The sequence below is a fragment of the Prosopis cineraria genome, unplaced genomic scaffold, assembly GCF_029017545.1.
Source record: "Prosopis cineraria cultivar Desert tree isolate PC_DT_omini unplaced genomic scaffold, ASM2901754v1 PC10, whole genome shotgun sequence".
In the NCBI taxonomy this organism is placed as follows: Eukaryota; Viridiplantae; Streptophyta; class Magnoliopsida; order Fabales; family Fabaceae; genus Prosopis; species Prosopis cineraria.
Window position 1 is genome coordinate 31,436,719 of NW_026555341.1, and position 72,089 is coordinate 31,508,807.

Consider the following 72,089-nt stretch of genomic DNA (forward strand, 5'->3'; position numbering starts at 1 on the left):
TCATTTAAATTCCTAGTATATTTACCACTAGCATTTAATAATTTCCTATTTAATATAATATAAATTGAGAATATAATTTATTTTAGGACTGTCTTATGGTTTGAAATATATTTGGGATAAGGATTTTAAGAAAGTTTGTCTTTTCATTGACTCAATAAATGTGATTAGTTTAATTCATGAAGAATCTATTGAACTCCATGAGCAGTATCATTTTGAAGTTACGTGAAGTTTTGGAATGTGATTTACAGGTGATCATGCATAAGATCCCTCATAACTTGAATGATGATGTGGATTGGCCGGCAAAATGAGCATTGACCCTTTCACCTAGCTTCTATCCTCTTTCTACAGAGGACCATGGTTGGAGAATTAGTTTGAGACCTCCTTAGATTTAATGGCTTTTGTTGTTTGTTTTATTGTCTTAGCTTTTCCTTTTTATCAAAATAAAAAAAAAAGAATATGATTTATTTTATGGAGCCAAAAGGTTGTAATTTGAATGTATAATTGAGGGAGATAAATTTTCGAACCCAAGATTCACAACAGCCATACTCTGGATATTGGTATTCCAAATAATCAATTAACAAAATTTTGTTTGCTTTTATAAAATACAAGAAGTCAAGAAGGAAGCGATTGATTGTCTTAATAAGTGTGGTACTGTCACCTACAGTGAAGCAAAGTGAAAAAGGAGAGAAGATGCAACGCAAGAAGGTTAAGGATACGAACACTCACGGCAAAATATGGGATGACATCTTGAATAACCATGAAGAAATAAAAGTCAACTTTATTGACTCCGAGGATGAATTCCCAATGTTTAAAGAGATAAATTTATAAGTTTATTCTTCGACACATTAATCAATTTTATAAGTTAGAATAAATGATATCTAATTCGAATTTTTAATTAAGCTGGCATGAATTCGTAAGTTAGAAGCATACACATAATATTCAGGTTAAAAAAAAAAAGGCATACAAATAATAAATTCGCAGTCATTCAAATAAGTTTGACAGCAATGGAACTGATGTCAGAAGTGGGATTAAACAAAGCACATCTCACTTTCAAAGAGAGCTAGGATATTAGCGACTTCACAACATTTTAACGTAGTTTTCGTGCCATCGGCGGTCAAAATTGCCGCGAAAACCAACGGTTCAGAAATCCTTCATCTTCTTCATTCAATTCGACCATTTCAGCCACCATTAAACCTTGCTTGGGCAGAGAAAAGGAAAGAACTTTTGCTCCAAAACCTCACACCTAACGATCCATTTGTTCTTTTTCTCTTCATTTTCTGGACAAATAGGAGTGCCCCACCCTTGAACCCTAGCTTCTTTTCCATGCTCAGGTGCATTCACAAATGGAAGCCTCGCCATTTTCCTCGAAAATCAGCAAGCTTTTCGCCCTTGACAATCTTCATTTTCACTAAATCATCAGTCTCTGCTGCGAAGGTTGAGAATGAGCCTGTCGCTGCCTCCTCCATTGATCCTAGAGCGGTTGACCCAGTTCGTGAAGTTCTCGCGGGTTTGAGGAACTTCGGCTTGGGAATTTTCCTTGTCGGCGAATATTTCCGTTCCGTAATTTCGAAGTTGAACCAGTTCCAGGTGGATCGAATTATCGATATTCTGAGGGGAGAAAATTCAGACGCTGCGTTATTCTTCTTTTATGCGTTGAAGAATGACTACGGTTTTCGTCTCTCCAGGGATTCCCAATTTGTTGTTGCACATGTTTTGGCAAGCAAAAGGAGGTTTAGGGATCTGCACTTGGTCATAGAGGAAATGCTTGAACAGGAAGGTACGACTTTCATGGTTTACTTTGAAAATCATAAATTTGTGTTTCAGGTAAGATAAACTTAGAAGCAGGTCGAGACTTGAGATGAGAATTTAGTGTGGAAAACTTGATCACCATTGTCATTTAATAGTTAGAATCTTTGTTGTAGGATTTAGATGGGAAAAGAAAGAGAGAACAATCAAAATGAAATTTAATTCTTATTCCATACAATCCATACACACACCAATTACAATGGCCTTTTTATTTTCTTTTATAGACACTAATAAACTAATTATCCTAACTACCCAGCTAGCCTCCTGTTATTTTTACAATTATATATTAAGCGTACTTGGCTATGCAAGAGCTATACGAGAAGAAAGGAGAGTGGAGAGTAGAGGGAGAGAGCTAGGGAGAGTAAGAGAAGGCAAAACCGGTTCCAAATTAAATTACTAGCCCAATGGTTGCAGTTTAATGGTATTTATCCAATTGCTAATAGGTAACTGGAAACTAGTAGTTCACAAGAGCTAACTAACTTTCTAACAATGGTATTCATCTACAAACGTCTATCCTCAAGCGTGGGCTATTTTGCACCTTGATTCAGTGGAACGTGGTTTACTCCTCCTTGATCAAATGAAAATTGACCCACAGAAACAGTTCCCAAATTTCACCCTAAGTACTTTGGTGCTTTACGGTCATGCAGATTGGCATGAAATAGTTAAAGTAGGTTGTAAATTTAACTCATGCAATACAATGTAGTTGATCTTTTTGCTTACATTTATGATCAAAGACAACAGACAATTTGCAATCGAATTTCTTGAAAGTTGAAAGTATAAGTGATTTAACGTTGCACTTAAGTCACACTACTCAAGTACATCTGAAACTCTTGACAATATTTTATCACAGACTCATACATCACTCTACGAGAAACTACCCACTGCACGGGCATTCCCTCCTCACTCTGCTCTACACTCTCTTATTGTCATTCAACAAGTTGATGCAACAGATCTGACAAATCATCATTGTTTGTAAACTTGGACCGAACCAGTCAGTTTGACCCGTGAATCAGCCAGTCTGATTGTCTGAGCAGACTGGTCACTTTGTGATCAAGTTTCAACCTAGGAAGACCCATCAGGTTGAATGGGTTGACCGGATTAGACTTTATTCATTTTTCCTTTTCTTTTTCCTTTCTCCTTTTGAATTGTGAATCGTAAATCAAATCTAAATCCCTTAATTAATATTTTTAATGTTGTTATACTTTATTATTGTCTAAAACTTATAATTAATATTTGTATAAAACATGTATAAGGTTCTATGGATGAATGTTCCATTCACTTGAGAATTAATGGCCTTTTAATATAAATATTACTATCTCCCACAGTCAAATATGAATATTTCTTGTATCTTTTAATTAAATTATATTACTTTAATCATGATGGGTTTGACCATTAACCTTTGAATTATTGCCCTGATTGGTCCAATGACCAGTTCAGTTTTTAGTACTTTGAAAATCACGGTGCAGTAACAGATTCAACTCAAAAGGGGAGGTGATATAGATAACAAAAGAACCCTACTTTGAGACTGAAGCAAGCCAATCATCCAGCAACATTAGTGGGAGAGGTTGTTAAATGATAGACAGAAACTGATTCAAAACTTTATTACTTGAGAGAATTGTTTATTGTTGAAATCTTCAAAATAGTCTTTTCTTATGCTCTCCATAAATCATTTTTTAAACTTAAACCCATATCAGCTATATAAATTTGATAACTTAAGTTTTAAGATCAATGTAAAATATTGTCTTCTTTAAAAATGTTATATTTTCTTCTTTCCATATTGTTATGCATATTTCATTTAATTTTGGTTCAGGGGTTCTTAAAAAAATTTATATGATTTCTGATAGGTTCTGGTCATGCTTCCTTACTTTGTGAGCTGCTCATGAACAATTTCAGGGGCTGGGACTCAAATAGTGTGGTATGGGATGCATTGGCTTTTGCTTATTCAAGATTTGAGATGGTTAATGATGCCTTGCTTGTTCTGGCATATATGAAAGACTTAAATTTACCAGCTTCAACATTAACCTGTAATAGCTTATTGCATAATTTGAGGCATGTGGACATATTTTGGGATATCTACGGTAAAATGAGGGACAATGGGACATCTGAAAATGAGTATACTAACTCTATACTCATAGATGGCCTATGTGAGCAAGATATGCTACAAGAAGCCATTCTAGTTTTGAGGAATTCTAAGGCAAATGGACTTGGCCCTTCTGTTGTTTCCTTCAATACAATCATGTCAAGATTTTGTAAATCGGGTTTTGTAGACATAGCAAAATCTTTGTTCTGTCTGATGCTTAAGCAAGGTCTGTCTCCTGATGCATATAGTTGCAATATTCTAATTCATGGTTTGTGTCTAGCTGGTTCCATAGAGGAAGCTCTAAATTTTACAGACCACATGAGAAACCAGGGGTTAAAGCCTGATATAGTAACCTACAACATTCTTGTCAAAGGGTTTCTTCTACTTGGCTTAATGGATGGGGTTTGGCAGCTAATTCAGGAAATGTTGTTGGCTGGGTTAAATCCTAACGTTGTTACATATACAATACTAATTTGTGGGCATTGTCAGATGGGCAATGTTAATGAGGGTTTGAAGTTGCTAGAGGAGATGGTTTCTCTCGGATTTCAGTTGAGTCTCATTCCATACAGTGTATTGCTTAGTAGTTTGTGCAAATATGGACGTTTTGAGGAAGCACTGAGATTGTTCTATGACTTGGAAACTTCAGGCCTGAAACCAGATCTCATAATATATTCTATCCTGATTCATGGGCTTTGCAAGCTAGGAGAAGCCCAAAGTGCTTTAAAGTTTTATAGGGAGATCTGTTCAAACAATTTCTTCCCAAATTCCTTCATTCACAGTTCTTTTCTGTTAGCTATGTGTAAAGATGGAATTACAACAGAGGCGAGAAAATATTTTGAAGACCTAACAATCATTGAACCACAAAATATAGTTTTTTATAATATTATGATTGACAGATATGTAAAGATTGGCAATATTGAGGAAGCTTCACAGTTGTACAAAAGAGCTATTGAGAAAGGAATTGCTCCTACTATTGTTACTTTCAACTCTCTAATTTATGGATTCTGCAAGAAAAAAAACCTGGGAGAGGCTAGAAAATTGTTTCAATGCATTGAACAATATGGCCTGTTACCAAATGCTGTAACTTATACCATTCTTATGAATGCATTGTGTGAAGATGGATATATGCAAGGCATGATTGAATTATTTCATAAGATGGAAGCAAGTAATTTAGCTCCGACTCACATTACTTATACTGTAATTATCAAATGTCTTTGCAAACATTGGAGGCTGAATGATTCCCTCAAAGTGCTTAATGATATGCACTCTAAGGGTTTACGTCCAGATCAAATTACATATAATACCATCATCCAGTATTTTTGCAAGGCTCACAACATGGATAAAGCCTTCCAATTGTTCAATGAGATGTTAAGACTGAAACTGGAGCCTACTGCTGTAACATATAATGTCTTGATCAATGGCCTTTGCATTAATGGTGGCCTAGAATATGCTGATAGACTGCTAATTGCTCTTGAAGAACAGAAAGTCTGCTTGTCCAAAGTTGCTTACACTGTAATAATAAAAGCGCATTGTGCAAAAGGTGATGTCCACAGGGCAGTGCTATTCTTCCATAAAATGATTGAAAAGCGATTTCAAATTTCAATCAGTGATTATAGTGCAGTAATCAATAGATTGTGTAAAAGACGTATTATTGCTGAAGCAAAGTATTTCTTTTCTATGATGGTAGCTAATGGTATTTCTCCTGATGAAGAACTTTGCAAAACGATGCTAAATGCATTTTCTGAAAGTGGTGATTGCAGTTCAGCTTCAGAACTACTTGCTGAAATGATTAAAGCTGGTTTACTTTCTGAATAGTCAATGAAATGGCTAATTGCATTCTTTCTATCTTTCTGATGGATCTACTTTCAAGAAATAGTATGAAGCCCATCTCTACCTGTAGCCCTCGCTGGCATGGCAAACTTGTTGAAGTTTAATCAGATTGTCTACTGGTGAGGGAACTTTTACTTCCAACATGATTATTTTTTAAAACTAATATACTTGTAAATACCACAAAGAGAGATTGGATTATGAATCTCCTTGTCTAAAATTTAAGTGGCGCTGAAGGACAAGAATCATCTTGTTCAAACTTGGAAACTAGCTCAATGAATTATTGGCGATTTGCTTGCCTTTATATAGTTTCCCATTATAATTTTTACTATTTTGTTTTCCAGGACATTTCTGTTTCAATTCTCTCACAGAAGGTTGATATTATGATCTCTATTTGGTATTTTATTTCGAGGACAATTGTGTAATTGAGGATTTGATCGACATCTGTTATAAATTTGTCTTCATTTTGGGAGAAATTGGTACATTTCAAATATAGGTTAAGTATTTTCATCCTCATTCCTCCATATTCTTTATTACAAACAAGGTAATGTGACTTTTTTTTTAATGATTTCCCAATCTATACTAATTTCTTTAAAATCATTTATTTTCATCTAGAATCTCCTTTTTCAAATACACATACATGCATAATATATATATATATATATGCTGTTCGTTGTGTTACACAATAAGTTTTTGTAGAAATATATAATATTTAATGTAAATACTTGGTCATTATTCCCGTAGGTACTATACGATCAAATAGGATCGGGTTGATTAAGAAGATTTGATTTTATTCTGTATCATTGTAAATCCCTTCTTTCTCAGCCCATATCATGGCTTCCCTACTTTATATATTTTGTTGACACCAACTGGATAGAATTAGTTCAGTTTTTCTCATTTATCTTCATGGTATCAGAGCACGAGGAAGAAAGAGTGACTGAATCATCGGAGATGGCAATGGACTCAAACTCTCAGCCTAAAACTCACCAAGGAAAAGAGTCAATTGGCTTGGAGGGTTCGTCTAGTGTGAGCTTGCATCAGTTCGCATCCTTTATGATTGGCCAAGAGAGCTCACCCATCTCCCTCATCTCAGATAAGCTCATTGGTGTCAACTATCGAGAGTGGGCTCAGTCCGTTCGACTCGCAATAGAGGGTTGTGGTAAATGGGGGTACATTTCTGGCGAATCCCACTGTCTAGCAGCGACAAATGTCAAGGCTTTCAACGTTCGGAAGACCGATAATTGAATGGTGTGTTCATGGCTGGTAAATTCAATGATGCCAGCTGTGAAGAAAAGTTTCTTATTTCTCCCAACAGCTTGAGAGATATGTAACGCTGTGAAGGAGGCATACTCTGATGGTGAAAATGCTTCTCAAGTGTTTGAGATAAAATTGAAGCTGTGGCTTGTGAAGCAAGATAATCGTGATCCAAGTGAATATTTCCTTAAAAAAATTCTCTGTGGCAAGAACTTGATTAGATTACTGCTGAGAAATGGACAAGTTTAGAGGACGCTGCTCAGTTTCGGAAGCGGCTTGAGAAAGAACGTCTTTATGAGTTATTAGTGGGACTTAATTCAGATCTCGATGATGTTTGTGGGCTGTGGTAGAATTCTGAGTCTAGAACCTTTGCCGTCTGTCCGTGAGGCCTTTGCAATGATTCGAAGGGAATACTCACGAAGAAAGGTAATGTTGAAGGATGAACCTGTCCCTCGAACTAATACTCTTAAATCTGCATTTGCTCTTGCTGCCAAGTCCAATGATCCTAGAAACAATCAAGGACGTCTCACATGTGAACACTATAAGGATGTTGGCCACACAAAGGAGAAATGCTGGGATCTTTATGGTAAACCCCCTGATTGGAAGCTAAGGAAAGGAAGAAGTTGTGGATATGTTGCTGAAAGCTCTATGGAAGATGACAATTTACAGCCCTCAAATGATCAACTAAGTAAGATTCTTGAGATGCTTTCAGCTCTAAAAACTAATAGTAAGCAACCTGTTGCCATTGTGGTACAAAGAGGTAATTTATCTAGAGCCTTAGCTACTATTAAACAAGTATGCACTAGAGACTATTGGATACTAGACTTAGTGATGAAATATAGGAATTAATATATTTTGAAGGAACCTCATATAGGAAGAAACTTAGGCTAGTAGCTTATTATCATTGTATGTTGCTTGTAAGAAACTTATCTAGGAAGAAATAAGTTACTTTTGTATTATTCTAATACTTCTGTAAAGAGGGACATCTGAACATTGGCTTTATCTTGCCAAGTTATTAAGGTTTCTTTAATAGGTAGGAAAATTTAGTTTAAATAGATTAGGCTTTGCTCTTGTAAGGACACTCTTGATGAATGAATTATTGTGATTGAGTTTCATAAGCTCTCCCCTTCTCTCTACGTCTCTCCCCCTCCTTTGCTTCCCCACTATTCTGTTCTTCATTTTCTTCCTTTTTCCCTCCTTATTTTTGATTTCTCTTTATTCTTTCCCTTTGTCTAGCACCGTGCAAGTGTGTGTGTGTGCTACATCAGTTTGGTATCAAACCTAGTGTTTCTTCCTTCCTTGGTCATTTCTGTCGCCTGAAAATTGTAGAAAACTTGCCTGAAAACCTTAAAGACCCTTTGTTTCACACTGCCTACCCAAAAACCCCTGCTTCCTAATGTTAGATCACTAAACCACCACGACCATTTTGTTCAAGAGGAGGAATCCAGTCAGAACCCAAAATCTCACCTCCGTCCTCCTCTGCACGCACCTCTACACGCCGGTGGAGTGTTCTACGTGTGGTCTTCACACGCCCACATGTTGGTGACAGTCCCTTTGCGTGACTTCACGCGCCATCCTTCCAGAAACCACCTGAACCTGTTTTTCTACACTTTTTGAGGTGTTTAGCAAGGTTTCCTTTGTTCTGATCAATTTGGTTGAGATAAATGATTTTTTAAAGCTTAGTTTGGGGAAAAAGTTTCATCTTTAAGGCTCAAAAGCTATGTTGGTAAGCCGATGACCCTCTCAAAACCTGTTAGGTCATTGTTTTTTGTGTTTTTTTTTTTTTGCATGGTTCCTTCTATTAAGACCTATCTTATGTGCAATACATCATTTGTGAGTTTAGTTTGTATTTATTATGTCTCGAATCACTAATAGTTGCCTTGAGGAATCTCGTAAGGCTAGTAAGGAAGATGGGGGGAAAAATTCAAGAGTTCAAGGAATACATGGATGGTAAGGTTGATGAAATCTCAAGAGCTCTTAAGTGTGTACATGAACAACATGCTGTGGGAAAAACTTTGTCAAGACCTAAAGGGGATCATGATTCTTTTGTGGCACTAGAAAATAGTATCCTCATCAAAAAGCCTTCACCTATACCTATGTCAGTTATACAAAAAAAAAAAAAAAGATGTTAACAACATTAGTGGTCCTGAAATTAGAAGCTTAGTTATGGAAAAAGTCAAGGCAATAATTGAGGCTAGCACAAATGTTATTAAGAAACAAGAGAATGATGCTGATTTAGAAGAAAGCTCCATGAATTATGAAAGCATGAGTCTTAAATTGAATCAAGGTTTGAAATTGGTGGCCAAAGATTTTGAACCACAAGCCTTAGAGATTTATCAAGATAGGGATCTTGACAAGAGGAGTGTTCAATTTTGTCAAATTCCTACTTCCAATCATCCATATGCTACATCATTAGCTAGAAAAGAAGTTGTGGTTATCATTATGATCATATTGTTTTCCCATTTGATAACAACCTCTACAACTACCTTGTTCATTGGGAAGGTTTTTCAAATCATTATGATCACATTGCTTGCTCTCCACATGGTCTTATTTTCCACTATATTGTATGTTGGAAAGGATCTCCAGATTAGTTGCTACTGGAAAGAATTCCCTACATTGCGCTCTAGTGAAGTTATATCAACTTTTTTACCCTCCGGAGGAGAGTTCCATCAAGCAGGGGAGAATGATGAAATATAAAAATTAATATATTTTGAAGAAACCTCTTATAGGAAGAAACCTAGGCTAGTAGCTTATTATCATTGTATGTTGCTTGTAAGAAACCTATCCAGGAAGAAGTAAGTTACTTTTGTGTTATTCTCATACTCTTGTAAAGAGGAAAATCTGAACATTGACTTTATCTAGTCAAGTTATTAAGGTTTCCTTAATAGGTAGGAAAGTTTAATTTAAATAGATTAGGCTTTGCTCTTGTAAGGACATTCTTGATGAATGAATTACCGTGATTGAGTTTCAGAAACTCTCCCCCTCTCTCTCTCTGTCTCTCTCCCTCCTTTGCTTCCCTACTATTTTGTTCTTAATTTTCTTCATTTCTCCCTCTTTATTTTTGATTTCTCTCTACTCTTTCCCTTTATCCAGCACGGTGCAAGTGTGTGTGAGTGTGTGTTACATCACTCAGGTGCTTCAAATCATATGACTGATAATATTAAACTATTTACAACATGTGTACCCTGCCAAAAGAAACTTACAGTCAAGATTGCAGATGCATCAGAGTCCGTTTTTATTGGTATTGGGAGCATACAAATTTCATCTACTCTCACTTTGCATCCTGTTCTTCATGTTCGTTCCTAATTTAAAGTGTAGTTTACTCTTAGTGAGTAAATTGGCAAAAGATGAGAAGTGCCATACTGATTTCTTTGCTACTTATTGTCTTTTCCAAGATCTACTGACGGCGATGACAATTGGCAGTGCTAAAGAGTTTGATAGTCTCTACTACCTAGATGGAAGTGAAGTCAGCAGTGTTAGGTCATGCAATAAAGTGTCTCTCCCTAGAACTAGTGAGTTGGAGTTGTGGCACAAATGTTTAGGTTACCCTAATTTCAATTATATGTCAAAAATGTTTCCTTCAATTTGCAATAAAAGTGATTGTTCTCAATTCTATTGTGATTCTTGTGAAAAAGCAAAACATCGCCGTGTCTTTTTTCCACATTAGCCATACTTTGCATCCAAGCCTTTTACAACCATTCACAGTGATCTATAGGAGCCCTCTTGGGTTCCTAATAGAACTCACTCAAAATGGTTTATGACATTTATTGATGATCATTCTCATGTTAGCTGGGTGTTCCTTCTAAAGGACAAACATGATGTGTCACAAGTGTTCATTGACTTCTATCATATGATTAAAATTCAATTTCACACATCTATTCAAACCCTCCACACTAACAATGGTACAGAATATTTCAACAAACACCTCTCTACATTTTTACTTTTCAATAGAATTGTTCACAAAAGCACTTGACCATAGTCTTTAGCAAAATGGTATTGCTGAAAGGAAAAACAGGCACGTTCTTGAGACAGCCCGTGCACTTCTCTTTAGTAGCCATGTTCCTAAACATCACTAGGATGATGTTGTCCTAAATGCAACTTTCCTTATTAGTTGTCTCCCAAACCATACTCTATCATACAAAACTCCTCTTGAAGTTCTACATCAAACTCACAATCAACCTTACTTGGAAAACCATCTTCCTATAAAAGTATTTGGGTGTACTGTCTATGTTCATCCTCATCATACAAATAAACTTGACCCTAAAGCTATCCGATGTTTTTTCCTGGGTTACTTTGCCACTAAAAAAGGGTACAAGTGCTTCGATCCTACTACCAAAAGTGTTTTTACCACTTATGATGTCACCTTTCATGAAACCGAATCCTTCTACTCCCAATCTACAATTCAAGGGGAGAATTGGAATGAATTGCAAATTGACATGTGTGAAAACACAAGTGGAACACCTGAAACAACTGATCTTATATCTATACCTCACCATTTGTCCCTTGAACTTGAAGATCAGCCTAGAAAGTGAGACCAACAACACCAATACCACTACTCTAATTGAATCAAGTGATGTGCCAAGTCCTAGTCCCAAGGAGAAGAAGTCTATAACAGGGGGAGATACCATATTTGCATAAACCTATGCATGAAAAAACAAGACATGTAAAGTGATCCATGCTCCAAGCACTGATCAAGAGTCAGAACCAGATGCAGGTCTAAAAGAAGATAATGGTGGTATGGTGGAAGAATCGGGCTGTGATGATGATCTTGATCTACCTATAACTATGAGGATGAAACTGAGAGCTTGCACTAGGCACCCTATTGAAAGATTTGTGTCCTATCAAGTACTGTCTGCTAAATTTTGTGGATTTACTGCCTATTTGGATAACATTATAGTATCAAAGAATATTGAAGAAGCCATGGTCTTACCTGAATGGAAGCAAGTTGTAATGGAGGAAATGGAGGCATTGACAAAAACAATACGTGGGATGTTGTAGAATTACCTCTAGGTAAGAAAGCTGTTGGATGTAATGGGTCTTTACACCTAAATACAATGTTGATGGTAGTCTAAACAAATACAAAGGAAGACTTGTTGCTCAAGGGTTCTCCCAGGTGTATGGTATAGATTACATTGAGACATTTGCACTTGTAACCAAACTTGATACTGTCAGAATAATTCTATCTCTAGCAATCAATCTTGATTGGCAGTTACATTAATTAGATGTAAAAAACGCCTTCCTAAGTGGTGAGTTCAAAGAAGTATACATGAAGCCGCCTCTTGGGTTCCCAGGGAGCAAACCAAATCAAGTATGCAAATTGAAGAAGTTCTTATATGGACTAAAGCAGTCTCCAAGAGCTTAGTTTGAGAGACTTACCTAGGTAATAAAAAAGGCAAGGTTTACACAAGGTCAAAGCAATTACACCATGTTCTTCAAACATTGAGGCACTGAAATTACTGTTTTGTTAGTTTATGTGAATGATATGGTTCTTACAGGTGATATTAAGGAGATTGAAAACCTTAAAAAGGCACTAGCTCAAGAATTCCAAATAAAGGATCTTAGAGAAATGAAGTACTTCCTAGGTATGGAGGCGGCGAGATCCAAGAAGGCAATTTCTATTTCTCAGAGAAAATATGTGCTAGATCTCTTGAAAGAGATTGGCATGCTTGGATGTAGACCTAGTAATACACCTATCCGAGTTGACAAGATAAGCAATGAAGAGGATCTGGGCAAGTTTGTTGATATGGGTAGGTATCGACGTATGGTGGGAAAACTGATCTACTTGTCACATACTAGGCCAGATATTGCCTTTGCAATTAGTATGGTGAGTCAACACTCACATGACCTGAAACAAAAACACTTGAATGAGGTCTACAGCATTTTTAGGTATTTGAAAGGTGCTCTTGGAAAAGGTTTATGGTTTAAGAAATCTGAGAAACAAGGAGTAGAAATCTTCACAGATGTAAATTGGGCAGGTGATCATGACGACAGAAAGTCCATATCTAGATATTGCACTTTTGTTTGGGAAAACTTGGTTACTTGGAGAAGCAAGCAGAGTATAGTTGCTCTTAGTAGTGTTGAGGCAGAATTTTGAGCCATTGCTTTAGGAATTTGTGAAGGTATATGGCTAAAAAGAGTCATTGAAGAACTAAAAAGGAATGTGAATTTGCCTATCACTCGTTATTCAGATAGTATGGCAGCAATTAGCATCTCACAAAATCCAGTCCAACATGATAGGACTAAGCACGTTGAGATAGACAAACACTTTATCAGAGAAAAGATTGACACTGGCATCATCTAGATGAGGCACACACCAAGAAGGGAGCAAACGGTTGATGTTCTCACCAAAGGCTTGAGTAGAGATAAGTTTGATTATTTTATTGGCAAGTTAGACATGATCAATATCTATGTTCCAACTTGAGGGGGAGTGTGGAAATATATACTCCCTCCGTCCCAAATTATAAGACACTCTTAGACAAAATCTCACATACCAATAAAGCTCATTAAATACACTTTACAATCTTACTTTTTCAAGACAAAAATGTAAATATTTAGGAATGCCCTTCATCTTCATTTAATACTCCATTGATAAAAGAATTTGAAGAGAGAGATTATATGGAAAGGATAATATTGAAAAACTATCATTAATTAAACCTTATTTTTATCAAAGTGTCTTATATTTTGGGATGCTGAATCTTCTCTAAAAGTGTCTTATAATTTGGGACGGAGGGAGTAATATTTAATGTAAATATTTGGTGATTATTCCCGTGGATATTATATGATCAAATATGATCAGGTTTATTATGGGAGATTTGATTTTATTCTGTATCATTGTAAATCCCTTCTTTCTCGGCCCACATTGTGGCTTCCCTACCGTGTATATTCTGTCAACACCCACTGAATGGAATTAGTCTAGTTTTGCTCATTTATCTTCAGTTTTACCCTTGTTACTGCAACTTGATGGGAGAGTTAAATTGATGTTCAGTTCTCATGCCTAACTGCTTGATTAAGTGTTGGAGGTCCAAGGGGTATATTCTCTTGGCAAATATTGATCTTTGATTGTATGAAATTAATTTTTTTCTGGTTTGCACGCTGGTTATATCAGAGCTAAATGCTGATTTCCCCATTCTTGGAAAATTTTATTTCATGGCCTACCTTTTGAGGAGCCTTATGATTTGCATAATGTCTGGCGTCAATCTAGCAGAACTTTTTATTTAGACCTTGCACTAGTCTTGGCTATTCTATCTCCTAAAGTTGTAATATTCATTTTCCCCTCTTAATGCAATGTCAGGGTCACAAAAATGTGTAATTCTGGAGTCTCGTGTGACATTCAACCATTGCTCCATATTTTGATGGTAATTTTCACTGAACATCTCTGGTGTCATCGTTTCTCTAAAATGTATATCTTCAAAGGGGGTCTTCTTTTTTAGAATTTCGTAGAGAATGAGAGCTAAATTCTTAGAGAAAAGGGAGAGCCACCACACACAGTATATTAGTGAAAAGCTCGAGTCAGTGATTATTAGATTAACCCTCGGACTATTATTTGTACCAATACTAGAACCATACAAAGACACTCTTATCTTAGGTGTATTATAAATAGCCATCTCCTTAGCCAATAAAACGACAAATACTTCATAACTCAATTTACTAGATTCTCAATATCTCGTCAGAATTCAACTGATCAAAACATTGCATCAATATCACTGAGTGCTAGGCACGCACAAAGTGTTTGAGATTCAGAGGTCTGCAAATTGTTGTCTCATTGAAGCAGCGTCTTACATATATGTCATTTGTGACCTGACTCGGATGATCATCAAAGTAAAGATGAGTGTTTCTGTCTTCACAGGGAATAGTGTTGCGACGGCACTTGAGATCACCATCAACTCTATTAGGGCAGCAAGGCTTCCACGTATCCAATATCCCTGCAAAGGCAAGAATTTATTCATGGAATCATAGATAAATTGAGCCAGCACAATCTTATGAGTTACTTCCTGATGCATTTGTCCATGTACCATATTTATGTGCAGTTGTCCTCATCTCTACAAGGAACCCGTAAAGATCGGAATGCACAAAGATTAATCCAGGAAGCTGAGACTGCAACTGGTATAGCATTCTCGGCAGCCTCTCATTGTAAGAATTGATCACTCTATTCATTGTTTCATTGCAATTTCCTCTTGGTGTCATGCGGGCAGCAATTGATGGAAAGCACCCTGCTGGAGGAATATTGTTCACCAAAAACTTTCTTGCTCCAAATTTGTACAGTTCCTGCCATGGTAAAAGAAAACAAGGTTTCCTAATATGTTTATGCAAGAACTGTAATAGTGGTGATATGAAACTTTTTAAGCACTAATATTTTTCATTTAGAAAAAAAAAATTAAATGTTTATTTTCCATCATTAACATGTAAATCTGAAGTTCTGCACGTGCAAACCATACTTGTTCATTAACTATAAGTGCTTAGGCCTAAAGGAAGAAAGGGTGGGGGGAATGTTATTTCACTCCAATAATTTAATATTATTAACTTTAGAATAACAAATGTTACCTGCAGGTGTCTGGAAAGTTCTTTTAACAGGAACAGAGCAAATGAGCGAGTGGAGGGCAAGATTCTGTTTTCAATTTGGCCGTAATCATTGACCCCTGCACTGATAACAAACAAGGATTCGGACAGATGCCTCTCCAATACTGCTTGCTCCTTGAACATCTTCGGTAAGTCATTTTGAACAGTTCTGTTAAAGATCTTTAGTTGTGTGGGTAATGTTAAACTTGTCTTCTGCAAATAAAGAATATGAAATAGTAAGGTAAAAGCAAGAACTGAAACAATCATAGAATAGTGGAGGTGATAAATTAATGAAAAGAGGTCAGACTAAGAATCTTACATTGTTGGTTTCCTGTAGAATACCAGAACCACCAGATGCATAAGTAATCCCTGTAGTGATTTTACTTCTTTGACGCTTTGAAAGACTCAGGTATGCAGGGGGGAAGGGTAGCCCAAGAAGTATAGCTGCATAACGTATGAGACATAGATTAACTTGTGGGCAAATTCAAAATTGTGTCAGAATGTAACTACCATTGGTTGGATCAGAGAAAGTTCAGATCTTGGAAAATAGTGTTGTTGAAGAAATAGGTGCCTTACCAAGGTAATCAGCCACTGTTTTTCCATTCGTGTATCGCCCAGTAGGTTTGCTGCCAGCAAAATCCATGCCATAAGGAAGAAAACTTGCATCATTTGAGGGAAAACCAAGATATTTGTTGTTCCCATTTCCAAATAAGGAATCCCCAAATACATACATAGCCGGAATGTTTCTCGAACCACGTTTCAAGCTATCAGAATTCAATGCTGATGCAAGGGGTAGAAGCAAAGTTAAGAAAAAGGAGATGGTGAGATGATTGGCATTCATTTTACAGATAATTCCAGCGTGTGAGAAGACAAGCTAGTTGAAGTTCTCTTGGAAAGGATGGACTATGAGGTGTTTTGCTTCTGCCCTTAGTGATGATGGAGCTAGAACAATTTCTTGGGTTTTTAAATCAGAAAATCATCAGACAATAGGTTATACTCTTAAAAATATTATAATATCTGGTAATTACAATTTACCCTTTGCAGTTTGGTTCAAATTAGTTTGCCTCTTGTGATGTGAACGGAGTCATTTGACACCCTTATGCCATGATTGGTTAAAAAATAGAGGATGAGACCCACAAATATTGAGATACTCCTTCTGGACTACAACATAAGACATTTTCTAGCAAACATGCTTGGTCGAAAATACAAGACATTGATTGAGTACTAGTTATAATTTTTTTTAAAATTATATCTCAACTTCATTATTATTTTTTTTTTTTTAAGAAAGGGTTTGCTGGAGTTTCTGTTGTTGTTATTATATTGAGACATTTATATAGGATATTTAATAAGGATATAATTAGAAAAATATATAATTTATTAAAAGATTAAAGTTTCAACTTTCTTTCTTTCTTTGTTTTTTTTTTTTTTGGAAGAAATAGTTACCGATGCCTATTTTGTGGACCTGAGGGAGCATGTAGTAATATTTATTGTTGATTTTCCTTTTTGCAGTAACATGTAGTTACTTAAAACAAATAAATTAATTTTACATTCTAAGTTTGAAAGGTTCAAAGCTTATGCAAAGCAACAATCATTTACCTTGAACACGTGATTTGGCATAAGCACGTAACTTGACAAGCAAAATTATATTTCTCTTCTTGTCTTGTCTCATTGTATACACCTAAACTTCATATTCACATTCTTCTTTGCTATCTTCTGCGAGATCTCGTGCATAAGTCCAAGTTTTGCATGTAAGAGATATTTCAGTATTGTTAAATGTCTCAATCTAACTGTGTCATATTCTTTTTATGGAGGAACAACCGTGTGACAGAAAGTCGTGACATGAAATACATTGTCTTTCAGTGTCTCGTTTATGCCCCTTCCATAAAAACATGAACAACGTTACTATTCAAATTCAAATATTGTGCTTAACAGAGTTGACTTCCCTCCATTGTATTAGATTTGACGATTTAGATTTAATAATTTTTAGTAGTATAGAATGGCATTTCAGTATTGTTAAATGTCTCAATCTAACTGTGTCGTACTCTTTTCATGGAGGAACAACCGTGTGACAGAAAGTCGTGAGATGAAATACATTGTCTTGCAGTGTCTCGTTTATGTCCCTTCCATAAAAACATGAACAATGTGATATCCATGGAAACCACATTTGATGACACAAACAGGATTCCCTTAACTATTCAAATTCAAATATTGTGCCTAACAGAGTTGACTTTCCTCCATTGCATTAGATTTGATGATTTAGATTTAATAATTTTTTAATAGTATAGAATGATCTGCATCATTAAGATTTAGATTTATAATGAAGGGAAAAAAAAATAGAGAGAAACAGAGAGCATATTTGGCAGGAATAGTTTTTGTTCTCTAGACCCAAAAAAACAAAAAAAAAAATTCTGTTTAGCAATGTATTTTCAAAAAATGTTTTGAAAAAAAAAATATTGTTTTAAAAAATAAAAAACAAAAATATTTTTTAAGTGCTTTAGGATTATTGTTCTGAAAAATAAAAAAAATTAAAACAATATTTATTTTTATTATTATTATTTTATTTTTAAAATATATTCTATAAAACATCAGTTCTTAAAATAATAAAATAAAAGTAATTTCAAATAGGCCTTAGGTTTGAGGTTTTTTTTTTTTTTCAAGGTCTTAATATTCAAAATATAAGTCAGTTCAATGTTGTTGGATGTTTATTTTTCATAAATATCCTTAATTATTATTAAATGTTTATTCTGGGAATCAGTAGGAGAGACCAATTATCAGTGGCGCATTTTTTTTAAAAAAATAATTTAGAACATATTTAATGAGTAGAATCAATTTTAACCAATTTTCTTATTATTTATGAGGTAAGTAATTTTGACTATTATATGGGACCAAAGTAATGAGGTAATTAACAGCAAAGTTCATTATTCGTTTATTCTACTGTTCATTTACCAGGTCTTCTTTGTCATTTAAAATTCATATTATTTAGGGAAATTCAATAGACCCCAATCCAAGCAATAAGATATAGATTTGTAAAATATAACCATATTAGAAATGTACTTTTTTAATATACATATGTAAAATCTTAAAAGCAGTAATGAAATACTAGATATAGAGTGTATAAGAGGAACATATAGAAAGCAAAGGGGACAAAAACAAGAAGAGAAAAGCAATTTAGAAATCCGAAGGATGCAATAAAATATATAATGGTAGTACGTATTTTATCATCATATTTAATGTCTAGTCATCGTTTTGAAAATTAAAAAAAATGACAATTCATAAAATCAAAGAAACTAAAGTAATTTAACTAAACGTATACAATAAATTTTTTCAATTCAATCATTCTTCATCTATATGCCTTGTTTATTTTATCCAGGTAAAAAAGGCCATGAGTTAAACTTTTATGCGTAAACAAAACTAAATATTCCCTGCAATAATACCAATTTTTACATTGACACATTAACGCAAAGTTAGAAGGATTAAATTCAAAGGGAAAACATCCAATACTGTAATTTGCATGGTACTCTTTTTTTTTTTAATGTAATTATTCAACCGAATCAGATTCAACATTTGAGTATCATTAGACCTAATTGAAGGCAACACTTCCAAATACGTTATCTATATTTACAGGAACCTGAACTTGTGACATTGTGCACAAACAACTATAATCCCTTCCACCAAGATCAAAGCTTGTTCGTTCTTTTTATTACTCTTATACAAAGGAAAGTGCTGATTACATTGCAGTTTGAAAACATGGTTCTATAGCTGATATTTCATGAATATGGGACCGAGCCTCAAACATGTTAAATTTTTTGTCTTTCAATATAATTGAGGAAAAAGGCTTTAAATTAGATCATTTGTTCTGTTTTATTTTATTTGATAATTAGGAAGTTTAGCATAAGTATCAGCTTATGATAAATAGAAGACCCATTTATTATCAAATATTTATTCATGTAAGCCATTATTGGCATATAGTAGTTGTTCTTCTCCCTGTATCTCTTAACAAATATTTTAATTTTCGCTCTTCAATCTCAGTTCTTACCCCAACCTTAACTTTTTCTCAACGATGTCAGGTTCTCATCTAAAAAACTGCAACGTAACAAGTACTTCAAGAATTTTTTTTCCTCAAAAAAATTATAAGTAATTAAATATATAATTTTTCTCAAATAAAAAAAATAATTGGGGTAAACATTCATAGTTTTTCTTATAAAAATGCACGAAAACCACAAGCCCTGTCAAAATTAAGAACAAACAGCATCGCCACACCCGGTCCAAATTCCTTGTTCTCACAAAAATGAAGGTATACTACTATTCCTAAAGGGAAAAATTTAATGAAAAAAAAATAACAATCAAAGACTTTTATATAAAATTTATATCAATCAAGAATAAGTTATCAAAATTTGAATGAAAAACAAGTCTGAATAAACTGTTGTTAATTTAAAACTAGTTATTGTTAAAATCTTAATAAATACTTATTGATAAAAGATCAACTCGAATCAATAAATATCTATTGAAATTTTGACAACAACTAATCCTTGATTGATATAAATTTTGTATAAAGGTCCTTGATTGCTATTTTCTCAATAATGAATGGGGGTAACATCAAAATATAAATCTCATGCACAATCATGTTCTCTAGCATTATTTTTTCGAGTACAAAAATATAAGAATATATGGAATCCAATTAAATTGCCAAGTCAACCAAGTATGCTACTTTCAGTCTTTATATACAAGTCATATCTAACAATCTCAATGAGACTAAATAGAAATAATTACATCATTAACTTTATATGTTAATAAAAACTTCGTATTTACCCTCTTTGAATTCATGAATTCAAAAAATAAATAAATAAATCCTACCTCATAATTAAATGTACTTCAAGAAAATTGGAAGAGACAATTCTGAAAATACCATAATACTCTACCTGCCGCCTTACTAATATACCGAATCATATATTTTTTTTTCTAAAAGATGCCCAATGTAAAAGATCCAAGGGAATAGACAATTGGCAATTTCTAGGGAGTTAAGAGCAGATTTTGGCCGGCAAAAGAAAACAACTGAGGTTTGTGACAGTTAGGCTGCTCAACTTGATGAATATAATTATTAACTAATTCCACCAAAAGATTTTTTTAAAAAAAAAAAATCAATTACCTTCCCCATAATACTTTCATTGCCGGAAGTCCACTAATTCAAACTGCCAAATGTTTTGTAACGACGCATTGTTCGTATCTCTCAGCCTATGTTTTTTCCCCCTTCTAGCTACTAGATTCTTTCATTTCATTGGTCAACATAATCTTTTTTTGTAACTCAACACAACATTTTTACATGTCTTTTAGAATAAAATAAAACATTTCCCATATGCCACAAGTATACTGAAAACCATGGTAGGGAACAAACACTGAAATATTAAGCCAAGTGAATTGGTTAGCCTTTTTTTTTTTTTTTTACATGGAATTTATTATCTTTTTCTATAACAGTAGACAGCACATCAACACACAAAAGCCAGGCCAAATGCACCGCTATAATGCTATTGGATTTGAGAAAGACCTATATATACATGATAGCATCAGCTTAACATCAATGAATCTTTTCCCTTTAGACACATTCATGAGAAGGATATCACACATCAACCAATCAGTGCAAGAAAAGAATGGCCTCTTTCTCAGTGGAGGATTTCATAGGGAATGGAATTTTGAAGGGGTTGCTTCCAAAGTTACTGGAAGAAGGTTGGGATGATGTGCCAACAATGAAGATGATGAACGCAGAGGATATGAATGCAATACACATGACACAACAGCAAAAGGTCAGTTTCCCATATCAATTTTCATCATCATCCTCCACAGAAACCTATATGTCAACAATGATTTTATCATTTAAGTGTTACTTTGTTCAAAATGGGGATATCTTATTTATCAGCTTTCATCCACAACAAATCAAGAGTAATTATAACAACATTTGAATGATCTTTTCAACTAATTAAGTATCATATATGGCAGTCACTTCAACTTGTGCGTTCTAAGTGTCTTCTTTCCCACCCCACCACAGGATGCACTTGGATTGAGGTCATACCTGCATGAACGTGGATTGATGAAATACGCAGAGAAGATGGAGGCATCTGGAAAATATCTCCCTGAACTCCTTAACTTCAGCAGCATGGATCTTTCAGCCCAGTTTGACATGAAACGAGGCCATATTGCCCGTTTTGTGGACAGAACTAGATGTGATGATTCTTTCAAACTACGTGCAATTCCTACCAGGAAAAGATCCAGCATATTTTATAGAGATGATAGTATCCCCAAGAGTCATGCATCTTACAGCTCTAATGGTATGAAAAGATCTTATTTAAGGAGTAATACAACTTCTGATAAATCACTTGAGCAATCAATGGCTGATTTAAAGATTAAAGATGGATACATCTTTAAAGGGATTGTAGCTGCAGGGCCAGCTGAGCCTAGAGCATGTGGCTGTGTACAAGCTCCTCCTGTCATTGACCAAGTAGCTCCATATGCTGCTATCGAAAATATATCAGTGCAGAAACTAGCTCCAGAGTATAAGATTGGAATGGAACCATTGGTGAAAACAAATACACCTCCAATGAAGGCTTTAGAACTGTGGCGAGATCAACCAGCTGTCATCCTCTGTCTCCGACGACCAGGGTATATTTGACAACTAAAGCAGTAGACTTAAATACGAATGATCCACTCTTAATATATAAAATTCAATAATAGTATTTATCATAGTTGTCAAAATCATATCTTTCACCCTTCAGAATTTTACAATTAGCAACAAATTACAAAATCAGTGATATGAATTGATTACTACATCAAAAGCAGCCTTGAATTCATGAGATGGAAGATAATACGGTAAAATCGCTCAATTTTATGATTCAGAAATGCATGAACATAATGAGTTCCTCTATCATGTTTTGTTGTGATTAACTGTTGTCTTGTCTATACCTCTTAAAACAAAGAAGAATGTCACATGAGCATATTTCAAATTAACTAACAACTTTATGACTAATGACCTTATCAATGACTTATGTTGAAGTAATTTTCTAATCGATCAAGTTACATTTATAAAAGATATCCATGCCATATTCTGTATTATAAGCAATTTTTAGTTGTCATTGAATTTTATGATTTGATATGTTTTTTACATATTAGGATTCAGATAATTCTTTTTGAAAGGCATATTATCACAATTTAAAATCTATGATATGTATAATAATGATGATGATAAAAAGAAGGTAGGTTGATCGGTTCAGTTGCCATCAATTTTCCCAAGTGGAGAATTAACAATAAAATCAAACCAACTGATTCTACAAAACTTCCGTCCAAACTATTCCAATTAAGAGATCAGTTTTGGTTGGATTAGATTATATTGTTTGGTCCAATCAGATGGAATAGGTTTTGAACACTTCATAGGTTTCTTTATACTGACAAGAAAGTGAATTCTGTTGCTAATTATGCTCCTTCAACTTGAAAACAGGTGCATCATGTGTAGAGCCGAGGCACACCAGCTCTTTTCGAGAAAACCCATATTTGATGCACTCGGCGTTAAACTATTTGCAGTTCTTCATGAGCACATAGAGTCAGAGGTATTAATAGACTTCAAACATTTGTTATTAGAATCAAATCTTCTTTGATTGACTTATTATTGTTGTGGAACAGGTAAAGGATTTCTGGCCCCGATATTGGGGTGGCACAGTACTTTTCGATCGAGGTAGGGATTTCTTTAAAGCTCTTGGTGGGGGAAAACTATTAAAGGATAAGTTCATATCAGGATTTTTACTGAATCCCCGAGCACTGGCCAATTACAAGCGTGCAAAGGCCATAGGAGTTGACAATAACTTCAAAGGAGAAGGGGAGATAAAGGGTGGAAAACAGGCATTGCTTACCAGTTTATAGAGAGGAACTTTGGTGATTGGGCACCCATAGCTGAAGTCATCGAGATTTGTACTCAATTGCAGGTAACAGTCATTGGTTTCTTTGCACCATGTCATTGTTGCTCCTCTTCTAAGATTCTCTTTTACTAAATCTTCTGAACCTGATGCAGAAACAACAACGTCAAAAGGAATCCATGTAACCTTGAGAGGATTACAGTTACAAAGTTTATGACAAGTTGCTCGAACTTTCACTCCTTGCACTTCACCTCCAATAGAAGTATATTCAACTTTATTTTGATATAAAAAAGAATAGTAGCTTATGTAGTCTATATTGAACAAATATAATTTGATACTTGGATATAAATTATTTTTTTCAAAAGACCTCTGTATTCTCTTGTCATTAGTTTTGTTTCTGTTTTCATGTAATTCGTTGGTTGAATTCTTTGATTCTCTTTAACCATATTCTCCCATTTCCACTCAAAATAAAGTCTGCATTTCTCGGTAATCAGTGAAACTATTCCATCCAAACGAGAGAAAAAGAACGTACAGTAGAATAGCCAGAGTAGAGTAGCAAAAAACAAAGAACAATGGAAAAACAGGAAAAATAAAAGAATTCCCAAGCATTCGAGAGTTTAGAATCTCTACCGAGTCCAGATTAAACTCTTCCTCATATCTCACTGTCCCCCCTCCTTTCTCTCCTGTATACTTTTTGTTCTTTGACCATGGCCCGATAGGCATTGGCCATCCTGTTCCCAGCCAAGGACCCTAATATCTCAACTAGCTAGGTGCTGGAAAGTAAGCATTCACTTCTGTGATGGAAATATTAACACAGATTTTGCAAGGATAACTATAATCTGCTCTAAGAATCAGCTGAATTTTATTTAACAATTTATTATCTAAAAGATTTTCAATAAAAGATGCCTTTGAGAGTTGAGATGGACCCAAAAAGAGACATTCACGTTACTTTTTCACTCATGGTTGTCAGAAGCTATACACAATACTTAGACCAAAAGTTTCTAAAATACTTCGTTGTGAAGTTCATAACTTTCAGCTCAATCCCAATGTTTGGAAAACGGGCAAATGCACATGAATGACACAGAAAAGAATCAGTATATTGGGAAATAAGGCACAATCATAATGTTCTGGCGTGATAAAATTTCAGTAATAATGACATCTGCCTCAAACTGAGGAAAGCTTTCAGGAGACAGGATTAAAAAAACATCACAAACAAATTGTTCTGGGTTAAAATTAAAGAAAGAAGTCACATTTCTTTTTTAAAACAAAAATTACAACCTACAAGTTAACAGACTACTAATCATACAGAGAAGGAGGAGAAATTAAAATTTTGAACTTTCTACAGTTTGGTGATTGGAGATATTGATGTCAGACCAAACTGTAAAGGATACTTGATAAGCTAACCAGCCCATCAGAGAAATTTTGCCTGCCTCATATTACTAAACATCTTTTTCCACCTTATTGTTGGCACACCTAAACAAATATTATTACCCCCTACGTTATCAACCATGAACCAAGACAAGCACCTCAGTATTTTGTATTATTGATCATGCCAAGTATGGTGACAACTAAATTATGATTGCAGAAATAGGTGTGGACTCTACACCATCAGAAAACAATGTATTTACTGTCCCATTGATCTTTTTTCCTACTATTTTTAGCTTCGGTTGCGGTTAAAGGTGTATTATTTCAAGTTTTCTTGTAGTTTGATCAAGAAACAGGACAATTATCAGGTTTCAGTTTGACCACACGTGCACTTGCATGCCGAGCTCACAAACATGAGAGAAAATTGGGGGGGATGAAGGCAAAAGTAGAATGACTTACCACAACATAAATAAGATGAGGAAATTAAATATGAATTAACCAAGTGACTCTTCTCAACTTTGCGTCATTTGGCTTTTCTGGTTAAATTATTGGCAATTGAGCAGCTGCTACAAAAAATGCTTCTAATGACTGCTGACAAGTCATACATTTTGTATTTGTTGAGTCTCCTCCTTCTCAAATCAAGATGGCCAAAAACTCTAGATCTATAGTAGGGACCTTAGCTGTAGTTTGGCAGTTTAAAAGATGCATAAAAGGCAATTCCATTCATCTATCGAAAGGTGATCTCATAAACCAATTCACAATGACTCCTGCATTTTTCATCACTTTTCAAAATAAAGTCCTCTAAATGTAGGGTAAATGGATGTGAGAATCAAGCCAGTCACCAGAAATCTCCGCATGAGCAGGTTCCATCTTTAAATAAGTGGAACCGAGCAGCATCTCTTACAAGAATTTCCCGCTGGGTGACCTTAGATATATACTTAGTGGCATTGTGGCAATCCCCACAAACCCTCAGATTTTTAACTATGCGTATGGGGAGATCTGGAGGAATAAATATCAACCCAAAGGCTATAGCAAGCTTTTCACTATGGTGATTAAGCATCTTAATTTTTTCTGAATCCTCAACATCATGGAGAACAGAATTCATATCAGGAACATATCCCTCTTTCAACAATTTGTAGTTTAGTTTCTCGAGCTCAGCATATATCTGACCTGAAAATGGACTTGACCGATCATCAGCAGAGAAAATGTGCACTCTCTTCTTATATTTGATCCAGCTACATCCTTGTTCTTTTCTTAGTCCCTTGTCCCTCATTCCTTTTCTCAGTTTGGCAACTTCCTCCCATTCTCCTTTTGCAGCATAGATGCTTGAAAGCAAGATGTAGCTTGCCGTATTATGTGGCTCCAACTCCAGAAGCGATTCAGCTGCCCATTTGCCAATTTCCATGTTTCCATAGAATCTGCATGAGCTCAATAAAGTTGCCCAAGCAATTGCATCAGGATAGAAAGGCATCTTGTTTATAAAATTCCGTGCTTCCTCTAACTTCCCAGCTCGACTGTAGAGGTCAATCATGCAGCTATAATGATCATGAATTGGTACAATCCTGTGTTCTTCAATCATTGATTGGAATATTTGTTTTCCTTTCTCTACTAATCCTGCTCTACTGCAAGCAGAAAGAACCCCAATAAAAGTAACTCCATCGGGTTTCAAGCCATGGGCTAACATGCTTTCAAATAACCTGATTGTTTCATCGGCTTTGCCAAACTTGGCATATCCAGAAACCAGGGCAGTCCATGAGACTTCATCACTGACCCTCATTTCACTAAAAAGCCTATGGGAGTCTTCAATGCTTCCACACTTGCCATATAATGTAACGAGAGCATTGGAAACAGTAATAAAGGAAAGTAGGCCTGTAATCAGAGCTCTACCATGAAACTGGGCACCCTCTTCTATGCTGGCAAGGTTGGCACAGGAACTAATTACACTGCCAAGAGTGAAATCGTCTGGCTTGACTCCATCTTTTTGCATATCACAGAAGATTTTAACAGCTTCCTCACTGTAACCATTTTGTCCATAACCTACCAATATTGCAGTCCAGGATACAACATTCTTAAAGGTCATCCTCTTGAAAACTGTTTCTGCTGATCTTATGCTCTTACTCTTGCAATACATGTCAACAAGAGCACTACCTACAAATATATTATCCTTATAGTCAGTCCTAATTATATAAGCATGAACTTGCTTGCCCTCTTGCAAGGCAAGAAGACCTCCACAAGCAGTTAACACACTTCCAAATGTGTATTGGTCCATCTCAAAATTTTCTAATCTCATCTCTCTGAATAAATCAATTGCCTCTTTATTTAAACCATTTTGCGCAAAGCCTGTGATCATTGTGGTCCAAGAAATAGAATCTTTTTCCTGCATATTATAAAATAATTGCCTCGAATCACTAATCATACCACATCGTAGCAGCCCAGTTAACATAGTATTGAACATAACCATATTCTTCTCAGGAATCTCCTCAAAAGCCTGCCTTGCACAAAAAATGAAGCCGGATTTTGAGTACATATCCACCAAAGGACTTCCAACAAAAACATAGGACTGGAAACCAAACTTCACAATGTGCCCATGAATCTGCCGTCCCAAATTAACACACCTATGACTTGAAGCAAGTATAAGCATCGTAGAGAACGTAATCCGAGTTAAATTGTTGGACCCTTCCTTTAACATTAAATTATAAGCCTTCACTGAGTCAACAATGGAAATTCCAGCATACCCAGAAATAAGTGAATTCCATGACACAACATCTTGGCTTGGCATTCTATTGAAAACAGCTTGCATCTCAGCAATTTTACCCGATTTTGAATAAGTAGAAAGGATGGAATTCCATGAGAAGAGATTTGGCTCATGCATTTGATCAAACACTTGCTTTGCATAAATGATATTGCCAAGTTTGCCATAGGTACTTATGAGATTGTTTAACAAAAACGTTTCTGGGGTTTTCAATGTTTTGATGATATGGCAATGGAGCTTCTTCACCTGGGTGAGATTCCGAGCTTCACAACAATGCTTCAGCAATGCACAATAGTAGTTAGAAGTCAATGCCATACTTTTTGTCCCACTCAAAAAACATATCACTCCTGAATTTAAATTAAATGATAGTGTTCAAAATTTCCTCTCCCCACGTCATCTTTTTTTCCTCACATTAACATGCAGCTTAGACCAATCATCCACAAGATATCCAGAACCTTCTGGAATTGCCCACTTGCAATAGACTAGCCACTTAGATAGGGACACTTGTCATACGCCCAACATTTCAATTCAAATTACCCTCAGTCAACCTATCTATCATTATCAGCCATCAACGAAAACATCTGTAACAAAACCCAACAAGCCAAAAAATGAAATATAAGCTACTAAACGAAATAATGATAAAACTAAGAAACTTTATCCCGCTCAAAAAACAAATCCCTTATAAATTTAAATTAAATTAGAGTACTCAAAATTCCCTCCTGCTAAGTGATCATTATTATTTTTCCTCACATGTGCCTTGGATCGATAATCCCATACACATCCAGAACCCCACTTGCAATAAAATTTAAATGATAAACCACCAGTCCAGCACTATATTGCATCATACACTCCTTGACACGGACAAGATTTTCTCTCTCTCTATTCATCAGATACAGCTTATGCCTATTACCCACAATCCTCCACCTAAATTTTTTTAATGTTTGTGTTCCAGATCACAGCATAACAAATAATGAGGCGTGCAAAAATAAATATGATCTGACAAAAAAAATATTCTAGAAAGGAAATGTGCAAGCTGCGAGGAAAGGATCTATGTAAATGGGATATGATGAAATTAACAACTCCTCATGAATCATATGGCATCAGCATGGTATTAACCAACAAAGAGGTAGATACTCTCCACACCTATTCTTTTTGCTATGAACACTTCACCCACATCTAGTACTCCACACTAAGCTTTACATATACATACACATCTATCATATATAAATCTACTTCTATTTCACAGAGTAACAAAATCTGGTCCAGCATTTCCTCAAAAGAATTTAGGAGAAATTTGAAGTCTTTAACTGAAGGAAGCTGCTATGAAATCCAAAATGTTAGTGTCTCCCAGTTCTGCATCAAGTTCAATGAGCTTTTGTTTAACCCTATGTTACTCACACTCTTTGGCTTCATTGTTCTCTTTCATTCCATCCTAGCAAACAACTATGTCATATCCATCACCTTGGAAAATTTTGGGACTAGATACAGATGCGTATATAACAGCTGTATACAGTGCTCATCAAAGCCACAATGAACAGAAATTCCCTGTAAAAATGCAACAAAAATGTGGAGAAGATCCAACCAAAGTAAGCCAACAAAATAAACTCTTGCTCTCTCTACTGGATTCAAACTTTTTATATCTCATTTATGCAAACATATCTTCCATGCAGGTTGAAGGTCTATTATGATGTCAAGGACCTTACTGGATCCATATCTGTTGTCTTCTTCGATGCACTGGCAAGAGAATTCCTAAATGCCACTGCAGAACTCATTAAGGAATTCAATGAGGTCTATTTGGCTTAGCATATTAAAAAAAAAAAAAAACGCGCACACACACACACAGATACTCTTTAACAATGTTATACGTTGTTCTTTTTATCTTTCTGTCCTTTATAATTGACTTTCAATTATAACTATAACAATTTCTTTGATACCGAGTTTTATTTGCAGGAAGGAATATCTTACTGTGATAAACTTGATGAGGCAAGAATAACTAATCATGAAGGTGAAATAGAATGATTACAATAAATCCGTGAAAAATACCCAGCAATACCTACCAATACCGATGAACCAGCAAGCAGCAACACCAATGGCAATCACATGGTGGAACTCTCATCCAACAAGCAAACAATGACAACAAAGAAGAAAAGAGAAACTTAACTCTATGACGTAATCGAACAGAGTTATTTTCCTCAGGGCAGCGATGATATTCTGAGCTATACATTATCCCCAGCAAATAGGTCATTAAGTAAAAATAACATAAATATCACAACAATGCAAAATCCAACAATACCTACCCATATATAAAATTAATAAATATCACGACAAAATTAGTTATGATACACAACAAACTCTATAACTAATCAATATCAGCATTTGACAAGAGTGACTGAGAACGAGACAGAGCGACAACAAGACAGGCGATGACGACAGAAACAGTAAAAAAATCAAATAGAGTGATGTGACCTACCTGTTGAGATGAGTGTAAAGGCAATGAGCAAAGAGGCGGCACTGAGAGGGAGAAATGCCGTTGATGATCGAAGGGAGGGAGAACAGCGAGATAAATGAAGAGTGAAAGCTAAGGTTTTGAGGAATGAGGACGGAGCGAACGAAAAGTCAAAATAGGATGGGCCGAGAGGGAAAGTAGCAGCAGAGAGTCGGCGATTGAACCAAAAAGATGAGAGCTAGAGCGCTGAGAGGCAGAACCGGAAGAAGCGGAGTGTGTGTGAGGGAGAGGCAGCGGTGCCAGCAATTAAGTGAGGGTGAGGGAGGGAGTAACGAGCGGCAGACTAGCGGAGTCCCGGAGGCCGCGAGATACTGAGGAATGAGAGCGACGAGAGCAGCTCTGCTGAACAAGAACGACGAGAACACGATTCAACCAAGAAATTCAGGTGACTGTGCAGGTCAAAAAATAAAAAAATAAAAAAAACCACCTCCAAAATAAATTATTTATATATAAGTATCAATGTAAAATGAATTATTATTAATATTTTTTTATTAATCCTTATTTATAAATACTTTTTTAAATTTTAATTGAATGTGATTGTTTAAAAAAAATTCCTTCACTTTTCCAAATTTTTTTTTTACCATTTAGCATGTGAAAAAAATAATAATAACTGTGAGTTATTCGAACTAACATATCCACTCTTTATTATTTATGAGGTATAGAAGAAGAATTTTTCAATGTTTTTTATTGTAGTTTTTCCTTTTATCTTTCATTCAATATTTGTTATTAGATAAAGTATAATGTGAGCAAAAAGCCAAAAAAAAAAAAGTATAATGTGAGCACATATGGCATGGCATCCAACATGACATCCAAAATGGCATCTATGATGATGACATTTTACATGGCAACAAGATCCTCTTTACATAATCGAAGGTCCAATGACAAGAAATCTAACTAATTATGGGAGATTCAAGAGGCTAAGATAATATTTGAACTATAATTTGTAATAATAAAGGCCTATGATGTAAGTTCAAATTTTTACTGAAAGATATACTTACATTTAATACTCGACAATACCTCAAATAAAATTGTCTTTGATAAAAAGATACTTGTGAGCAATCAAAAAATAAAGACCCATGATGTTATTATACATGTTAAGGATACAAATGAGACTTTGGTGATTCATATTCAGGCTTAAATGCATGCTTTTATACTAATGGAGCTCGTGGCTAGGCATGAAGATCCATAAAGTTGGCATAACATAAGCATGGAAGAGATCCCATGACATGTTGGATTAAGCAACAAGTCCATAATTAGAGTCCATTTAGTTTAACTATGTTGAGTATTTTATTTTATTAAATTTTCATTTTTTTAATTTAATGTTGTATCATTAATCATTCAAGATCAAAGCCAAACATAGGAGAGAATTGCCCATTATCATCATCCATCAACTTCTAGCAGTAAGGTAAAGGTTGATCAAAAGAAATAAAAGACCCGTTAGCAACCAACATATGGGCAACATGTTTGCCACCTAAACCAAAAGGACAAAGATATACAATGATTCCTAAATAGAATAACTCTAGCATACTCAATTATTTCTCTAAATGGATGTAATGCAATATCTGAGCAAGTAAGAAGATTCAAAGCCTTTGTATAGTCGATAAAAATATTAATATGTTAGAGCCCCCTTTGTAAGAATAAATTTAGACCTAGCATAATTGCAATAATCTTTGTGATAGTAAGTGAAAAGTTTCCCACATTTGAGTTGAAACGAAAAACACAATCATCTTCGTTGTTCCTTACCACACCACCACACCTAAAAGTGTATTTCCTGTACAAACCGTTAGCGTCAAGCCTCATAGTGTCATCTTTTAGTTTATGCCATTGACTATTTCCACTTCTAGTTCCATGGAACCTATTAGATAAGATAAAGGATTCAATAAGTTCAAATCATTTTGCACCCTCTATATAATATCCAGCTTCACTTTTCCTCCACTTCCTTATCTATTGAAAAATTTTTCCCTACAACTAGAACTCCACATAGCCTAGCATATATGACCAAATAAGACATCCCAAGGTATATATTTTGTCTTATCATTACCATTAGAATGCTTTAAATTCCAATGGACCCATTCTACAACATGCAGTCTCTTAAAGATGCTCTACACCTCTACCTTGACAAGACTCTTCCATTATTCCTCCGCTCTTAGACAACCTTTTAAGGAGGTGCATGGCATCTTTCCTCTAATTACATCCTAGCGAGCACTGGTTAGACTACCTAATTCTTCTTTTTGCTCTCAAGGTAGTTGTATGTAGTCTAACTTGGGCAAGAAGCCCCAAATGGATCTTGATCTTGATCTTCCCCTACAACAAGAAATGTATAGGCATAAGAGACATTAAAATTACCATATGAAAATAGCTTCCAAATAAAATAATTATCTCCTCTCTCTACTCTTAGGATGTGAGTATGAGTAATGCTGTTAATGATAGTACTAAGCAACTTATCCCTTGATTTAATCACATTCCATCCCACATTTTCAGCGACAAATTCATCCACTTTAGCATTCACATCATAACTATCATTCATAGCCAATTGTGTTAGGGGAACATCAATTAGAGCCCATAAATTGGTCTAGAACTTTGTATTACAATCATCACTAACTCCTTTCCCCACTCTTTTAGCAAAACTTTCCCAACTGTTCACAATACTCTTCCAAGTTAGTGAAGTATTAGTCTTTTTTTTTTTAATTTTGGAACAGCCTTAACACACTTATATTTTGCCTTAACCAACTTAAACCCAAAGGGATTTATCATTGTTGAAAAGATTCCAACACAATTTAAAGATAAAAAGCTTTGTTTTAAATGTTGAGATCTTTGATACCTAAACCCCCTCTCTTCTTATCTTAGATGATATTCTTCCAAGCAAGCAAATGAATCCTCCTGCTATTATTAGCATCCCCCTAAAAAAAATTCCAGCATTCTTTATCAATTTCAAAAATCAAACTTCTTGGGAAGCAACGTCATTTGCATATAATAATTGAGCATTGTACAAAAGACAAATTTAATTAAAATTGCTCTACTCGTAACATTAAGGAATTTCTTCTTCTAACCTAACATATGATTCTTAGCTTTGTCAAGAATAGGAGCAAAGAAATTTATAAGAAGCCCTTTATTGAATAAACAGAATCTCTAAATACTTTGCAAGATCCCCTATCAACTTAACTTGTAGCCTTTTGCTTAACTTTGGTACTATATTAAAATGAACATTGTTAGAGCAGCACATATGAATCTTATTTTTATCCATCTTCTAACCTGAGTAGTGGCAAAATTTATGAATGCAGCCATTAATGACTTCTACCTGCTTAGAAGATGCCTCGGAAAAGAGGACAAGGTCATCAATAAAGAACATGTGAGTAATATATGGCCCCTCCTTAGCAATTCTTATCGATTTTCATTTCTTCCCCTCCACTTCATCTGTAATAATATGATTAAGCTTCTCCATGCATAAAGTAAAGAGATATGGGGACATGGGATCACTTGTCTAAGACCTCTGAATGGGTAAAATTTATCAGACTAATCTCCATTCCACAAACTCTGAAACTTGCAGTAGAAATACATTTTAGAGTAAACTTTCACAACTCTATATTAATCCGAAGTTTACAAAGTGAGTGAGAATTAAAATTCCAATCAACCCTATCATAAGTCTTCTTTAAGTCTACTTTCATTGCCATAAATTACATTTTTCCTTTTAAGCTCTTCATCAATTGAATCACTTCCTACTCCACAATAATGTCATTGCTACTTTGACAACCAATAATGAAACTACTTGATACCCACAAAAATTAAAAGACACCACAAGTGTACGGGTTACAATTAAAGTTAGTGGTAAATTAAGATCAATCCCTCAGGGAATTATTTAAAATGGTAACTAGGCATTAAATTTTTAAATTCATTTAGGTTAAGCTAACAAAACTTAAGATTAATTTTAGAAAAATTAAAATGAATATATTAAAAGTGATCAATTAAAATAACTTTCAATCCACAAACAAATTAAAGTCAACTAAGAGAAGAGCGTTCTAAAATCCTAATTCCCTATTTGCTTCCTAACTCTCTCCTTACCGCATTAATTGTCTTGAAACTCAGTTTTGATAATTTAGGAATCTAAATTAATTTAAAGTATCTTTCGATTACTAAGGACCATAATTAATTCAATTAAAGTAAAATATTACTTTAATTAATTAATTGCATTAGAGATCTAACCCATGAGAATTACCTAAATTCATTCGATGCATTCTTGTTCTAATGGCAAATTAGCTAACCTAATCTTAGGATATTAGTTCTCAATGTCCAATTTGAGTTTTCTCTTTCAAGGTTCAACCCAAATGCCTAAATCTCACCTAGTGGTAGCCAAATACTAAACAAAACAAGATAGCTCAAGAACAAGTAATCAAAACTTCATTTCTTAACAACTAAACAATAAATCAAAAGTTATTTATACAAATAAGTTCATAGTCCTCTAAAACAAGAACATTTAGCTACATGTAGTTGATATGAAAACTATAACAGCAAAGAAAAGGTTTGAATCCATCAACATAGAAAAAAAGAAGAAGAGAAAACATTGATAAAATGAGAAAGAATAAAGATTTGCCGTACTTTTTCTTGATTCCAAGCTTCAAAACTTCTCCTATGCTCTCCTAGAGTTTCTTCAAGTTGCAGCAGCTGAAAGGTTTGTTCTCTAGTCGAAAAAAACAAGTTATGTAGGGTAATTTCACACAAAAAATGAAACTGTGTGTTTTCTGCATTTTTGTCTGGTGCCATGGCACTTCTTTTGTGGTGCCATGGCACTAATGAACAATTCTAAAGATAATTCTGACAGTACACACGAACTTTTACTTTTGTGTCTTGGGATCATAACTACCTTTTTCTTGTCTCCTTTCTCTTTCTTGCTTTAATGTTGTTATGCTCCACCTATCCACAATTAATAAATATGAGTAGAATATTTGCTTAAATGAATGCTGGGCTCTAACGGGACAGCAAGAGCATAAAGTTAGAGTAGCAGAGATGAGAATGTTACGATGGATGTGCGGACATATACGTAAAGATAAAATTCAAAATGAGCACGTACGCGAAAAAGTGAGGGTGGCACCTATTGAAGAAAAAATAGTAGAAAATCAGTTGAGATGATTTGGGCATGTACAAAGAAGACCAAGGGAGGCACCAGTGAGAAGAGTGGAACATATAATTTTGAGTCCGATTAAGAGAGGTAGAGGAAGGCCTAAGAGAACACTCTTGGAAGTTATTGAACGCAATCTCTTAATTAATAATATTCCTAAAAGCTTGATAAATGATAGAGTACAATGGCGTCTTACAATCCATGTAGCCGACCCCACCTAGTGGGATAAAGGCTTGTTGTTGTTGTTGTTGTTGTTTTAATAGAATATTTGCTTGCTTTAATATTTATCATTTTAAATAATTTTCTTAAAAATATTACAATAAATTCACATGAGGCACTTAGTTAATTTTTCTTTATAAAAGCAAGAAAATATTTCTCTTTTCCATTGATGACTCTCAAAATATAAATAAAAATATGTCAATAATAACACAACATAGAGAGTCATCACTACTCTAATGGGGACCATTAGCTTTATCCATTGTAGGCTTTAACCTATCATCAATGACCATTGAGACAAATCTATAGCTAACATTGCACAACCATCTAGGTTTAAACTCTTTGCTAATAAAGAGGTCCTCATCTTTTGGAATTAAGGCTAAGAAAGTGCTATTAAGCTCAGTCATCCTCCTTGGATCAAGAAATATACTTTTAAGCATCTCACATATTAATTGACCAATTATACCCCAATGGTCTTAGAAGAAAAAAGATCAAATACCTTCTAACCGTAGGGCCTTAAAAGCACCAATTTCAAACACAACAACTTCAATTTTAGAATCACACACCTCATGACAAATAGCACTCAATTCCGCATTGGTGAGGTAGGGAAAACTCCTTAAGGTAACAAGACTTCTATCTTTGAAAATTAGTTTTTGCTAGGGCTTTGAGTTCATCCTTCTCAACAACTCACTGGTTGTTATACCCCTCCAGAGCATCAATATTTTTTTTCCTTCTTCTAACAATAATGGAATTATGAAAAAAAATTACTATTCCAATTCCCCCATTAAAGCCAATTGCGCCTGAACTTTTAAAACTACAATAATTCCTCTTGAGCATAGACCTTATTATATTCAGTGTAGAGTTCTTTTTTCACTTGTTGCAGATAAGAGGAGTCACGAGTAGCCCTCAATTTATCAATCCCTTCTAAACTACTTAGTAGCTTTTTTTTTTTTACCTTTTGAGGCAAATTTCCATCCCTGTTCGAGTTCCACTTAGTAGCATCCTTGGTAAATTTATCAACACTTTAAGACTAATTTCCACCACCCCAAGAATCTCTAACTAAATTGATGAAATTAAGTTCAAGATTCCAAGCCACTTGGCATTTGAACATAATTTTCCTTTGTCATGGCTTGGATCCATTCTAAAACTTAACATACAAGAGTCAATGGTTAGATCCAAACTTGCCTAAATGAAGAACTTTGGGCTTCCAAAAGGAAGAATTAAAAACAATATTAATAAGCACCCAATTAATCCTTTCTTTAAGCAAGTTTCCCCCCTTGAGTGGAGAAACGTGACTAGCATATTTTATTTAATTAGTATTTTAAGCTTTAATAATCTATTTTCGGCTTAAGCTTATTTTTCTTTCCTTTTGTAAGTATAAGAAGTATGTTTCAAACGACAATACAAAGCACTAGGTAGCCCACTTTCAATTAAATTGTTACATGCACAAGAATTAGAGTTTGAACCTTAAACTACTTGCTTAGGTGACAAAAACTTTTATCACTCATGCCAACTTTCATTAGTTTAATTTCTTTTGGCTCTTGAGTTTAAGTTATCAATTTTCACATTAGGATTTTTAGAGAGTTTTAGTTGAGTTAAAAGCTTTTTATTGGATTAAAAAAATGTCTTTTATTTTTTTTTAAATACCACTCATATGTAGATGGCATTAGGAGAGTATATTGAATAAAGAAGTTATTTCTTTGGTATTTTGGATGAAATACCATGTGGTCTTTTTAGGTAATCATGGTGTTGCAAGTTCCTCACTTGAAAGATCTTAAGCGTGATTCCAACTTTTTCTATGAGTATTTTCAATTAGTGTGTTCTCCATGAAATAACTCACATGAGATATTCTGTAGGTTTCTGTAACAAAATATGACATTAAATATATATTTCATAGGGATAAATTAGAAAATTATTAAAATTTAAGACAACATTTATGAGTTTTGAAGTTTCTTTTAATTTTGATAAAATATATTAGAAGTAACTTATAAATAAGATAAGAAAAGTATGCCCAAAGAGTTGGATGTAAATTTTTTGGACTAACTTGAAAAGTCTGATTTATAAAACAATACAATTCCCCCAATTTTTTAGGCTTATTTAAAATCTTGATCTAAATACTAACTATAATTGAACCCACACATATTTATACATACATAATCCACACATATAAAACTTTATATTAAATTAATTGGGCTTGGGATTTCTGGCTTTTGCGCTAATGCCCAATAATGAACTACTTGTCTACACAGCCAAATTAATAATTAAGATAAAATTAGAGAATTAAATATTTCATTATTCAAAATAATAAAAACAAAAGTATGTATTAATATTTGGGTTAGTCTGAACTTCAACATGCTTAGCTCAAATTTTTTGGATTTATTTGAACTAGCCTATGAAGCTCAGTCATGTGAAAACAACAAAATAAAGGCTTATTTGACAACTTATTCTAAAAATTATTTTCTGTTCTCTAAAACAAAAATAGTAATTTAGGTAACATATTTTTAGAAATTGTTCTAAAAAAAACCAAATATTATTTTAGAGGATAGAAAAATGGAAACATCTTTTAACTATTTTGAAATTCTTGTTTTAAAAAACAAAGAAGAATGCAAAAAACACCTATTTTTGTTATTTTTTTTCTCAAAACATATCTTATAAAACACTAGTTCTCAAAGTAATAAAACAAAAAAAAAAAATAATTTCAAACAAACCCTAATTTTCTCTAGTCTAGCTCTCGAATTTTTTCACTTATTCTGACTCACTTATTGGATGTCAAGTTTCACTCAAATTACCATCTTTAATAATTACTCCACTAGAGTTCAAGTACATAAGTAAAATTAGAGGTTTGGAATGTCTCTTAGTTAGGGCCGTGTGAAGAATTTTTAGTACTTGAGATGAAATTATTTAAGAGGCTTAGTGTAGTGTCATTTATCTATTTTCATATAACTTTTTTCACTCTTTGAGTTGTAAAATCATATATTTAATTTTGTAATTAAATAATTTTAACATTTCATTTTCAATAGATAATCAATTTTAACTTTAAAAATTTATTTGAATAGTAATAACTGTTAGTGGTATCATCAATAATAATCTCTAAGTAATATATGTATTTGAAAAAGAGTATTTTAATGTTTTGATATAATATATGCATGCTATCCTTCTAACTAGAGAATGATCAATTGATATTGGGAATATGAGTGATAGGTGCAGCGGAAAAATTTTTAATGGGAAGATATAATTACAATTAAGGGAGAATCTCATCTAGAGTCCCTCCAAGGATGAAAAATTACAGTCAGGATATATTATGAAATTATTCTACAGACTCAATGATTATTTTTTCAAATATATTTTAGAGAAGAAATACACAATTGCCTTTAGTGAGAAAAGGCAACAAATATAAGTTCATATTTTTACAACTATATGTTCACGAATTTACAACTTTGGATTCATATATTAATAAATAATTATTTATTGAAAATGAAATTTTTATTTAAAATTGACATGTTCATCTCAACTAATTTAATAAATTTAGAACTTAAAATTTAAATATTTAAAAATTATTTGCAAAAAGGATCATTGGGCTTGTAAAATAATTTCAAAACGTATTGGATCTTAAGTGTAATTTTTTTCCTTAAGGTCCCTAGATGAGATTTTCCCTACAATTAATGCTTGATATAAAAATAATGTTATAAGCAAGAAATAAATTCTTAATTAAAACATTTCATTAACATCAATACTTAATGAAAAATAATGACTAATTATATTGGGTATAAGTAAGCATTTTTTAGGCATAAGGCCATGGTCTTAATGACCTTGAAGTATACACGGTCCCACTCCCGGTGCAAATCTCCACCATCCATTTTGTTATTATTTAATTTAGTGGCTGATTTTTCTTCTTAATGTAACCATAAACATTGTTGTGGATAAAGCAATCTATTCTAAACCATCCATTTCTTCAAGACTATTTTCAACTTAATACAATCTACTCTTTTTTTTTTTTAACCATAAGAACCTATGAATATCCTCTTTTTGCTCCAAAAAAAAAAAAGAACCTATAAATATGAAGCATCATAGTAAACACACACAACCATCAATGTATATTCAATATAAATGAAACCATGAAAATTTTCTCATGCTAGTTTGGCAGTAGTCTAGTGTTTCTTTGGTATTTTTTTCCTGTCAAGCAAATATCCGAGATTCTAATCTTCATGAATAAGACAATAGAACTTAGCCAATGCTTATCGCCCTATGAAAAAAAAAACGAAAACAAAAACAAAAGATTAATAGCATTCACAGACCACAAAAACAAAAGATTCTACTCTTGCTGGCCACCTTTGTTCTTGGTTCACACTACATCGTAGAAAGTGGGCCCAAAGATTATATTTTAATGTAATTTTTAATTTTTAATGAATTATTTTTTATTGTATACAGGCATTTTGCTATTAAAATGGAAGCAATCATTTCAAGACAGACACTAAATGCCTCTTTGAATGAAAATATAAACCTTACTGCAATACACTATGAAGAACTAATCCCCTGTTAGATTCAATCCTGTTGATCCTTTTTTTTTTTTATAATTTTGCGTACATCCCGTAGATAATATCTAATGAAATTGTTATCTTCTTTGATGGGCTCACAACGGAATGATTTTAGGCCCAAATAAACTATCAAAGTGTTAAATGGATCCTCTGATTTTAGTCCCCTGATAAGAACCGTGGCGGCTTCGAGCTAAAAGTGTAGCTTTTCTATAAATTTTGGCGATGAACCCTTCGCATCTTCAACCTCAAAAGATGGAGAAGAAACCCCAAAATTTTGTCTTTCCTGGCACATATTATGTGCCATCATTTTCTTGCTGAAGGCTTTGAATCAAGTTTTGCTGTTACTGTTTTAGAATCGAAATTTTTTCTTCTTACTCTCTGATCTTAGTTTTCTAAATACTTTGATTTACAATCTAACTTGGTGGTTCGATATGCTGGATTTCTTCCTTGTCCTAGGTTTAAATATCTGTGTTGCGTGTTTGAAATCTGGTTCTTCTTTATGGAGATTGTATAGTGTGATAAACTTATTAGTTGAATGAGCACTGGCTTGGAAGTTTTCTGAGTCCCGTTCCAAAGTTTGTCCTGTCGTTCTTGCTTTCTTGTTTGTTTGCTGTTAAGTACTCTGTAAGATTGGTTTTTTCTGGGGTTTACCTGAGTTTTTAGATCCTAGGGTTTTTTCAGCAGAAAGCTAAGCAAAATGATGAGGATTTTATGTCCAAACGTGATGTGGAATCAATGATCCATTAGCTTTCAAAGTCCTCTGATTGCTGCTACTTGTTCTAACTAATGATAATTGTAGTTCCACACAGCTTATGAGATATATATGAGGAGTGAATTGCTGGGAAATCAGGTTCCCTTCATAATCTGAAATCAAGCACCAAATTTCATAATCTGATATGCTTTAATCTGTTAGATTATACGAGCATGGTGCAACAAAAATATCTATCGGCCATGGTTCCTTAATGGTTCATGTGTCTGTCTGAAATGACTTGTGAAGCAGAATCATGGCTGGACAGGCAGAATTATAGCTCAGTTCTATGTTTTGTCTTTCAAGATGTAGTTAACTACTCTGGATTAGGATCTTAAAATTTATCAACCTTGATTAGAGTATTATTTGTTGTACTTGTCATGAGCCATGTGTAGAATCTTAAACTTTGTGTAATGCACTGAATCTATCCTAGTTTTTTTTTTTTCCCCTTGCGTACTCCCCTGATCCATATGAAATTGGGTTGGATCACAAGAGTTGCAATTGCATACTCAAGTCTCAAATTTGAGATTTTTATAGTTAAACTAACGTAGTGCTGGTTGGTTTATGCTAGTTTCTATCAAAAGGAAAAGCCTCTAAAGTGACAATGGATGAGATGGGGTGGAAAAGAAAAGTATAAATAGATTTTTTTTTTTTTCATTTGATCTATATTTTTAGGTTCAGTAGAATAATTTTTTTACAACTTCTTTGAGACACCTCATTTTCCCACAAGTTCTCCAAGAACTCTCGGGAAATTGTGATGCTGATTGCCGACAAGATTCAAAGAAAAGAGTTTCATAGAAAAAATGGTTGAAAGATATTTGTAATTTGTTATTAGATTTTAATCTCTATTTGTTGTTATTGTTACTAAATTTTAATTATTTGCTCGAGAGAAGTTTTTTATGTAGTCAGTAGTCACTTATCATTTATATGCCGTATTTTACCAATAAAAAATGAGTTAAAGTATACATTTAATTTTTTAAATTTATATAAAATTTTATTTTAATTTCTTAATTTTATAAAATATCTTTTTCAATTATTGAATCCTAACACAATTAGTTTCATTAAAAAAAAATTTACATTGAACTTTTAAATATTGATCAAATGTTATCAAATGTTGACATTAATTTTAATTTTTTTAAAAATAACAATAATTGTATAAAAATAATAATTTGAAACTAATAATATTGGGGTTAGATGATGAAAATATATTTTATAAAATTGAATGATTAAATTAAAATTTTATATAAAGTTAGAAGATTAAAAGTATAATTTAACCTAAAACATAATATAAATCTACGTACTTGTAACTTGTAAAAGGTAAATGTATAAAAATATCCACCAAGTGGCAGGTAGGAGTATTTAGTAGCTTAAAGTGAGAAAAAAAGATAAAAATAATCATAGCATTATTGTAATTAGTGTAAAAGTGATTAAATCATTAACTTTATCCTAATACTGTTAGTTTTTAGTGTTAAATGCTAATTGTGTTTATCACGTGTCAGTTTTGTTGATGTGGACTAAAAAGGAAGACAAAAAATATCTACGAAGTTGTTAGTTAGGAGCATCCAATAGTATAAAATGAGAAAAAAAATAAAAATACTCATAACGTTATCAAAGAGGCAAAAGTGATCAATCCATCAAATGTTAATTTAGCTAACACTTAAGCAGAAATTGATTATGTTTCATTAACATAAACAAGAAATATTTCTAGGTAAAATTTTATAGAGGTTGATCAGTCATCATAAAATATTGTTTTGATCGACCATCAAGTTAAAACGTTTGCTTTTTTGTAGCAATAGTGAAAGCCATTTTAGAGTTTTGAATTTATCATGAATGAAACTGCTTAAGGTTGAATCTTTGATTGTATATAACAGATCTCACTATGTTGAATCTTAGGTTTTGTAGACAAGAAAAATGAGTGGAAAGGTAGGGAGGAAGTGGGTGAGATACGTCAACGAAAAAATAACCGATAATTTAGGTCAAGCGCGACGGGCCAGTCCAAATCCGCCCAAAAAATTTAGAGCCAAGATGAAAAAAATATTAATTTTTTATTATTCAGGCCTATTCAGGCTGTCCAAATAGGCCTGAGGAAATCTGGGCCAAGCCCGATCGAGTTCGGGCTTGGCTCGAATACCTGAATAAAAAAATAATTTTTTAAAAATATATAAAATATGATAAATATTAATTAATTTTTTAAGTTTTATATCATTTTATATCAAAATACTATATATATAAGTATTTTAATGTAGTTATTTTTTTAAAAAATTAAAAATAGTTATATTTCATATTTTTATTATTTTTAATCAATAAAATATTTCAAAATAATATTTAAAATATATTTTAATATTGATTTTTATATTTTAAGACTCAATTTTTTTTAAAATTTTTTTGAGTCCTATAAATCATTTGCATGTAAAAAAATAATTTTATATTTTTTATAAACTAAGATAATTAATTTTAAAGTAAAAATAAAATTAAAAATAATTTTAAAAATAAAATTTAGGCATGTATGAATTCTCGACTCTACTACTAGATAAACATAATAAATAGAATAATATTCTTGAATAATTACTTGGTTATTGTCCATGCTAGATTTGGTTAAAAATTAAGAGTGAACTAGAATAAGAATTCCTTATATGTAAAAGTTAAACAATATAAAAAGTTAAAGAAAAATAATTTCAAAAAAATAATATTTTACTCATAATTAAATAATTTTTTTATATAATATAATGATGGGAATTTTTTTTATATTCATAAAAATGAAAGTACAATTTACCTAAAAGTTATTAAAAACTTTGAACTAATTAGGATAATAATTTTAAATTAGTAGTCTAACTGTAATTGAATTGAGATCAACTTAATCATAATTAAAATAATTTAATTTAATTAAAATATGTAAAATATTTATATATGACTATGATAAGAGGAATATTTAAACAACTAAGACATTAATTTATAAGTACATTAATTTATAAGTAAAGGAAACATTCATGAATAAATTATACATAATACAACAAAATAATAACAAAGCTACTTAAGTACAAAGTTGATAAGTTATTTTTTATTTTATTATTTTAAAATTAAGATAATATTTTATACTTAATAGAATTATTTAAAAATTAAAATTGGTTCAAAAAATAAAGAAAAAATACTTTTAAAAAGTTTCGAGTATTTGGGCCAGCCAAAATAAAGACGAAGCCCGAAGGTGTTAGGATCGGATTTGGCTATATAGGCTTTTTAAAATGGGTAGAATACTTTAAACCTGATCCAAATAAGCCCGGCCCAAATTGAGCCCGACCCAAATAAGCCCGGCTCGCTCAAATTATCAGCTCTAGGTGGGATATGTCATCTCAATCAACCTTTGTAGAAAATTAACTTCAGGATATTTTTTATTTACGTCAATGAAAAAATAGTCAATTTATGTTTAGATGTCAGTTAAATGGTCAACATTTAAGAGATTTAATGAATTGGTCATTTTTGCACCAATTTCAGTAATGTTATGAGTATTTTTGTCCCTTTGCTCACTTTAGGCTGCTAAATGTTCTTGGCCAACAACTTCTTTGGTATTTTGCTCCATTTTTAGTTCATGTCAACAAAGATTAACTCATGGCAAGCACAGTTAGTAGCACAATTAGTATCTAACATCGAAAAGTAATGGTGTTAGAGCAAAGTTAACAATTTAATCACTTTTGCATTAATTTTAACAACATTATGAATATTTTTACTTTTTTTTCACTTTAAACTATTAGATATTCCTGGCTAACCACTTGATAGGTATTTTTATACTTTAATCCTTTTTTAAATTGGGAGTAAATTTTAGGCCTAGCATGACCCCAACATCTCCCATCAGAAACCACCGCATTTGAAATGTTTTGCTGTCTCCTCTTTACAATTCGACGATTCTTATGGATTGTTTTCTTAAGAAATACCCAATTTTACTAATCATTTATGTATTTTATTTCAAATTTTAAATTGGAAGTAAATTTTTCATTTCATCAAAAATCAATATGTGCCCAGCAAGTCTCCATGAACTATACAATAATTATTTTTCCCGATACTTTTTTTTTTCATTTACATATTTTAGGAGTATTTTTTTTTGTCATTTTCTCTTCATTCTATCATGTTTTTGGGTTTTCTGTTGCTATTATTCCCCATATTTGTTTTAAAATTTTAAATGTTATCATATGAATGCATTTTAATTTGATTTAAAAAAAACTGTGTTAAGATTTTCGTCTTCATGAACAATAAACGGTGGAAGTGTGGAAGTTCTTTGCTTCATTATTCCCCATTTTTTCTTTTCTCTTCTTACTGTGTTTTTTTTTTTAACACTGCACATGTACCTCCTTTTATCAGAAATAATCCGTTCGAAGGCGAAAATTAAATGTGTGCATTTTTTTAGCAAAAATTTAAACATTAATTTGTCATGTTATAAAGTACCAATCTCTTTCATTAAATTTAATCCGGCTGGTTTTTCTCTTATTGTTATTGATGTTTGTATAATTATTTTAAATTTATAATTATAATTTCAAAATTTGTGAAATAAAGAATTGAAAATTTGAACAAAAACGAATTTAAAGGATGGGAAATATTATTTATTAGATAAAGAGAGAATGTGGAGTGAAGATGGAGACAAAGCAAACGAAGAGAGGAACATGGGACGTGGATGGGAGAAGTTTGTAACATTTGCAGTGCTCCTCACTATCCAGACTTTTTTGTATTGATCAAAACCCAATTTACGTGATATTTTGAGTCAATTGTAGGAATTTCTCCTTTCTTTTTTAAATGACACTTAAGTTACAATGGAATAATTTTATTTAATTTAAGTAAAGTTTGAATAAATTTTAAAATCTAAAATAAATCTTTTGGGTTTTTAATTAGTATTTTCATATAATGCAATATGTTAAAACTGAGAAAACAAGTTACAAATTAAAACTGAGAAAACAAGTTACAAATTTAATAAGACAAGATTATAAATTTGAGAGACAATATTACAAATTTCTAGTGTTTAAATAATGATATGTTACTTTTAAAATTTAATCATTAAGTTTTGCAATCTATATTAAAATTGAGAAAGTGAGTTGTAAATTTAAAACAATGAAATTGCAAATTTATCTCTCAAATTTAATATTTTAATATTTTATAACTTTGTCTTCTAAATTCAAAGTTTTGCCTTGTTGAATTTGTAGTTAGTTTTCTCAATTTTAATAGAAAATATAAATCTTAATGATTAAATAATGCGGAACGGGAAAGGAAAAATAGAGAAGACAAGAGAAAAAGGGTAGAGACAAAATAAAAAATAAAAAGAAACCCAGAGAGAAGTAAATCAATATTAATTTTTATTCATTAAAAAATGTATAAAACAAATATGTTAAGATGCTATTTATAAGTTTTAATTTAATCTTAAAAATAAAAGTATTAAAAGTAGAATATTCTATAAATTCTAACAATTAAATACACATATTTTAAAATAATTTAAAAAATGACCTCAGTCTAAAATATTACACTTCTTCAAATCAAATCCTAATATCATAATACAATAAAAATATTAAATTTAATTAATTTTTTATCCCATAATTTCTCCTTCATTTGAAGTAGCTCTACTTTGAAGAATAAAATTGATGATGGCTCCAAGAAAGCAAGATGTAAGTAACAGATTACATGGTCAGCATATGATAGCACATGTAGCGGTAACTACAATATAATTCATTTTCTAGATGCTTTGCTTTGTCTAAAACATAAAGTGTTGAGTAGGTATTATATTTATTTTTTTCAATCAAACCCCTACTAGATTAGTTTATTAAATAATTAATGAGAATGTTTTAAATATGTAAAATATTATATTTAGGGAAAATTTCAACAAAGAACCAATGATGTGACATAATAATAAAGAATGCTCATTAAAATTTGAAATTTTAATTCAATCTAAAAAGATTGAAATGAAATTCATTTAAATGATGAAAATATCAAAATAACCTCAATTTAAATATAAAAATAACAGTCATGTTTACATGTAACGTTAGAGAATTAACTATTACAGTTAGGGAATGAACAACTGAAGTTACTTTATAAATTTGAATAAATTAATTGAACAAGTCTTCTCATATTCTTATGGATTAACAAGTCAAGTAAAATAATTTATAAATGATGTTGGAGAATTAACAAGTAAAATTGTGATATTAACAACTTATGTTGCTTCATAAGTCCAAATAAATTGATTAAATAAATCAAGAATTTTCAAGTTAAGTCAAGTAATTTATAAATGATATTAAAAAATTAACAAAAAAAGTTAAAAAATTAATAATTAATATTACTTCATAAGTTGAGATAAAATGATCTAACAAGTAATTTATTAAGCAACTTCAGTTGTTAATTTCTCAATTTTAATTGTTAATATCCAAACATTACATGTAAATATATATAGAGCGCACTTAGGTACATTCATCATTTAAGTTAATATCATTTCAATCCTTATGGATTAAATTAAAATTTCAAATTTTAATGATTCTTCTTTAGTATTATATCACATCCTTAGTCCTATGTTAAAATTTTCCCTTAAATTTATTATAGTCAGCAACTAGAAAATGTAAAATTTTAACTATTTTTTTATAAACATAAATTATTTATATATTGGTTAGGGGAGTGTGTTACCAATCTACACATAGGAGTGGCCGCATGGGTATTAAGTAGTCCCTTCATTTTAAATTATAAGATAATTTTAAAAGAATTTTATTGTTTTAAAATATAAAATAAAAAAAAAATAAAGTTTTATTAGTGATACTGTTTGAATATTATCCTAAGTTGAGTGGAAATTGAAATGATGTAGTTCAATAATTAAGTTTGTAGAAGCATTTTTTAAAATTATTTTTTTAAAAAAGTAAATTTATAAAGTATCATTATTATGCATAATCTTTTTTCAAATTATTTTATAATTCAGAATGAAAGGAGTAATCAATAGTGAGAATCACATCTAATAATCCCTCAAGGAACTTATTCACAGATAAATACAGAATGAATTATTATTAAAATAAGAATATAATTTTTTTTTGAATGAGACTTGTTGTTAGTTCGTGAATAATTTTCTCGATGGGTCTTGGATATGATTCTTCCTAATAAATAAAGACATTTTTGTCATTTAGTTATTCAATTAGCCCTTAACAAGGGCCTTGGTTCTTCCTACTCCTAGCCCTAGAAATGTGAAATGATTTTTTCAAAGAAAGTGATAGATAAGTTTTAAAAGAATTAATTAATTTAAATTAAATCACAAAGTTTCTTAAAAAATTTTGCAAATTTATCTCTCAGTTTTGTAATTTTATTATGATAAATTTATAATTTATTTTTAAATTTTAATATTATTAAAAAATAAATAAATTTATTTTTATTATTAAAATTTAAAATATAAATTATAAATTCATCCCAACTTATAAATTCATAAAATTTAAAATATAATTTAAATTAATTCGTGCTTTCCACTTATAAGTCATTTTCCTTTCTTTCTTTGTTTTTTTTTCAACTCCAAGGGCCCCACAACACGCGTACCCGTCACATGTCATGGTCTTATCTTTATTCATCAGTTTCTGGGAATCTTCCTAGAAGTATCACCGATGTTGCCTCAGGACTCCAGAATTTCTCTATAAAACCTCGATTCGTGATTAGATCTTATCAAACACAAACAAATTAGACCCACCCAAGTGAGCTTCAACGTCTTAGTTGAGTCCTGACTCACCAAAACCCTATCCTCTGTTTCAATGATTCACCAAGAACACGTCTTCTACGTGACCCCTTTAGGCAAAATCCCCCGCATCACTGTGCTCGAGGTCGTCATCGGCCTTTGCTTGACGGTAATGTTCGGACTGGTTCAGGTTCCGTACGAGTACATAGGAGAATACCCTGTTCCGACCATCGTCTTCAGGGGTCGTCTCCACACCTTCCATGCCTTCGTGATTTGCGTCGCCGCCGCTTTCATGAGTGCCAATAGGGCTCTTCATGTCCCACCCAACGAGACCGGCAAGATCGAGAGCTTCTGTGTCGTCTTCTCCGTCGCTTCCATCTCCTCTGCTATTCTTGTTTTTCTCTGGGCTCTCCTCTGCTCCTTCATTTCTTACTTTACTTTAATATAATATTAATTAGTTAATTAATTAATTAATCATTAAGTAGCATGAAATGGATTGTGTTACTTCTTGTCCTGTGATGTTATAATCCTTTTTGTATTCGCAGACTATTAACTACAGTTCTATGCGTTTGTTGCACTGGAGGTTGGAATCCTTTGTATTCATGGTTTCATATAAAAAATAATAATAATGAATAAAAGAGTGATCAGACTAACTTTAAATTTTAAAATGTTATAAAAATTTAATCATGATAAAATTTAACATTTTTATTTACAAGCAAATGGTATCGGAATACTTTTAGAAAATTGTTTCTACAGTGCTGATGCAACACATTTTTGTGCACTATAACACATTATTTTCAAACCCGGACTGACCGTGACAATTGGACCGATCAAACCATCTCTTAAAGAAGAAAATAATCTAATTCATTTATTTGATTTGTTTTGACAGTTGATTTAGGTTTGATTGGAGCGGTTCTTGAAGACCAAAGGAAAAACTCAAGACATGGAAAGGTTGAATCGTCTTGACCTTTTTTTAAATAAATAAATAAATATAAATATATATATTATTTTTTATTTAATTATTATATTATTAGTTTAATTATTAGTCTAATTGATAAAACTATGAGACGCTTGATTCATTAATCCTTCAATTTATCGTCCATTTTGATTTTTAAAACATTGTTATAACATATGAAATTCACATTTAATAGTGAACTAGAAGCAGAGGGGAAAAGTCTTGGAAGAAAGAGTTCATCAACTAATTCTTTTTTCATTTGTTGAAGGGGGTATTTCTACTCATTTTGTTTTAGAACCAACCTTAAAAATAATTTTTTTGTTTTCATGTGCATGTTCTTTAAGGTAATTCTATTTAAATTATGATCGGGCATAAAAAACATGTGTCTCTATTAATTAAGATTTGAACCTTGACTATCACATTTAAGAGATTAATTCATTTTTCTAAACTCAACTTTTATAGGTAATGCTAAAAAATATTTTCCTATAAAGAATATAATTTCCCAAGTCAAGTTTTAAAAAAACGCCCACAAAATGACTGAGATGAAGTTTCAGGTAAAAAAACGCACAAAGAAATGTTAATTCTTAGAATAACTACTGGTACGTTAATGCTTATACTTTTTTTTTTCGGTTATTTTTTTATCATAAATAGCAATATAAAACCTTATAAGAAATGGAAACAAAGACACCCATAGTAGAGCCTGCAACTAAATAGCTCTTCACTATCAAATTCAATACAAATTCTTCAATCTTCACCACTCCTTCTCCCCAGGTGTCGCCCAAGATAACGTCCTCATTAATCTCCTTTCACTCATCATAATTCCAGGCACTAATCTCCTTTAATTTCAATTATTCATGCTTCCATAATTGAAGCTCAAAGAAAGTGAGGAATCTGATTACAATGATGAGTCAAATAATGAGACTGAATATGACTAGTTGTTTATGAATTTATTATGACTTTTAGATAACTTTGTTTATTTGATAATGTTCTTTTACAAATATTTTTATACTTCTTGTTGCATTGGTGTTGTTATTAGTATTTGAATTGTTACTATCACGGGAAAGGGGTTGAAAGAGCATGAAACTTGATATTAATTTGATCTGTCTAGTTCTCACGAAGTTCTTTTGAAATTTTCTGAGAGAACACATTACTAAAAAAAAAATTCAAGAAAAAATATCAGAAACTGAAATTTCCATTTTTGTCTGTTTCTCTTCAAAAATATGAGAGAAAAGCTCTCTCAAGAATTTCCAAGAGAAATTCCCTCAAATATTTGTGAGAAAATGTCTTTTTCTCAAGTTTATTAGAGAAAATTTTCATTTAACCTCTTCTTCTGAAACTAATATTGAGAACAAAGCTAAGAAGATTGAAAGATTAATGCTTTGTGGGCCTTATAAGTATTAAAATAAATTGTGTTTGGTCAAATTGAGGGGAAGATGTTAGATGATTCATTTCTTTTTATAGTAAAAGCTACTCAGTAATCCTCAAAAAGTAGTTTGTGACCAAATTTGCACCTTTACCATGTTGATGTGTTGTGTCACATGTCATTTTGGGCCCCACATAACATTTGTTAGCTGAAGTTAATGGCAGGTTATTTTTTAAAGTTCGTGATTTATTTTACACCATCTGATAGTTTAGGCTGCTAGATGCTCCTCAAAAAATGATATGTAGCCAACCCAAATTTTAAAATGTTATAGCAATTTGAACATGATAAATTTTAACATTTGTATTTACAAGTAGATGATATTGGAATACTATTAGAAAATTATTTCTTAAAAACATAGAAACATGTCATGAGTGCTGATGCAACACATTTTTGTCAACTATAACACATTGTTTTTAAACCTGGAGTGACCTAGACAATTAGATGGTCGAACTGTTGCCCCAAGAAAAAAAAAAAAAAAGTCTAGTTCAATCATTTGGTTTGTTCCAATAGTTAACTTGGGTTAGTTAGTTTTGACTTGCATGTTTTTTGAAAATTCAAGAGAAAAACTTTAGACTCAAAACAGTTAAATTATTTTGACCCATTTATATATATACATATATAATTTTTATTTAATTATTATATTACTGATTTAACCATTGGTTTAACTAGATAAACCATGAGGCTTGCAATCCATTGACCTTTTTAATCCATCATCTGGTTTGGTTTTTACAACGTTGCTATAACATATGAAATTGACATTTAATAGTGAACTAGAAACAGTAAAAAAATTGGGGAAAGGTCCTGGAAAGGTCCTGGAAAAGAGTTCATTAACTAATTCTTTTTTTTTTTTCATTTGTTGAAGGGGATATTTCTGTTCATATTGTTTTAGAACCAACCTTAAAACCCACTTTTTTTTTTTTTGGGTTATGCGCATGTACCTTTATAATGAAGGTAATTCTATTTAAGTTACAATTGGGCATTAAATATATATATCTTTGTTAACAGAGATTTGAACTTTGACTCTCATGTTTAAGGAATTAATTCATTTTGCTAAATTCAACTCTTATAGGTGGCCTTAAAAAACGTTTTCCTATAAAGAATAGAAGAATATAATTGCCCAAGTCAAGTTTGAAAAAACTCCCACAAAATGACTCAGATGAAGTTCCAGGGAAAAAATGCACAAAGAAATGTGAATTTTTAGAATAACTACTGACACGTCAATGCTTATATTTTATTTTTTATTTTCATTTGTTTTACCATGGGCAATACAAAACCTTATAAAAAATGGAAACAAAAACACCCAAGTAGAGCCTGCAAGGCTCAACCACATATATCTCCGCTCTTCACAGTCAATTCCAACCCAAATTCTTGTACAGTAAACATGTCACTAACCAGTAATCACCCAGTGCTTCTCTCACTCTCACTGCACTAAGCCTCAATTTTTGTACAAACTTCAATCTTCCTCTAAAGAATGACAAAGAGGTTCAAAGGATTAATTAATTTAAGTTTCATCTCAAATACCAAACTCTAAAAATTTATGACTCAATATTTTAATTTTGCAATTGTGTAGTGATAAATTTGTAACTAATTTTCTAAATTTTAACATGGTTGAAAAATAAAAAAAATTATTTTTCTTGTTAAAATTTGAAATAAAAGTTGCCAATTGATTACAATGGAGTTGCAAAATTGAAAGATTAAATTGCAAATTCTTGAAATTTGACACTTGAAATTTAATTTAAATTAATTGATTTTTTTGAGATCTCTCTATTATTTTCCCAACCTTCCTCCTAACATGACCTAGAAACTCTCCCTGTTGCTTTTGCACACAATAATTCACAGAGCAATACCTCCTTTTTTGCTAGAGAAAGTACCATTAGCATTGATCTTCCCCACTCCTTCTCCAGGAGTCTCTCAAGTATAGCTTCCTGATTAATCTCCTTTCACTCCTCATACTTCCAGGCACTAATCTCCTTTCAACTATTCATATTTCTTTAATTGAAGCTCAAAAGAAGTGAGGAATCTGATTGCGATGATGAGTCAAACTGCGAGATTGATAATGCGTAGCTGTTTATGAATTTATTATGATTTTTGGATGACTTTGTTTATTTGACAATGTTCTTTTAGAAATATTTTCATACTTGTTGTTCCATTGATGTTGTTACTAGTATTTGAATTGTTACTCTCACAGGCAAGGGTTTGAAAGAAAATGAAACTTGACATTATTGATCTATCTATTTCTCATGGAGTTCTCTTAAAAATTTTTGAGAGAACGCATTTCTCAAAAAAAAATTCTGAGAAAAAATATTAGAAACTAAAGTTTCCATTTTTGTCTATTTCTTTAAAAAAATTTGAGAGAAAAACTCTCTCAAGAATTTCCAAGAAAGCTTCTCTCAAATACTTGCAAGAAAAAGTCTCTCTCTCCCTCTTCTATTTTGAGAGAATGCTCTCTCAGAAATGTTTGAGAAAAGTTCTTTCAAAACATTCTGAAAGAATATTTCTATTAAAATTTTTTGAGAGAAGGAGGAGATAATTTTTCCTGCAGGATTTTATACTCCTGTATTTTTTTTTTCGTGGGAAATAATTTTTTTCTCAGATTTGTTGGTTTCTTGTTAGCAAAATGGCTGAGAGAAATTTTCTTTTTTCTTGTAGGGAATCACTCTGTCTGCATCAACTCTGATTGAGTTAAAAAGCCATTCAAATCTTTCCTTCCAAATTCTCCAGCTGGTTGCAGCAACAAGTGCCTCATTTCTTCACATTAGCCACTTGTTCTTTATCAATCAGCAAGGACAAAGAACACTCAAACTAACACTGATTTGCCCAAACACAGAACAACAACAGATTCCACCTCGCTATCCCATACTGGATATAATGCATCACTTATATTGTAGCTAAAGCACCATATTCAACAACCTGCACAAAAAGTGGTCAATTTTTGGAGGCACATACAAGCTCCAAATACATTGCCCACAGCTATACCTCAGGCACATGGTGTGCGATACCCAAATGATACCCAGATTTAACATTGCACTCACCATTTTTGCATTTCAACTAGATGGCTCTAGCCTTCCTTTGCAACAAGGGGAATATGAATCTTCAATATTTCATCTCTTTCTCAATGATTGAGATTTTGCTCTCAATAGCACTAAGATCACCTGCCATCTCCATCTTATGTTATTCGCAACCTTCAGCTTCATATTTGTCACCCACACCTTCAATTCGTAATTCCTTTTTCAGAAACTCCCTCCTTCAATAATACTCATCCAGCGCCATGATGCGTTACCACCTCTCCTCGATCGGTTCATGAAGCTGCATCTTGGGAAATAGATGTGCCCTTTAGAATTCTGCACCATAATTCATTAGGATTTTGCAAAATAAAAGATGACCTATGTTGCATTAATTACTTTTAGATTCCTGAATCAGAACTAGTTGGGGTTTTGTTTTGGTTCTAAATTTGATTGAAATACAAACTTGTGATCAAATATATTAAAGATATGATAGCTTCTACTGTTGATTTTACAATAAATATATATAATCTGTTTTGAAATATTCAATTTTAACAATAGATTCAACAAGATCTTTAAGAAAAAGACTGTCAATATTTTTTTTTTTTAATTTGGCTCGGTATCCTGACAAACCTAAGAGCATTACCACCTTCTACTTAGATTAATACAAACCTTTCCTATGTGGGATTGTTATTATCAATGATGACCTCACGGGTACCTCAGGATGCTTATAACATATTTATTCAATATAATTACTTAATTACTTATACTAAGACTCGAACTCAAGATTACAGGATAAACTAATTCAACCCCCTTGATTAGTAAAATCAAGCATCTTCAGTAAAGTTAATTAAATTTTGATGAAGTGTAGTTGTGCAATTAAAAAGAAATCATACTTTTTATGAGTTAAAATTAAATTAAAATACAAAATAAATTGTTAAAAAAATTTGAAAAGAAAAAGTGCATATTTTTCCTTTATACTTTCTTATTATTTACAAAAGTGGCAATTACGAAACAAGAATTAGCTTTTTGCATTTCATTAAATGTCTACAATGATATCCTAATTTCAGATTTGGTTGTTGTAAAATTTTGGCCCTATGTATACTAAGGAAGGTAGATAACTCTAGGTAAATGGCGCGCACAATATTAAGAAACACATATTTCTCCAATTTTTTTATAAGGTACTTCTAATTATCCCATCAGAGTCAAAGAAAGTTGATTAAGTTATTAATTTTGTTAAAAATAAAAAATTTATGACTTTACCTATATTTAAACAAAATTTACATTATATTCTCTTTTATAGTTAATGACCATCCTATCAAGTGGCTTATACTAATAATTACCTATATCTTTTACAATGTGCCTTGTAATAAATACTGAAGAGTTTGAATCTCCAAAAAGCATACACATTATGAGTCATGCATTTGTAATTGGATTTTGAATATTATTGAATCCACGAATATGAAGATCGAGTCAACTTTCCTTGAGGAAAGTGAGCCTCAATTTGAATATAAATCTCATATAAGAACACTCTTGCCAACTGATCAAACATCTCAAAAAAAAAAAAAAAAAAACACAGCATAATCTCTCTGGGACAAGTCACAATGGAGAAGGGCTTCAAATTGGTTTCAGTGATTCACTGATTCTCATGTTCTCTGTAGCAGTAGCGTGTGTAGATTCTAGTCATCACTATCATCTTAGCTTCTTCTTTATAGTAATCTCATAATTAATTGATATAAAATTAATTTTGATATTGCCCAGTGGTATCAACATCAAGTGTGAATGGGAAGTGCAATAGTGATAAGGACCGTTATGTGGTACAGTGTGACTGGGGACATTCTGGGTGTGTAGATGGCCATTATCGATGTCTTCAGCAAAATCTTGATACTGAAACTAAAGATCAACCCAACTATGTTGATGAAGATAACTGCACCAACATGCTCTGTCCTTTCCCTTCTTGCTCCAAAAATTGCCTCAAGGGAAAGTGCACTTGTCATCACTGTTAACTAGGCCTATATATATATATATATATATAATATTCTGGTATTAACAATAATAATGATATTAATATTATCATATTCTCTTCCCTCCTTCTTTCTCTCCTGACAGTTAAAGTTGTAAAAAAATCCCATTTTCCAAACGCATTTATATAATAAATAATTAAAAATAGTCATTTATGAACTAATAAAATCCCAAAGATCCTTCAAGCATTGGGCTGCAGGGGTATGAAACCCGAACCATTTACCATGATAAAGCCCAACAATATATGATCACTGAATGACACTTCCATGTCAAACAGGGCTCAATTAAATTAACTTCGCAAAACAATGCTATTAAAGCCTTCTTAAAAATATAATTCAAACAATCCAAGTACTAACAATTTTCCAAAAAATTAATTTCATAAGAAAAAACCCTCTCCTACTAGATCATGGCAAATAACAAAAACACATAAGAATATTTGCCATATCTAAAGAGCAAATGAAGCCCATGCCCAACTCTCCAGTGCCTATTATTGTGACTTAAAAATTATAAGATGTAACGCATGAGATCTAACGTCTTATTGACAAATGAAAAGTCAAACATACACTAGCAAACTAGTAATACAAAGTCATTTCACAATCTATATATATAGGTACTTTTACAATCTATTTTGTAAATTAATTTCACGATTATAAAAATATAGGTTTAACAATAATTAAAAAAGTTTAATCATTTAAAACAATAAAAAAGTTATGCAAACCTTATTCCATCCTTATATCTTGCCCCTTCCCCCAAATCTTGCTAGGTGGTTCATAGATTATTAATACATTTGACCAAAAGTACATTACTTATAGAGCTAAACTCTCCTATATAAAAAGAGGTGTTTTGTATCTCACAATTCCAAACTAAGAATAGGAGCTCTAAAAGAGAACTATCTACTGTGTACTGAGTGGAGGTGTACCACATGATAATAATAAATATATCAATCCACCATGACATCTATCATAGAACATAATTTCTAACCTTATACTTCTTACAAGTGCATCATATCAGACAAAGAGTTTCCAAACACACATGTATCTTCGAAAAGAACAAAGCATATATCATACAATTCCAAAACCATCAAGCATACTTGAAAATATTAAAGTAACAACAAATTATTTCTCAAACTGAATTTCATTTCCACAATGGCTAACATGCTTTAAAAAAAAAAAATAAAAGTAATAATATAATAATTCAGAAAGCTTAACAAGCATGCTAGAAAGTTTAAATCATATAATCTAGTTCAATACAAATCAATCAATCAAGCCCTTAGTTGGCAAGGCATTCTCAGCACAATTTATATTTATGATATACTAAAATTTAGCAGATTTCTCAGTATATGAAAGGATAAATCATTATTTTATTTTTTTCAAGCTAACACCACTAACACAAACGTTACTTTACAAAATTACTAATGATAAATATAATTTATTAATTCATCTCAATAATTTATTTTATCTATAAAATTACTTCTAACGGTTCTTAACATTCCCTATTTAAGCCCTAAACTACTCTATTCTTAGCTTAAATTAACTTCCATAATTTTTTGTCCCTTTTTTCAACTCGATAAATTTAATAATAAACTCTTTATACTCAAATATTCCCAAAATCCTCAAGCTCTAAATCTAAAGTTTATCCTTTAAATTTTCAGTTTCATATATTTAATTCAAAACCTTATATCTGGCTTATTTATAAATAAATTTATCCTATAGAGAAAATTTATAGGCCATTAGATCATAAATTAAACTCATTTACCGTAAGTTTCTCAAAGCATTTAATCCTTCCTCAGAGTCCTCAAAACCAATTATTTGTGCAAACTAAACCATATAAACTTATAATCTAACATCCTTAGAACTTTGAACAACTACATAATCAGTTGGGAACACTTGAAAATTTTAAAATCCACCAAGCTCTAGATTCATTTCCCTTATTAAAACCCAAAAATATCAAAAATAAAAATAAGGCCGGGAGCTAGATGACTTGCCTAATTTTTAGGAGACTCAAAACCAACCCAATAATTGTTTTAAGATCCAATAGCGCTCAAATTAAGTTCTCACGTATAACATCTCTCAATCTCAATCTCTCTCACAGACTCATATCAAAGATCGCCGCTGCAGCAACGAAAAGGAATGCCTAACGCTGACGCACCACAGAGCCAAGGGTATAAAGAATACCCTGATGAGTAATGACTCTGCCCACTACTTGGTCATTCATATATTATATATATATATGTATATATTATATACATATATATATATATATATATATATTTTAAAAATAAATGAGTAAATTATTCCCTCAACTTTAGGTTCAGTAATATTATAAATTTTAAACTTATTTATTATACAAATTATTCCCTCAACTCTAAAAAACAGTGCAATCTAATCCTGAAAGTTAGTAAAGATTAATTTTAACCATTTGTTAATTAGAAAATGATAGAAAAGTACCTTAAAAATGATAGAAAAGGACTAAAAAATTACAATAAAGGATGAAAAAAATTACAGAAAAGGACTAAAATTTTTTTTGTCTTTTTTCTATAATTTTGAAGTCTTTTTCTGTCATTTTCTAAAAATTATGCTTTTACTTTTTAAGTAATTTATTTTTACTCAACTAATCACGTGTTAAATTCCAATTATCATAGAATTTCATCCCAAAATTATTTAAATTCTAAAAATAAAAATTTGAATGTTACAAAAGTAAGATTGATCAGAAGCAAGGATGGATTTTGTTCTCAACAGCTTCCAAGATTACAGTTTCATAGCCTTTTATTTGTTGTGGTGGATGTGATTAATAATAAAGTGAATATTAGTTCAACTCTTGTAATATTTGAGGTTATTTTTTTAAAATAATTTTCAAGTAAATTGATCATCAAAATTAACATTAATTAATAATAAGGGTGATATTGCACTGTTTTTAAATATTAAATGAGAATATTGCACTACTAGATCTATAGTTTGAGGTTGAAATTACCTTGTTTAACCCATTTTACAGAACACACTCCTCTGTTTTGAATTTAAATAAAAGAAGGAAAGTTTATATGCAAGGAAAAGTTGACCAATTTCACATTTATTAAGAAATGATAATTATATCCTTGAAAATATTAAAAAATACTTAAACTTTCAATTTCACCCTCCTTTATAATTAATAACCATAATAAATTAATTGTTGTCTTAGAATTCAAATAATAATAAATAAACAAAGGATAAAATTTTTTAAAAAATAATTACTCTAACTTTATCTTATATTAAGAACAAATTTTTTTTAAAGTTTGTCTTATATTAAAAAGTAGAGTGAGGTATACTAATGATGGCCCATCTTTTTAAGAAAATATCTTATAAAAATGACCGAATACATTAAATTAAAAGAAAAGGCATACTCATGATAAATTATGTATTTGTAATTGGAAGGATTTTGAAATTCACTGGATCCCAAAAAAGTTTGTTAAAAAATACTTACTTTAACTTTACCTTATATTAAAAACAAAAAATAATTTGAAGTTTTTTGTTATAATAAAAACCAGAGTGAAGTATACTAATGATCACCCATCTCATTTAGAAAGTATCTCATAAAATGGACTTAATATAGTAAATTAACCAAAAAAAAAAAACTCATTAGGGATTGTATCTGTAATTGGAAGGATTTTGAATTCATTGGATCCATGAAAATTTATGAAGGGTCAACTCTCCTAGAAGAAAGTGAGATTCAATTGAAATCTTTCCAAAATATCCTCCTGGCTTACACATAACATTTCCCATATAAGAACACTCTCTTGCTATCTGACCAAACATCACAAAAAAAAAAAAAAAAAAACCCCACAAAACACAATCTCTCTCTCTCAAGTCTCAAAATGGAGAAGGGCTTATTCAAACTGGTTTCAGTGATTCTCACGTTCTCTGCAGCAGTCTCATGTATGGATTCTTATTCTTTATTATTTAATCTCATAATTAATTCATGCATGGCATATTATATTGTTATAATTAAATATAACAGAAAGTGAAAGTAATACCTATTTGTATGTGTATATAAGCAGTGGTATCAATGACAAGTACTGTGGATGGGAAGAAGCACTGCCACAATGATGACGACTGTTTCTTTTTAATGTGTGATTGGGGACATTCTGGGTGTGTAGATGGTCAGTGTCAATGTCTTAGGCAAAATCTTGATACTGATACCACTCAAGCAATTGCCTGTGTTGCTGTAGACGATTGCACCAACATGGTCTGTACTTGCAAATCTTGCTTCAAAAATTGCCTCGACGGAAAGTGCACTTGTCATCGTTGTTAATTAACCAGGCCCAATATATACATTTTACAACTTTTGTCACCCTAGTGTAATAATATTCTGGTATTATTGGTAGTATTAGTATTAATATTATGTCCCAAACGACACATGCTGGTTATCTTCCCTCCTCTCTCTATATATATGTGTGTGTGTGTATGGTTTTAAATATGTCAGTCAAAATTTCATAAGAAAATTGTGCAATTGGAAGAAATTGGTGATAATGAATAAAATGAGAATAAAAGTTAAAAAAAAAAAATCATACTTGGGTCCCACATAAAAAAATTATTACCAAGAGATCATATCAAATTCACAAAATACCTCAAATCTAAGATCTTGGACATTGACTTAACTAAAGGCATATATAATTGAAAAATGGACATTTATAATTTATTATTATAAGTTATCATTTTTCTTTGCAAGTTATAAATACTTATTGCTCAGTTGGGTGAAACATCAATAAATAAGAAATTAAATGTAATAAAAGTATATCAATAAATAAGAAACATCTACAAAAAATCTAAAAACATAAAAAATAAAAATAAATAAAGATATGTTTACTAAAAGTAACGTAAAAGTTTGTGCCCAGCGTCCTCGAAATTTAAATTTAAATTTAAATTGTTTGTATTGGGACTAAGGTACAATATTGAAAAGAAAAATCCAAAACAAATTTAAATTTATAATGGAGAAGCCCAACATATTACTCCTCTGGACTATATTGTAGGATTTTTTTTTTTTTGGTTAAAACTGATCTAAAATATAAAATACTTTATACTTTTTAACTTTTTTAAATTTATTCTTGTATTAATCAATGTGAATTTGTGATATATATCTGATTAATCCCTTCTCACATTTCAGAATAAAGGGGTCAAGACAAAAAGAAAAAAATGTCTTTTTTTTTTCCATGAGAGTAAAAAAATACTCTTTCTATTAAAAAATATAAAATATTTTTTAAGAAGTTGCATATTTAAAAATATAAAGTATTTTTAATATTTTGAAGTATAATAATTTTATTTTTTTTAAATACCCTAAATGAATAAATTATTTTATATTTATTTTAAAGTGAAAATGTTCTATTAAATATGGGTAAATAAAAAAATATAGTTTTAGTTTAAAAATAAAGTTAGCTATTTTATTCTAGTAAGATTTGATTAAAAATATTTTATATTTTTAATAAAAGGAGTAGCTACTTTTAGATATATAATTAGAAGTGTATCACAATTTGAATCGCAAGAAATAATAATTAAAATATTCATATGTGCTTTTCATAAGATTAACGGGAAGATGGTGCTTTTTTTTTCTCCCCTTTTGGATACAACTACCCATTATTCATGAGCCAAATCAAGTAAAACCACATTGATGATAAAACTCTCTCAACAAATATTTGATACAGTTACATATGTAAAACTCAAATTTAAAACCATTTATTAAGTCATTATAATCCTTTACTAGTTGAGCTATGTGCTCTCATTAGTAGAGAAGGTGCTTTTCTCCACCTTCATTACAGCATAAGTTTTGTTACAGTGAGCCCCGCAAAAACCTCTAAAATTGTGCATATTACAAGACATGCATTTATGTTAATTGAATTACTTGAATTAATTAGATTCATGAATGATATTAAAGAGTTGACAAATTAAAGTAAGAAATTAATTTGAGATTTATATATTTTTAAAATACTCTCAGAGTCAACCCTAACATTTCCTATAAGACTTCTCTTAGAGCTTCCCTTTTCAATCACAGATTGGATTTGCTTGCCTCAGACATCTCAAAGAACGAACTACAATCTCTCGCAAAGTCAAAATGGAGAAAAGCTTCCTAAAATTTGTCTCAGCAATTCTCATGTTCACTGTAGCACTAGCATGTAAGAACTCTACTCTGCACTATCTTTTATTTACTCCATATTGTTATATGACACCTTCTAAAAAGATTAATTGATCCTTAATACTCTCTCAATTCTAAATTAAAAGATATTTTTAAGAGAGATTCAGCGCCTTAAAATATAAGACATTTTGAGAAAATTAATATTTTATTCAATAAACTTATTTCAATATTACCCTTTCTTTTTCTATAATTTTCATCTCTCTCTCTCTCTCTCTTCAATATATTAAATGAAGGCTATTTTTAAAAGTTTATATTTTATTTTGAAAAATATTAAATGTGTTTAATGAGATTTATTGGTATGTGAGATTTTGTCTAAAACTTTTTTATAATTTGGAACGGGGGAGTATGAGGCATTTAATTGAGTATTAATTACATTTCCCCAATATTATTTACATTAAACTCGTTAATTATGAGAAATAATGAATTGCAAACTTAAATAAGGATAAGATTGAAAGTTTATCATATTTTTATACGACTTTAATAACTTAACTAAATACCTTTCCTTGATTCTAGTGAAGTGGTTAGAAGTTATTTTAAAATAGGAATTAGAGGGAATATGTCATTATGTGAGACATCAGCTCTTCTCAAATCGGCTCTCAAATGAAAGTTGGTTGTTGAGTCCTATATCGGGAAGCAATTTCATAAGAGAAGTGGGATTTTATGAGTTGAAGAAATACCTAATAAGCTATTTTGTTTTTATGTGCGTTTTCCCTCAACCCAACTTATATGGGCCTTGGATCTGTACATTATGATTGATTATTATGTTAATTTTTTTAATGAAACTCAAAATTATATATTTAATTTATGCAGTGATATCAATGCAAAGTGCGGATGGATGCATTAAGGCATCAGATTGTAAGTATGAGTGTGTGGGAGGACCTGCTAAATGCATAAAAGGATTTTGTATTTGTGAAATATTAGAGAATCAGAAGCTCCATACTCATCCCCACAAGCTCCTTCAACAACAACACTGTGTTCAAGGAGATAATTGCACCAATTAAAATAACCTGTTATGCCAAGCTCTACCGAGATTAAGCGCACTTGTTTTTGTAAACGAATATTAATATTAAGGGACAATTAAATTTTCAATCCCTTAAGTTTGTTTCAATTTTCAATTTGATCTCTTAAGTTTGCTTCAATTATTGATTTGGTTTTTATTATTTAAAGAGAAAGTAACACTAATAAAATTTTTTGACATGGATAATGAAATATTGATAATAGTCATGTAAATTAATGAAAAAAAATTATTTAGGTAGAGAAAAATAAAATCAGAAATTTTAAAATGCAAAATAAAAAATTCAGCTTAATGAATTAGATTGATAAAAATTTAGCTGATTTAAGAGTTAATTTATTTTCATTTATCTACATATATATGTGAAGTTATTAATATATTTTACACATTAAATTAATTTGAGAATCAATTTGTGTTTTAAAATTTAAAAGATTAACACAATAATTTAAGAAAATGTAAGGAACCAAATCGATCAAAATATAATTTAAGGGACTGAAAGGTATGTTATTTCTTATTTCTTAATATTAATATAATTAACCTAAACTACCTACTCAGTTAATGTTTTATCCCATCATTCGACAAAAATATATATTGTCAACCCATTAAAAGTTATGAGATTTATAATTGGTAATAGTTCTTTTATTTCATTCGTATAATGGTTCGAGGTATGAACATGAAAATATATTAATTTAATCGGTTTCAAATTGGACTGTATTTTAATCATGCTCTAATTAGTGAAATCTGAGTAATTATAGTGCCTTCACTAGTTTAATAGCCTATACTTAATGACATAAAAATACTTTTGGAATATGCAAATTAATGATAATTAGATATAGCAAAATGTGATAATTATTTTCTAGTTTTTGAGATCTTAATTGACATTTTTTGTGTGAAATGACATATCTACCCTTTTTTTTAAAATTTATCAATGAAGTCTAACAACTAAAAATCAATTGCCACTATTTTTTGATTTTATGAGATTATATCTTATATATTCTTTGTAACTTGCATATATCAAACTTTAAAATTATATGTATTCTTTGGCCAAAAACACTATAAGTATTCTTATATGTTCTTTGTGACTTGCAGATATCAAACTTTAAAACTGTATGTATGCATGTGTGTGAGTGTGAGTGCTGGAGTGTGCGTAAAAGTAGTTTTTCCTTATTATTGCACAAGTCAAAATTAATTATTAATCTAAAATTTTGGTTTTTTTTAAAAAAATATCTAAACACCCGTGATACATCATAAAATTAATTTCTATATCTACTTGAAATCATAATTTTCTAAAAAAAAAAATTCAAACACCCATGTATAAACTTAAATCAATTAATGCGCCAAAACAAGCATTAATAAAAAGCTATGAAAGAATAATAATAATAATCAATTATCAAAATTTTACCTTCTTTTTAAGGAACATATTTATCATTTATAATTTATTCAAACGCAATTTAAAAAGCTTTTCCTTCATGGAATTCCTTTTCAAATCTGTTTTGACGGAACATATTTGTTAATAAAAAGATAAGTTTCTTTATCGAAATACATAAATATATAAGCCATAATTTTGCCGGAAGTTTTAATTTTTTAGATCTTCAATAAAATGGAAGTCAAAATTTCTGATGCATAAAAGCAGTCAAAAATTATAACAGAAAATTGTACGCAATTGAAAAGACATCAGTGTTATGACATAAAAGTAGAAGAAAAAATAAACTCTTATATAAAATAAGGAAAGGAAAAAACTTTTGGTTGAAAAAAAGGGAATTACAGTGTTTTAAATAAGAATGAGCTTCTCATATACCATTAATTGTGCATATGGATATCCTAATTTCAGATTTGGTTGGGAAATGTGGCAATATAATAATTGCATAAGATTTTTTTTTTTCCCTTTCTTCTCTCCTGCAATAATTCTCTTTCCATCTAAAGGCTTCCCTCAGCAATTATAAATTGGATATTTTGGCTCAGACATCTTCCACAAAAATAAAAACACAATCTCTCCGATCCTAAATTGTAATCACAATGGTGAAAGGCTGCTTGAAAGCAGTTTCAGTGGTACTCATCTTCATTGTCACAGCAGCACGTAAGAAATCTGTTATTTAGTACTCCTTTGTTTTATTTATTTTTTTTTAAAAACTATTTGATATTCAACATTGGGCCTAAATTGGGAGTAATAACTCTCCTAGTATTTTCTTTTTTTCATTCACAATATGCATATTAATAATAATTTTATTACCGATCATGCTCTGTTTGACTGGAGTTGAATAAGCTTATCTTGATATTTTATGTTTCAATTCTAAGATATACAGCAGCATTAAATACAAATGTTAAAGTTGTTGTTGAGGTACCCATAATAATAGTCCTGCCTAATAGGGGTCTGGATTAGTCTGAATAGATGGTAGCAATACCCTAAATTTTTATAATACTGAGTGACAAAATAAAAAAAAGGCAATTTTATTTAAAATTTTATGCAATAATATTATACATGAATGAAATTTTTAATCTTCATAAAGATTAGGAAGATTAAAATTTTAAAATAATTTTGATATTTATAATTTTATTTTCTAAAATATAAGAACCAATATTTTAAATGGTTAAAATTATAGAAATTTAGTTGCACCTAGTCAATAAAATTTAGAGATTGACTTACAATCAAATTATAATGAGTTAAAATTTAAGGATTGAATTATGGAACTGAGTCAAAATTAGAGAGAACAAATGATTAATTTTTTTATTTTTTTAAACTATTTGATATTCAACATTGATAGTAATACCCTAGATTTCCATGATACCGGTTGATGAAATAAAAAAATGGCAACTTTATTTAAAATATGTTAATTTTCTTTCACTTGATCCTGTCACTAGTACTTTAAATGCGTTTATAATTATTACTCTTTCCAAGATAATTAATTATCAAAATATGAGTTTAGAAAAAAAAAATAGTAATGATTATATAATAATGTGTGAAATCCATGAACATGCAGTGGTGGTATCATTGGCAAGTGCTGATAAATGCGAAAAGGAAGCAGATTGTGAATGGAAGTGCGGGAAAGGGCATACAAATTGCATAGACGGTGATTGTTATTGTCATCTTCTTCATGTTAACAAACATGAACAGTGCGTTACTATTGATGAATGTGCTAATGTCCTCTGTGCTTCACCATTATGCTCCAAGAAATGCCTCAATGGAAGGTGTTTTTGTCACTGTTAATTATAATATAATAGTAATTAATTAATGTGTAACCACACATGGTTTCACAACAATATTACTTGTCGCCCATATGTATTATATTCTATTTAATAATACGGCTCAAGTGATATGAATTTATATGGTTTCCTTCGATTGCAGCCTTTTATTCTAGTTTTTCATATGTGGTATATTATTGAAGGACATGTTTGATATGAACGGTACAGTGACTGTAAGGTAACATGATCTTTTTGTGGAGCCCAAAAAGAATTACATTCAAAAACCTCTCAAGAGAATTATATCATTCACAAATAATAATCAATAACAAGTCATCATTAAAAAAATAAATAAATCGTTATATTACCATTTTGATAATAAATAATTTCATATTAATCCTTATTTGTAAATAATTTTGAAAAAGTACATACATACATATATTATTAAGGTCTATTAAGGATATCCAAGATAAAATAAAATTGATCAAATTGAATTGAATTTTTTTAAAAAAGTAAAATTTGATTACAAATAATGAGGTTTGATTTTGATTATTATTATCATTATGTCAACTTAGGTTAGTAATTATGCGTTTGTCGATCTCAACCCATGAAGAATGACAATGAGAATGAGGATGAGAACGATGACTTTCAATGGAAGTAGTAATAATCATATTTTAGTATATACCATGAAAATAAACAAAGAAGAATGACACTTGAGAACCAAACGATTTACAAATTTCAAGTAGGGATTTCTCTTGCAAGTTCTTGTGTTGATGGATTCAAATTCAATTTTATATTTAATTTAAAATTACATATTTAAATTCATATATTTAAAATCTTTTATTGTTTAGATAGTGAAAATATTTTAAAAGTAGATTGAGGAGCGAGCTAAGATTTGAAGCATAAAATAAAAATTGAAAGTGATAATCCTAACTCTATTATTTAATCAATAAGAGTTGAGAACAAGAGATGACAGGAGAGACAAGAAGTGAAAAGTGAGCAAAATGAGAAGGATTTTATAGTTAAAATTTTAAACAACTATAGTGTAGATGATAAATTTAAAATTACAAAAAAATTATAATAAAACATGAATTTAAATTTAGTCCAAACCCAAATAAAATATACTTTTATATAATAAATGGAGAATTCAAACCTTCACATATCCAAATTCAACATAGTGTTCAGAATGTACTATGAACACTACAAAAAGAAAAAACTATGCTTTTGAGGCTTTTTTTTTTTTTTTTTGGTTTGATGCGTTTTTCATAAAACAACACTAAAGAAGGCTATAGGGCAGCATTTTAAGACACGGGGGATGTTTTCGTAAACACCCCTTGTTGAAGCGTGATTCACGGACGCCGTCTTAGGCAGAAGGCGCTGCTTTTTTTTTTTTTTTTTTCTAACAAAAAGACTACAGGAACACTGTGCAAAACATATCATGTCACGTCAGTATATAAAAAATTTCTACATTCCAAGAGAGTAGTATCAAAGATTTAAACATTAAAATTTTTTATAGAAGCTTGATGAGCCAATTAATCTTTACATTTATTTGCCTCCCTAAAGACATGATCAAAATGACTGTCTAATTTTTCATAATAAGGTTTCTAATTTTATTAATAGTAGTAATTAACAGATGATTAGTAGAAAACTCATTATATTAAATATGAGGATTTCTATAAAGTCCGAATAGACATGAAGTATATATTTCTTCTTCTCCCAACAAATATTGAAGGCGCTGTTTTTTACCATTGAAAATGCTACTAGTGGCAGTGTTTTTGAGTGAAAATTTTAAAAATTTGCCTCTAATTAAAAGGCTGGCAAATGAAATACTTCCTCTCTTACCTGTTGTGAAATAAGCTCCTCTTCTCTCAAACGTTTTTTTTTTTCAATGTTTTTGTTTTTTTTTATTTTTTATACTTTTTACATTTATAATGTTATTTTGATTTTTTTTGTAAATTTTTTATGCTTGTTTTATAATATTCATGATACACTATCACATATATATATTTTTCAATATATTCCTATAATATATCTTTTGGATTACGTTGAATCATCAATATATCCCTTTGTCTTAAACAAATAGTTTAATAAAATAATTGTCACATGAAATCTCAATCATTATTCATTTGTGTACTTGCAGGAACTCATTTTTGCCAACAAAATTATAATATGTACAAGATTAACAAAAAAAAGTTAATTATTATCATAGAATAAAATATAGGGGACTTTTTGACCATTAAATTCAATATGTTTTTTAGACAAAATTATCTTAAAAAAAACTTATCAGTTTGATAATATCAAATTTCATTAAAAAAAAAAAAACCAGATCTGATTTGATTAGATTAGAACTAAAAAAACATCAGCAAAGCAGATTTGATTACAATACTCCATCAGCATTCAAACACAAATTTTTCCAAATATGCTCATAACAAGTTTGCCTTTTCCAGATATGTTAAAATTGAAGAATAATTAGAACAATAAGAGGAAGGAGATGAAGCATCCAAGGTGGAGGGGAGGAGGAAGGATGCTCATCGTTGGTGGTTAAGGGAGAAGTTGAGATCGAAGAAGCTCAAGCAAATCAAAAGACCATCGAGGAGGATGCTTCGCTGCCACTCTCATGAAGCCAGAGTATCGTCGCCGCTCGATGCTCTGCCATGCCATCATGTTCCTTCATGGTCTCGCTGTCGGTGACTAACAGTGAACACTTGCATGCGTCTCAGTCAAACTCAAACATGGGCAAGGAAAGGTTGGGGGCAAAGACAAAAAATCGAGGAAGTGATGGAGAAAACTGAGTTCCACTAGCATGGACAAGGAACTGAGCTCCACCGTTTTGGATGGAATTGAGTTCCTAAGAGAAGTAGACTCTTGCATACCAAACATTCAATTTTTAGAGTTCCACTTTCACTCTATCGAATGAGCCATTAAATGTTAAAAATTTATATTCACCACTTAAGTATGAATACCTTTTGCACTTTAACATGACAGTAGTTTATCACTCTCTTGCGTAGATTTTTTCCTGGGCCTTCTGTTGAAAAAATAAAAATCTAAAGAGTGTAAGGCCAAGTCAAGTACTAGTTGTCGCTCTTTCACTGCTTGAATTGGAACTATTTTTTTGTGACAATATATCTTTTTCATCTTTATACATCCAGATATTTATCTATTTTTTAAACTTTCCCTTTTTAATTTTGCTTTAATAAGCCTTCTAAAAGTACTTCATATTTCACTATTTTTCACATAATAAATGTGCATTCTTGAATACTAAATAAGTTTTGGTATTGTTTGGATTGGTAAATTTGAATCTAAAATCTCACTTTTTAAATCTATAAATTTAAAATTCGTTTGTCCTATAGTTTAAATAACAAAGATAATTACTATTAGGAACTATTTTTTAAGGATGCATGAGGAGATTCGAAATAACAAGAGAGTTGAAAAAAGATTTTAAATTATGAAAGAATTCACATAAATTTGGATTTGGATTCATAAATTTTTAGGTGTCCAAATAAGATATTTAGCCCAAATCCAAATTCAAATTGAAAAAATGAAAAAAAAATCATTTAAATTATATAAATGACAGATTGATCCAACGAAATGGCATAATTTCCTTGAAGTCTTATGGAATTTTTCTGTCATTAGGGAATTAAAAAATGACTAAATTATCCTCAAATGAAACAAAAATCTCAAGCCTCAATATAATGCAGAGTCATTCTCACACGTTCTTGCCTCTGTTTTGTCTTCTTGTTCTTTTCTACTCTTCTTCTCTTCTTCATGCTCTTCTTCTGGTCCATTTGCTTCTCCTTCTCCTTCTCCTTCTCGTCTGCCATCACCTCCACTTTCTTTTAGGTATTAAACTCATATCTACTTACTTCCCTCCCTTTTCTTCCTTTGCTTTCCTCAATACGGTTTAGGAATTCCATTATTAGTTTATCATAGACTGTGCACTTATGGTCATGGAGATCGATTCGAGTCTAAATTGATCTTTTGAAATTGGTATGGCTGATAGTTAATATTAGGGTTTTGGCCTCAATTCCTTTCTCTCTTTCTTTTTAACACTATGACGATCTTACTATTAACATCTGTGTTTTTCTTGCTTTTCTAATTCACCACTGTGCCGTTAAAATTGAGACTAAAAAATGAATTTTTGAAATAGGAAAAATTAATATGATATCAAAATTATTTTTCCCCAACACAATGATAGGCAAAGCCTTTGGTGCTGTATTTTTGTTATTTTCTCTTTATGATTGAGGTCTTCATTTTCTTTGCTGTACGTGGGTATGGATGTTTACTCATAAATAAATAATATATCATTTTTAATTGTGTTATAAATGTATAAACTAAAGTTGTGAATGATCGATACGAAGTTGTGAATATAGAAAAAATAGTTGTTGTTGGATAAAAGATAATAAATATGTGATTATAATGTTTGAGAAATAGACATGTTGATGAATAACTATTTCATTGTTTCATATTGGCATGAGAATGGCTTCTTTTGCTTGTAGTTTTGGAAATGAACTATTTTGTTATTTTCACATAAGAGAACATTTTGTAAAAAATATTGAAGGTAAAATACAATATGATGGAGAAGTGTGAGAATAAAAATGATAAGAGAAGGGATGACACTAGAAGATTCAACACTTCATAGATTTTTGTCAAAAGGGTTATAAGATATTTTGATGTAAGTTGTATATCATGTAACTGACAATAAAACTTTAGATAGTTGTCACTTTTTAAAGTTTTCTTATCATTTAAATCAATGAAAGTTGTTATTTTTTGATTAAAGTGATAATTTATTTTTGCTAATTTAATCAATTTACAGAGGGTACTTATAAATTATAAATCCTTGTTGCATTGTTGTGAATTTAGGGATAAAAGTTGTTAATATAGCACTTAATGCATATCAAGACCTATATATGTGGAGTTGCGAATGATTATTGAATTACTGTAAATTTAAAAATAAAAGTTATTAATATAAAAACAAACGTTGTGAATGAAAAGTTGCAAATTTTCAATGCCTAATGTATATTAGGACTTACATATACAGAGTTGCGAATGACTATTGAATTGTTGCAAATTTAGAAACAAAAGTTGTTATTATAGGAACAAAAGTTGTGAATAAAAAGTTATAAATTTTTAACACTTGATATATATCATGACCTGCATATATGAAGTTGTGAATGACTATTAAATTATTACAAATTTAGAAATAAAAGTTGTTAATATAGGAATAAAAGTTGTGAATGAAAAATTATAAATTTTCAACATCTAATGTATATCAAGATCTATATATACGAAGTTATGAATGACTATTAAATTATTGTAAATTTAGAAACAAAATTGTTGATATAGAAATAAAAGTTATAAATGAAAAGTTGCGAATTTGTTTAATTTGAATAAAGGGCAAAAGTGTTATTTTTTTAATTTTTTAATGACAAAAACATCCCATGCGACTCCAGAAAAATTATGCCATTTGTGAACCTAATTTGTCATTTATATAATTTAAATAGATTCTTCTATCATTTTTCCATTCAAATTCATACGTATGTAAATATAGCATAAAATGATTTTAAAGGCACATAAAAACAATTTTGCTGAATTGAAAAGAATTCAACTTCTTACTCTCTTACTACTAATTTTTTTGTACTAATAAAATGATATTTGATGGCCAAAAAAAGCAAAAAAATTGTATAATTTGTCCTTTGAATTTAATTTTGTAAGATAAAATTTTATAAAATATTACCTCTACTATTGTATTCAACATATAAAATTAAAAATATATTAAAATTAAATCATGACTCGTCAACACACTCAAACCATGATTCCTATTGACAATTGAACAATTGTCTTGTCTATTTGAATAATCCAAATTATTCAAGAATTGTTTGGCCTAAACACACACACAACTCTATATGGCTATGGATATGAAACACAAAATACCAAGAGTTTTTTATTTTATGTTTTTTAACTTTCTTGGGTAAATATAACTTTTAGTCCCTATACTTTACTTGCATTTTGTTTTTGATCCC

At 31.3% G+C, this 72,089-nt stretch overlaps 4 protein-coding genes and 1 non-coding gene across 19 annotated transcripts; 3 read left to right on the forward strand and 2 right to left on the reverse strand.

Moving 5' to 3' along the window:
- The first annotated feature begins 1,042 nt into the window (after positions 1-1,042).
- LOC129321893 (putative pentatricopeptide repeat-containing protein At1g13630) lies at positions 1,043-14,897 on the forward strand. 9 transcript variants are annotated; one of them, XM_054967845.1, is made up of 6 exons: positions 1,043-1,777; positions 3,651-5,835; positions 6,058-6,257; positions 6,630-7,655; positions 14,259-14,322; positions 14,814-14,890. In XM_054967845.1, exons 1-2 carry the CDS (start codon positions 1,324-1,326, stop codon positions 5,699-5,701), a joined length of 2,505 nt encoding a protein of 834 aa, XP_054823820.1. In that variant the 5' UTR covers positions 1,043-1,323; the 3' UTR covers positions 5,702-5,835; positions 6,058-6,257; positions 6,630-7,655; positions 14,259-14,322; positions 14,814-14,890. The 9 variants fall into 9 exon arrangements, with proteins under 9 accessions (XP_054823820.1, XP_054823819.1, XP_054823818.1 ...); XM_054967844.1 differs by having other exon boundaries at positions 6,058-6,209; XM_054967843.1 differs by lacking the exon at positions 6,058-6,257 and having other exon boundaries at positions 6,630-7,727; positions 10,363-14,322; positions 14,814-14,897.
- On the reverse strand, positions 14,460-16,823 carry LOC129321895 (GDSL esterase/lipase At2g03980-like). The gene is made up of 5 exons (XM_054967859.1): positions 16,100-16,823; positions 15,843-15,967; positions 15,509-15,736; positions 14,980-15,232; positions 14,460-14,889 (listed from the first exon to the last, which is right to left on the reverse strand). The coding sequence occupies exons 1-5, from the start codon at positions 16,362-16,364 to the stop codon at positions 14,678-14,680; spliced, it is 1,083 nt and encodes a 360-aa protein (XP_054823834.1). The 5' UTR covers positions 16,365-16,823; the 3' UTR covers positions 14,460-14,677.
- A 4,345-nt stretch (positions 16,824-21,168) lies between these two features.
- Positions 21,169-23,487, forward strand: LOC129322558 (uncharacterized). The gene is made up of 4 exons (XM_054968858.1): positions 21,169-21,321; positions 21,564-22,174; positions 23,007-23,115; positions 23,189-23,487. The coding sequence occupies exons 1-4, from the start codon at positions 21,169-21,171 to the stop codon at positions 23,423-23,425; spliced, it is 1,110 nt and encodes a 369-aa protein (XP_054824833.1). The 3' UTR covers positions 23,426-23,487.
- On the reverse strand, positions 21,308-30,417 carry LOC129321894 (putative pentatricopeptide repeat-containing protein At1g68930). 7 transcript variants are annotated; one of them, XM_054967853.1, is made up of 5 exons: positions 30,006-30,417; positions 28,934-29,080; positions 25,243-28,116; positions 23,416-23,564; positions 21,308-22,187 (listed from the first exon to the last, which is right to left on the reverse strand). In XM_054967853.1, the coding sequence occupies exon 3, from the start codon at positions 27,848-27,850 to the stop codon at positions 25,622-25,624; it is 2,229 nt and encodes a 742-aa protein (XP_054823828.1). In that variant the 5' UTR covers positions 27,851-28,116; positions 28,934-29,080; positions 30,006-30,417; the 3' UTR covers positions 21,308-22,187; positions 23,416-23,564; positions 25,243-25,621. The 7 variants fall into 7 exon arrangements, with proteins under 7 accessions (XP_054823828.1, XP_054823833.1, XP_054823832.1 ...); XM_054967858.1 differs by lacking the exon at positions 28,934-29,080 and having other exon boundaries at positions 25,243-27,811; XM_054967857.1 differs by lacking the exon at positions 28,934-29,080 and having other exon boundaries at positions 21,308-21,768.
- Positions 30,418-40,596: 10,179 nt separating this feature from the next.
- On the forward strand, positions 40,597-40,674 carry LOC129284698 (small nucleolar RNA R160). The gene has a single exon (XR_008586940.1). It is a non-coding gene; the product is annotated as a small nucleolar RNA R160 (small nucleolar RNA).
- The last annotated feature ends 31,415 nt before the right edge of the window (positions 40,675-72,089 follow it).

Bases quoted from the DNA above. Each gene is read 5' to 3' on its own strand.
- LOC129321894 (XM_054967857.1), bottom strand. From the start codon at position 27,850: ATGGCATTGACTTCTAACTACTATTGTGCATTGCTGAAGCATTGTTGT.
- LOC129322558 (XM_054968858.1), top strand. From the start codon at position 21,169: ATGGCCTCTTTCTCAGTGGAGGATTTCATAGGGAATGGAATTTTGAAG. The intron at 21,322-21,563 runs GTCAGTTTCCCA...ACCCCACCACAG, and splicing joins ACATGACACAACAGCAAAAG to GATGCACTTGGATTGAGGTC. The intron at 22,175-23,006 runs GTATATTTGACA...ACTTGAAAACAG, and splicing joins CTCTGTCTCCGACGACCAGG to GTGCATCATGTGTAGAGCCG.
- LOC129321895 (XM_054967859.1), bottom strand. From the start codon at position 16,364: ATGAATGCCAATCATCTCACCATCTCCTTTTTCTTAACTTTGCTTCTA. The intron at 15,968-16,099 runs GTAAGGCACCTA...TACGTTATGCAG, and splicing joins AACAGTGGCTGATTACCTTG to CTATACTTCTTGGGCTACCC. The intron at 15,737-15,842 runs GTAAGATTCTTA...CTTTATTTGCAG, and splicing joins TTCTACAGGAAACCAACAAT to AAGACAAGTTTAACATTACC.
- LOC129321893 (XM_054967843.1), top strand. From the start codon at position 1,324: ATGCTCAGGTGCATTCACAAATGGAAGCCTCGCCATTTTCCTCGAAAA. The intron at 1,778-3,650 runs GTACGACTTTCA...GATTTCTGATAG, and splicing joins GGAAATGCTTGAACAGGAAG to GTTCTGGTCATGCTTCCTTA.